General features: G+C 40.9%; 2 protein-coding genes across 2 annotated transcripts; one reads left to right on the top strand and one right to left on the bottom strand.

Moving 5' to 3' along the window:
- Window positions 1-40,322: 40,322 nt before the first annotated feature.
- LOC106910095 (PDZ domain-containing protein 2-like) lies at window positions 40,323-59,046 on the bottom strand. Its single transcript, XM_088009164.1, has 3 exons — window positions 58,694-59,046; window positions 45,796-46,250; window positions 40,323-40,788 (listed from the first exon to the last, which is right to left on the bottom strand). The coding sequence occupies exons 1-3, from the start codon at window positions 58,808-58,810 to the stop codon at window positions 40,329-40,331; spliced, it is 1,032 nt and encodes a 343-aa protein (XP_087865290.1). The 5' UTR covers window positions 58,811-59,046; the 3' UTR covers window positions 40,323-40,328.
- Window positions 43,365-44,478, top strand: LOC148157773 (uncharacterized). Its single transcript, XM_088008431.1, has one exon. It carries the CDS (start codon window positions 43,365-43,367, stop codon window positions 44,310-44,312), a length of 948 nt encoding a protein of 315 aa, XP_087864557.1. The 3' UTR covers window positions 44,313-44,478.
- Window positions 59,047-72,089: the final 13,043 nt, after the last annotated feature.

The raw sequence follows: 72,089 nt of genomic DNA, 5'->3' as shown, positions 1-72,089 counted from the left end.
ATCTTGTATTTTTAACTGTAACTTATTCTTTAGAAGTCTACATTCTAACTTCCTTCTCTCCTCAGAGTACTTAGGACATAACAACAACAAAACATGTTTTACTGTCTCTTCTTGAAAACAAAAATCACAATTACCTGATGGATGTTTCCCCATTTTAAATAGTGTACTGTTTAAACCTGTATGACCAAAACGTAACCTGGATATAATGTTTTCTTCTTTTCTACTTCTTCCTGTTCCCCTCATGACACTAACTTTCCTTTGAATACTATAAAGCCATCTACCCGTTCTTCTTCCCATTATTTCTGCCATCTTTCCTTAACCCAGAGGTTCCCAAACTGTGGTGCGCGCCCCTTAGGGGGGGCGCCGTGTCATTGCAGGGGGGAAGCCGTCTGGATGAAAAAAAAGAAAAAACATGAACACTGTATGCGCTGGGTTTTTACCTTAGAATGGCCAACTCTCTGTTATTCCTATGTCAATTTGATACAGTAGAGGCTTCCACACTTCCCATATTTGTGTCCTCTGTCACTTTTATCAGCAGTTAAAACTGTTTAATCCGTTGTTAACATGTTGTAACCTGTTTTTCCGAGCCGCCTTTAAACGCAACATGAGCGCTATGACGCTTGCGCTGGGTTTACACCTGTGAAGGAGACCTGCTGCTGCTGTGCAGAGCTAGTAGGTTTGTGTTAGAATCACGTAAGCAAACCAGCAAAATGCAAAGAACTTTTCAGTTTTTCCCTCCAAACTAACCGACTGAGTTGAGTAAAGCTGTTGGATGCAGGTAATGTTAGCTAAAAGATGACTAGTGTTGAGATGCTTTACCAAGGCTGAGAAAGAGTCACATGCTGTTAGACAAAGGGCCCATAGTAAAGAGTTACATTTTTGATTCTGTTAGACACCAAGGTCCGTTTCTCACGAGAAACAGAAACTTATCAGGCCACAGAGTCCATATAATCAGCTACCCTCCTCTTTCTCTTCAGACGCTGCACATACTTTTTTAGAAACTCTTCTCGGATGTAATGGTAAAGGGTCTCCTTTCAGCGCTGAAAGTTAATAAAATAAGTAAAGTCTGAATGCTGTTCTTGGCTGATTTTATGCTCCGTGTGTCAATACAAATTATGATTCTTCGATTGAGATTCTCATTCTCTACACTAGCTAATATCAATACAGAACCTTAAACATATCATTAATCATAATAGAGAAAAACAAAGGACTCACAATATTTCCCTGAGGCATTCCATTTTCAACAAAAAAAAATTCTGACAATTGTTGACCTATTCTTACTTGTATAGATCTATTATGTAAGAAATCTTTTATCCAATTAAACATTGAACCTCTAACCCCCATTTTCCTTAATTTAATTAAAAAACCTGCTTTCCGCATCATATCGTACACTGTAAAAAAAAAACGGCTTCATTTTACGGTAAAAAACTGGCAGCTGAGTTGCCAGAAGTTTACCGTCTTTATACGGTAAAATTCTGGCAACCAAAACTGCCAGTTTTTTACTGTATTTCTAAAATACGGTAAAATTCTGGCAACCAAAGCTGCCAGTTTTTTACCGTATTTTGTAAATGCAGGATTTTACCGTATTTTTAAAATACGGTAAAATCCTGGCAACCACAGCTGCCAGTTTTTTACCGTATTTGCTAAATGCAGGATTTTACCGTATTTTTAAAATACGGTAAAATCCTGGCAACCACAGCTGCCAGTTTTTTACCGTATTTGCTAAATGCAGGATTTTACCGTATTTTTAAAATACGGTAAAATCCTGGCAACCACAGCTGCCAGTTTTTTACCGTATTTGCTAAATGCAGGATTTTACCGTATTTTTAAAATACGGTAAAATCCTGGCAACCACAGCTGCCAGTTTTTTACCGTATTTGCTAAATGCAGGATTTTACCGTATTTTTAAAATACGGTAAAATCCTGGCAACCACAGCTGCCAGTTTTTTACCGTATTTGCTAAATGCAGGATTTTACCGTATTTTTAAAATACGGTAAAATTCTGGCAACCACAGCTGCCAGTTTTTTACCGTATTTTGTAAATGTAGGATTTTACCGTATTTTTAAAATACGGTAAAATTCTGGCAACCACAGCTGCCAGTTTTTTACCGTATTTTGTAAATGCAGGATTTTACCGTATTTTTAAAATACGGTAAAATTCTGGCAACCACAGCTGCCAGTTTTTTACCGTATTTGCTAAATGCAGGATTTTACCGTATTTTTAAAATACGGTAAAATTCTGGCAACCACAGCTGCCAGTTTTTTACCGTATTTTGTAAATGCAGGATTTTACCGTATTTTTAAAATACGGTAAAATACCGTACTTCCTAAAATATGTTAAAAAAAATAAAATGTGGTTTTGCCGTAGTAAATACGGTCATGCTGACTGAGGCATAATATCTACATGAGTGAAAAACACATCCAGACTGTATGATATATTGACATTTTATTGTAAACCCTCCCCCCCCCAAAAAAAACGTATGGTAAATTACTGGTCACTGTTCCTACCAGAATTTTACCATACAAATTATAGTATAACACACAAGGAAGTGTAACTTGTCAAGCATTTCTATACAGAAAGTTATAAAGAAAATAATTTCAAATTAAACAAAAATACAGATTACGAGTAATCCACTTAAAGAAACAATTTCTATTTAAAAAGTCAGTTAAAAAAAGAACTGATTCTATTTTCTGTCCAGTTTCCTCACGGTATTACTGAGATCTGGAAAACAAACAAAATAAACAGTATGTGTCCACATAAGAGATAACATATTGTAGAAGAAAAAATGGTGATAAAAGGATTCTTGTTCTGGGTTGAGAGTCACAAGTTGCTGAGATCAGACTTTGCTCAGGATGGTTGTAGTCTTCCCAGTCACAGGTTGAAATTGAGACTCGCATGTTGTCAATCGGGTGTTTCCTCTCTGCTGGAAAACAAACAAAGAAAAAGTTAGAAAGATGCACTACATGAACATCTTATTCGCTTAAATGTTTGTTTCACCTTTGTTGACTTGCATATGGACACAGGTACTTCAACCAGGTGGTGCGATCATTTCTGACTGAAAATTCAGTAGTTAAACCTTTGTTTGTTGTCAACAGGTGTGATCCTCTGGTCTGCAACCAGACAAAATACACAAACAAAAAACAAATAAAAACAAATATAACTGTTTTAGGCAATTTATGAAATAGATACTCACCATTTATCTGAGTCTCATGAAGGCCAATAGGTTGTCTTCAACCATTTATGTAAGTTACATTTCCTGCAAGCTAGCAGAAACAAAGCTGTAAATGTGAACACTTTTCATACAGGCAAACAAATTGATACAGCTGAGACAATTTATGCTACGTTAGTTTTTCTCAGTCACTTTTGGTGCATTTCTCAAGTCATTGTTGGCATTTACAAAACAGTAAGCACATTTCTCAAAACAATTTGTAGAAACAGGAAAAATAGCATTTGTTTGCTTTCAAAATCCTTAGTTCAGCTCTTAAAATTCTGTCTGTTAACATATCAGTGACTCAAAATAATAAGTTATAGTTTCTCTATGTACAGTTAAGACAGTCAAATTGATTAGTCATGGGAAAAGACTACAAAAGGATCATTTACACCAGTGTTTCTCAACCCTGGTCCTCAGCGCCCCCCTGCTCTGCATGTTTTAGATGTGCCTCTACTCCAGAACAGCTGATTCAAATGATTGGATGACAATCAAGTACTGCAGAAGCCTGTTAATCAGATACAATTCAGGTGTGTGGCAGAAGGGAAATACCTAAACCTGCAGGACAGGGTGACGCTGAAGACCAGGATTGAGAAACACTGATTTACGCTTTTGCCATAATTTATTCATGGACCATGCCTTGGTGATTCAGAAAGAAAAAGACAGAAATGCAGAGAACAAAAAAAGTAGAAAAGGAGCCACAGGACAATCTCCTCATGGAAAACTGTACAGTGCTGTAGAAATTACATTACATTTTAATTTCCATAGTCACTTTGTTCCTTAACTCCACTGAGGAATCTTTTTTCCTCAGTGGGGTTAAGGAATGAACAGTAGGGTGGGAGGACCTCCATCAGCGTCATGTTGTGGGTCTCAGCCATGTCCTGATGTTGGACTGATGGAAACTGGCAGATGTCCTCAGCCTCTTCTGACTCTTCTTCTGCTTTCCTCCCAACTATTTCCTCCTCAGCCTCACTCCTCTTCTTCTCTCTGGCTGTTCACTCTGTCCAGATACTTGTTCATCAGTTCTCAGACATGTAACATTGTGCTGTGTTCTGGCTATACAGAGCATATTGTTGCCAACTGATGGTTCACAAGATGCACCTCCAATCTGTTTCAGAAAACTGGTTGATCGTTGGTTGAGCTAATGGTTCATACACTGACCTGTTAGAGAAACTCAGGACTCACTTGGGAGCAATTTACCAATTCAGGACAGATTTAGAAAATAATAGAATATAAATTAATTAATATATGGTTCACATTATGACAACTTTAAGACTTATGCATGTTAAGACTTACACAATGAACTGATGCTATTTTGGAAGTTGAGAATTCAACACAGACACGTTGTTGTCCTGTTGTCCTCATTTTCTGTATACACCCTTTATCCTCCGGGTCAAAATGACCCGTCTTCACTAAACCCCCAATATAAGCAGCTTAATTGAATTTTAAACACCAAATTCTATCTTGTATATTGTCACTCACCACAAAATGTGTGAATACTTGACTTTTCCCTCTCCACTTGAATTTCTATAGCTTAAGAAAAAAAATGTGCAAAATGAGTTTCGAATGCATTTTTATTCATCAAAGTGACTAATTTTCTTTTACTTTTCTCCAGTGAACAAGAGGATGTACAATACAAAAATATGAAAAATAACATAACCCATTCAACTAATTGGCACATGTAGGGCAGTATGCAAGTGCACAGCCTTTGCAGATATATTTCTTACACCTGCAGCACACAGTATGTGTTTTACAGTCTGAGGGCAGAACTGACATCTCTTCCTCTTACTTGGCTTAGCTGGGGAAGTGGCTGTGGTAGATGGATCCTCAGGTTGATCAGGAGCTGCTGCACTCTGAATAGCTTTCACAACTGCTGCTGAGGCTTCTGTGCGGGGGACATGCTTCCTTCTTTCAATGAGTGGAGTTACAAGTGCCTTTCCTAGCTGCTCCAGGAACACCCTCCTCTTGTTGTGCTTATGAGACATCCAGGTTGGGTTGATCTCTATCCAAATCACAAAGGCATTGTAGGAGGACACATCAATGATGTTGTGGAAGATGACCAGGGGCCAGCGGGCAGTCATTCTTCTGCAGCTATATGCTCCAATCACCTTATCTAGGTTGTCCACACCTCCTTTGTTTTGGTTGAATTCCAGGATGATGATTGGCTTCCTGTCCTCACAGTCACTATTGGCTTCCTGTCCTCACGGTCACTAGTGTCGCCGTCTTTGTGCAGTGTGCTCAGAAGAACTACATTCTTGTTTTTCTTTGGGAGGTAGGAAACTAGAGTGGTGGTGGGTGTGAAGGCAAACTTTGAGGAGAAGACCTCTCTCTCCTTTGACCCAAGCAGTGCAGGTGGGAGCTCAGACTTGTTCTTTCGAACTGTACCAACCATGGTGATCTTCCTCTTCAGGAGCTGCTGTCCGAGTTCATAAGAGTTGAAGAAATTGTCACGTCACATTGTGACCCCTCAGTCCCTCTGTCACATCAAGCACAACTCGCAACCCCTGGTTCTTCTCTGGGCATCCACTGGTTGACTTCCCAGTATAGACTTGCATTTTCCAAGCATAGCTTGATTCGGAAGCCACCCATGACTTGATCCCATATTTTGCTGGCTTGCTGGGCATATACTGCCGGAAAGGACAACAACCTTTGGACAAAAGACATTAGCATCAGTGATTAGTATCAGTGTCACAGAAAACAGTCAAAGAAATCAATAGTGAAAATCACTTTTATTACAAATATGAAAATAGATTACCTCTAAATGGAACCAGTTGCTCATCCACTGTTACATCAGGCTCTGGATTGTAGAGGTAGGGCAACCGCTCCACCCACTTGTCCCATACCTCTCTTATGGCTGCAAGTTTGTCTGTCATACATCTTGCTGGTCTTGATTCACGGTCATCAAATCGCATCAGTCTTGAGTAGGTGTGAAAGAGTTTGAGTGGCATTGTGGCTCGGAAAATTGGCCTTCCACTCTGCTTACTTCTGCTACTGATTGATCTGAGACACAACTAAAACTTTGTAACATTTTATGGTTTGTAAATAACTCTGTGACCTTGATTTCAACTCCATTTGCCTCACGGGTCATTTTGACCTGAAGACCATCTTTGTACCTTTTTTTGTACAGCTTACATGGAAATGAGAATAAAAGCAACACTGAACTTTTTCTATTGTCTGGGCCAATCTAGGAAAAGTCTTAAAATCTCAAGTTAAAAAAATTACATTTAGGGGATTTTGGGGGGGGGTTAACACAGTGGCGGGTCATTTTGACCCGAGGACAACAGACAGGACAAGTCAGAGATTTAACTTGCATGCATGAACATTTCACACTCAAAGTAATTCAAATTAATTATTGAACCAAACTTGGAAAAAGTTGCTTCTGCCATTAACAATAACTTTAAGCACATGTAGTCTAAAGTAGACCAGAAATATAATCTATGCAGCCGTTCCTACAGAAACATTAATGGAAGTGTTGCATCTGTGAAGATTAAATGTTCCGTATAGTAAAAATATATAGCTGCAGTGCATATACATAAACAGCATGGCTCAGAAACTACACATTTCTTTGTCAGTTGGTTAAAGTTAGCTAACTTCAGTTAAAACCGTGAAAGGGACTCACCTGTGATGTGTTGCCCTTCTCCTCCTGAACGTGCAAAAATAGCAGAAATTTGATTTCAAAGACAGTAGCAGCATCTTGACAAGGACCAGGCCTACTGGGCTCTCAGCACCCTAGTTAGCAACCTTAGTTAGCACAGTGACTTTACTGTGTTGAGTCCAGGACACCACTACAGGAACAGAGTTAAAAGAATCTTGCTGCTGATGCTGAAGGATCAAGCAGCAATGCAAACTAGATAATTATTTGTTTACATGACAACAGTCTCCATTTACTGTAAACCCTGCTATTTATCACAATAACAAAATGAAAAACTCTCTAGACCAGGGGTCCCCAAACTACGGCCTGCGTCATTTGGTCTGGCAATGCCGGATCTGGCCTGCCTCCTCATACCAGAGAGCATTCAGTGTATTTTTTTCATATATTGTATTTTCCGGTTTGTGGATTTTTCTTCAACCACCAGGGGGCTCTTGAGCAGATGTTAAACTAACTTTCCCTCAAATATATACTAGTCAGTCCCAGTCACCGTTTCACTCACGGTTTTTTCCATTTCCATTCTGGGTAAAAATCTATCTAAAAGCGACCGCGAATGTGTCATAGTCAGCAATCCCCCCCCCGTCGACAGTTTCAAAGACAGAACAGCACCCCCCCCCGCCGACAATAATTTCTCCAAAAACTAAGACCGGCCCCCGAGCAGAGAAAGGAACAGCTATGTGGCCCTCGCAGGAAAAAGTTTGGGGACCCCTGCTCTAGACTATTCTCTACTAATAGCACAATATTTAAAACCAAGTGTGGGATTTGTGAAACTTCAATGATGGGTGACTTTACAACTTGTATGATTTTGGATAACACTAGAATTGTTCTTTATTGAAGTTTCACAAATCAGATAAAGGTTTTACAAATCCCACACTTGGTTTTAAATATTCTGATATGAGCTGAGAATAATCTAGTCCAGATTTGAAGACTCTAGGTGTTGTAGCTTTTTAGCTAGAGTAAATTAAAGATGCTGATTGTAGTGAAAAATTAGGTGGAATTGCCCTTTAGCCATTTCCCAAATTGGAAGCAGCAATTGGAAACCAACTTCAGCTTCAATCAAGCAAGAGGGGCTAACATACAGTTCTCTTAATGTTAATGATCAAATGCTCTCATAAATGATAGTGGCATTGGCTGTAGGAGTTTGCTTTGCAATTGGTGGGTCGCCAGATCGATGCCTGGTCTACTGTTGAGATTTCATTTTGGTGTATTAAAGCCGTGGAAATTATTCAATTTCACCTACGGTACCGTATTTTCCGGTCTATACGACGCTACTTTTTTCCTAAGCTTTGAACTATGCGGATTGTAGCCCGGTGAGGCTTTTGTGTATTTTTCTTCAACCACCAGGGGGCTCTCTAGCAGGAAGTGAATCATTAGAAGTCAAAATTGTAAATCAAAGAAGAACTCGTTGATTTTCATTTAGAACAACCACATGCTAGCAGCAGGCACGACGGAGAAATGTTTTCAAACTCATATGATGCAGCTTTTAAGTTGAGGACTGTCGATCTGGCACTACAGAGGGAAATAAAGCCGCTGCACTTAAGCTTTGTGTGAACGAAACCATGGTTCGACTTTGGAGACGTAGTGCTGCGTCCTTAATATATCCAGCAGATTTCATAGGACGCAGTTCTCTGCTGGGTCCTTACGGAAAACTGAGAGCAGCTTACAGTTTTGTTTTGTTTTGTTTTGTTTTTTTCAAAAAAAAAATTGAAGGTGTTAGTATGGTGAGCTCTATAGTCTGCAAAATACGGTAATTGGTTTAAAAAGATTTTTTGAAAAAGAATTAATTATCTGCAAATAATGCCATCTTCGAGTGTCTGCTGTAGTAGTGACTAGCGGCGTAATGATGTAATTTTCTTACCACTAGATGGCAGTAGGTACAAAGCATTTTACATTAAAACAAGAGAATTAGTGATGCATGAATGTTACAGGTAGCGGTGAGAGCATCGTATTTAGCTGTGACGACAGTGACGAAAAGACGGTGAAGCTCAGCAGTAGTTGGAAAGAACATGGGTCCATTTCCCACAACATGTCTGTGTGAAGTGAGCTTCTCAAGCCTGGATACTATAAAAACTGAAACCAGAGAGAGACTGAGAGCTGTTGAGGAAGAGCTTTGTCTTTCTTCAATTTCTGCCAGGAAATCAGCTGTTTTCATCCAAACTGTGCTGTTAGAGTGGTGTTAATGTTGTTGTAAGTGTAGTTTTAGCACCCCCAACAGGAGATTTTGTAAATAGCAAGTGACGTCACAGGAAGTAAAAATCGGTGGATGTTTACATGGTGCTTGATGTCTGATCATTATCCACGTCCATCTGCCTCCATCCTTCGTCTTTCGTGTTATCGTCTGTATGTATACTGTTTGTTATCTACTTATGTTTAGTTTTTTCACTATATTTTACTGTAACAAAATGGTGCATGTTGTAATCATATTTTTGTTGTATTTTATTTCAGTTTCACACTTTCTGCATTAGTAAACCTGTGGACAAAGAGAACTGTCTTCAGTGTGTTAATGGAAGAAAGGTGTTGAACCTTGCTGCCGGTCCTCTACTTCGTGGTGAAGTGGGAAAGACAGTACAGTGAAAAGACGGCACGTTATACACGAGGTAATGCAGTGAGTGTCACTACAGCAACTGTCATCGCACAATACAGCTTCTACCGACCTGCAATATGGAGACAAAGTCGGCGTCATTAAAGACAAGGTCTTATGCATCAATGTCATCCACTCGTTCCAGTGGAACAGCAACTAGCGCTGCAGCTGCAAAAGCCAGGGCTAACGCTGAAGCGGCAAAGGCACGTTTAGTATTTGCAGAAAAAGAAATGAAGTTAAAAATGGAAAAGGCTCGTCTAGAAGCTTCAATGGAAATGTTGACTATAGAAAAGGAGACTGCTGCAGCCATAGCAAAGGCAGAAGCTTTAGAAGCAGTGGTGGGAACAAGTGAAGGAAAACACAGCTGTAGGCTTCCTTTCATCTCATCAGTAGTTGACTCTTCCGAGCGCACAAAAGAGTATGTGGAGAACCAGGCTAAACTTTCAGCAGACATACATGTGGAATCACACGATGCGCCGTGTTTACAGTCACAACGGCTACCTCTAGAACAACCTTCACACAATACGTTGTACATGCCACATCTCACTCCACCAAGAGATGATTGCACTGCTGTTGCTAATGCTAATGTTTTTAAAACACAGCAAAAAAGCCTTAACCCATTTATCACAATGGATGTCAACGCCGCCTCATCGCAACAGATGGAGTACCAGTACAGAACAATAAAAGAAAATGATCAAGACTCTGTAATGCCTGCACACAGTCCCACTGCAAATCAGCAACCATGTGACACGAACAATGCAATGGAAGCTCGTCCCACATCCCAACGTGGCAACTTCCAGCAGCCTGCTCACTCAACTGGTTCCCAGATGACAGACTTCGTCAGATTTCTAGCACGACGAGAACTTGTTACAACAGGTCTTTTACAGTTTAACGACAGACCAGAGAACTACAGGGCCTGGCGACGTTCATTCCAGAATGCCATAAGAGACTTAAACCTAACATGTGATGAAGAAATGGACCTGCTTGTCAAATGGCTGGGAAGTGAGTCAACTGAGCATGCAAAACGCATAAGATCTATCCATATAAACCAGCCAGCTAAAGGGTTGAACATGATCTGGAACAGATTAGATGCTTCTTATGGTGCATCTGAAGCTATTGAGAAAGCATTGTTTGAGAGACTTGATCGTTTTCCAAAAATTGGAAACAAGGATCACACCAAACTTCAGGACCTCAGTGATTTACTGATGGAATTAGATGCAGCTAAGGTTGAGGGAGATCTGCCTGGTCTTTCTTATCTTGATACTCCCAGAGGTGTACATGCAGTAGCACAAAAATTACCTTATAGTATACAAGAAAAATGGCTCTCTCATGGATCTTCTTATAAACAATTACATTGTGTACCGTTCCCCCCATTCTCAGTCTTTGTCTCATTCATCTACAATCAAGCGCAAATAAGGAATGATCCTAGCTTCAACTTTGTTTGTCAAGATGAAGTTAAAGTTAACATACAAAGACCTCCATGGAAAAACAGAACAAGGGAAATCTCAGTTCACAAAACAGAAGTATCAGCTGCTGCGTGCTCAGACAACAGATACAAAAAGAACATGGAGGATCCAGATAAGAGATGTCCAATACATAACAAGCCCCACACATTACAGAAGTGTCGTGCATTTCGGGAAAAACCTTTAGAAGAAAGGAAAACCTTTCTCAAAGAAAATGGCATCTGTTTTAAGTGTTGCAACTCCTCAGCACACACTGCCAGAGACTGCCAAACTATTGTTAAGTGCACTGAATGCAGCAGTGACAGACACTCTTCAGCACTACACCCGGGTCAGGCACCATGGGTTAAAGATACCAAACCCCCAATAAAGCACGGCGGGGAGCCAGAACCCATTCAAACTTCAGAAGTTACTAGCCAGTGCACTTCGGTCTGTGGAGGAGACCGTGCAGTCAAGAACTGCTCCAAGATATGCCTGGCCAGAGTCTATCCTAAAGGAGAAAGTGACAAAGCCATAAAGGCTTATGTTATCATAGATGAGCAGAGTAACAGATCTCTGGCACACTCGAGTTTCTTCGACACGTTTGGTGTTCAAGGCCCGGCTGCTTCGTACTCACTAAAGACTTGCTCTGGAATGTCTGAAAATATGGGAAGAGTAGCTTCAGACTTCTGTATAGAGTCAATGGATGGTAAAACAGTACAGCTACTACCAAGTCTGCTGGAGTGTAACGAGATACCAGACAACAGAGCAGAAATTCCAACACCGAGTGCTGCTCTTTATCATGAACATCTCAAACCAATCGCTCACCTCATCCCAGAACTCGAACCAGATGTCCCCATTATGCTCCTACTTGGACATGACATCATCAGGCTTCATAAGGTTCACAAATGCATTAATGGCCCACCAGAAGCTCCCTATGCTCAGAAACTTGCTTTAGGATGGGTGATTGTGGGCAAAGTCTGCCTTGGGCGTGTTCATAAGCCACTCAGCGTGAACACATATTTCACCAACATTCTCGAACAGGCTCGTACAACCATTTTTGAGCCCTGTCCAAGTGTTCTACATGTTAAAGAGAGATACAGTCCCAAAAGATCAAAAGATGTCAATGAGATAGAAGATTTTGAGCTAGGTCGCACAGTGTTCCAACTTACCAGTGAAGATAATAAACAAGCTTCATCCTTTGAAGATCTTGCCTTCATGGCAATAATGAAACAAGGAGTAAAAAAGGATGCTAGTAATAGCTGGGTAGCTCCTCTACCATTCAGACAGCCAAGACAGCACCTTCCTGATAATAGACAGCAGGCTATTAGGCGATTTCACTCTCTCAAACACAACCTAGAGAGGAAACCAGAGATGAGCCAACACTTCTTCTCCTTTATGGAAAAAATATTTGAAAATGGACATGCTGAAGTTGCTCCACTTCTCAAACCAAACCAGGAACGGTGGTACCTTCCTATTTTTGGGGTGTATCACCCAAAGAAGCCTGGCAACATTCGTGTTGTGTTTGATTCAAGTGCACAGCATCAGGGGGTGTCTTTAAATGATGTTCTCTTGAAGGGACCAGACCTCAACAATCTACTCCTTGGTGTTCTGATGAGATTTCGCAAAGAAGCCATTGCCATAACTGCAGACATCAAACAAATGTTTCATTCCTTCCTTGTGAGGGAAGAGGATCGTAACTTCTTACGGTTCTTTTGGTTCAGGGACAACGACCCTACACAGGAAGTCATCGAGTACCGCATGACAGTACATGTGTTTGGAAACAGCCCCAGTCCAGCAGTCGCTATTTACTGCCTTAGGCAAGCTGCGATGCAAGGGGAACCACATCATGACCCTGGAGTGAAAGACTTTGTCAACCGTGACTTCTATGTGGACGATGCACTTAAGTCCTTTTCTACTGTAAAAGGTGCAGTCAGTTTGCTGAAGAACACACAGGATGTTCTAGCAAACTCTAACTTGAGGCTCCACAAAATTGCTTCTAACAACAAAGAAGTTATGGAAGCTTTTCCTGCTGAAGACCGTGCAAACGACTTGAAGGATTTGGACCTAAGCTCAGACATTCTTCCTGAACAACGGAGCTTGGGACTGAACTGGAACTTGGAGTCTGACGCATTTGTATTCAAAATCGATCAAGAAGAGAAACCCTTTACACGTCGAGGCGTCTTGTCTGTGGTAAACAGTGTGTACGACCCTTTAGGATTCGTGGCTCCTGTGACCATCCAAGGGAAGTACATTCTGAGAGAGCTGACACAGCAAAGAGTAGACTGGGATTCTCGCCTTCCTGACATTCACTGAAAGATCTAAGTAGCTTGAAGATTCCAAGACCCTATACCGAAGTTTCTCTTTCAACAGCAAAGACAAGAGAACTGTGTGTTTTTTCGGACGCATCAACCAAGGCTATTGCAGCAGTTGCCTATCTCAAGGTGGTGAATGAAGCAGGAAATATACAAACTGGCTTTGTCATGGGGAAGGCAAAACTGACACCCAGACCTGAACACACAGTTCCCAGACTGGAGCTTTGTGCAGCTGTACTGGCTGTAGAGCTGGCAGACTTCATATCATCTGAACTTGACATGCACGTGGATGCAACAACCTTCTACACTGATAGTAAGGTAGTGCTCGGATACATAAATAACGAAACAAGGCGTTTTTATGTATATGTTAGCAACCGTGTTGTGCGCATAAGAAGATCCTCCCATCCCAAGCAGTGGAAGTATGTGTCTACAGAAGAAAATCCGGCAGACTGTGCAACAAGATCTGTACCAGCTGCCTTTCTCTCAAATACCTCTTGGCATAGAGGGCCTAGTTTTCTTACTGAGTCTAGACAAGAATCTTTAGAACAAGATTCCTTTGAGCTTGTGGAGCCAAACATGGATGTTGAAGTCCGTCCCCAAATCTCCACTCTGAAAACACAGGCTTCTCTTACATTGCTTGGTTCCCATCGCTTTTCTAAGTTCTCTACCTGGCAAGCTTTGAGACGTGCCATTGCTACTCTTCTTCATGTTGCAAGCAGCTTTCATACGGTCACAGAAAACAGACAGTGTAAAAGGTGGCACTTATGTCAGAAAGCAGGCACACCCGACCAGCTCAATCTATCAGAGGATGTCATTATTCGGACTGTCCAGGAAGAGGCATATGCCGAAGAATTGGCCTGTCTCAAAAAAGGTCAAGTGATCTCACGAGGAAGTCCTCTTAAGGCCCTGGATCCCTTTATTGATGAACACAACATCCTAAGAGTAGGTGGTCGGATGAGACATGGAGAAATTTCTCTGGAAGAAAAGCACCCTAAGATCATTCCTGGTAAGACCCATATTGCCACACTGTTGGTCCGATATTACCATGAACAAACCCTGCACCAAGGCCGTCACTTCACCGAAGGTGCAATTCGTGCAGCAGGTATCTGGATTATCGGTTTGAAGAGACTGGTTGGCAATGTCATTTATCATTGTGTCACATGTCGAAAGCTCCGTGGTGTCCCTCAACAACAAAAGATGGCCGACCTGCCAGCAGATCGTCTCTCCATGGACCCTCCATTTACTTACATTGGATTGGATGTGTTTGGCCCATGGAATGTTGTTGCAAGGCGTACAAGGGGTGGTCTCGCCCATAGTAAAAGATGGGCTGTGATATTCACTTGCATGGCTGTTAGAGCAGTTCACATTGAGGTCATCGAGTCTTTATACACCTCCTGTTTTATCAATGCCCTCAGGAGATTTTTGGCCATTCGAGGTCCTGTGAAACAGATCCGATCGGACAGAGGCACAAATTTTGTGAGTGCATCAGCAGACCTAAAGATCCCATCTAATATTGACTCCAAATCTGTTGAGAAGTATTTGGCAGACAGAGGCTGCTCATGGGTCTTTAACCCCCCACATGCATCTCATATGGGTGGCTCGTGGGAAAGGTTAATTGGCATAGCCAGAAGAATCCTGGATTCAATGTTTCTGCAAGTTGGGACATCAAGTTTGACACATGAGGTGCTTACTACACTGATGGCAGAAGTGGTAGCAATTATAAATTCAAGGCCTCTCCTACCAGTGTCTACTGATCCAAGTGACCCAGTAATACTCACCCCAGCTACCCTCCTAACTCAAAAGATGGGTGTTCCATCAGTTCCACCTGAAGACCCTAATGTTAAGGACCTCTGTAAGCAGCAATGGCGCCAAGTCCAGCATCTGGCCCAAACTTTCTGGAGCAAATGGAGAAGACAGTATCTGTCAACATTGCAGCCAAGAAGGAAGTGGCACGACAATCAGACGAATCTGGAGACTGGGAGCATTGTGCTTCTACGGGACCAGCAACTCAAGAGGAATGAATGGCCCCTGGGAATAATTACTCAAGTTCTCCCCAGTCAAGACAACAAGGTCCGCAAAGCAGAGGTCAAGGTGTCAAGGCAGGATGGAACTAAAGTATTTCTGAGGCCAGTGACGGAACTCATTCTTCTGTTACCGCCAACGTAGGACTAAACTGTTTTAGAAGTGTTTCTTATTCAATGTTGATAGTGGCATTTATCTATGCCAGGCGGGGAGTGTGCTGTTAGAGTGGTGTTAATGTTGTTGTAAGTGTAGTTTTAGCACCCCCAACAGGAGATTTTGTAAATACCAAGTGACGTCACAGGAAGTAAAAATCGGTGGATGTTTACATGGTGCTTGATGTCTGATCATTATCCACGTCCATCTGCCTCCATCCTTCGTCTTTCGTGTTATCGTCTGTATGTATACTGTTTGTTATCTACTTATGTTTAGTTTTTTCACTATATTTTACTGTAACAAAATGGTGCATGTTGTAATCATATTTTTGTTGTATTTTATTTCAGTTTCACACTTTCTGCATTAGTAAACCTGTGGACAAAGAGAACTGTCTTCAGTGTGTTAATGGAAGAAAGGTGTTGAACCTTGCTGCCGGTCCTCTACTTCGTGGTGAAGTGGGAAAGACAGTACACAAACATTCACAGGTTTCACACTAGATGGGTAAAATATACAGATATTAACATTTTGTACATGCAAATCTTCATATTGTAACAGTGAAATCTTTCCCAAATATTATTGCTTCTTTCAGAATAAGAATTATTTTCTGTATTCTGGCTAAAATAATGCTTGTGGGTTAGTTTGTAAAACACTGAAGTTTTCTACAACTTCTTTAAATTTAACACCACAGTGTTGTGGCTGTTCAGGTGTATTTTTGAAGTGGACATGTTACGTGCAATTTGAAATAAGAAATGTAAAATGTAAGAAAAATACATTTTTGTGTTTATTTGATTCCTATTCAAGACACTTTGATAAGAATGACTATATATGTAATATAGGCGACTACAGAGTATCTTTGTTTACAATTTTGGTTGGTGGTGTGCCTCGAGATTTTTTCAATTAAAAAAGTGTACCTTGGCTCAAAAGAGGTTGAAAAACACTGTATTAAAGGCATTATTAAAAAAGAAACCAAAATATCACACCAGCATTCTGTTCTTTGTAAAAAATTCTTTTGCAGTCTTGTTTACGCTTTTACATTGTAGATCTAAATATCAGCTAAATTTGTAATTTTGGCTGATTACTACTGTTAAGTTTAGGGTAATTAACTGCTGGCAATATTACAATTTTTTTTATGAACTTTACAATTACTTATATTTTTACACTATATTTCTGTATTTTCTACATTCGTGACTGTCAAAATTACTTAGGATATATATTTATTCAGTTATGATAATGCCATGTATTTTCTACGGCAGTATAATGCTGTGAATATTACGGTCAGTAACTGCTGGTATTTTACTACTTTTTACCGTAAATTTACTGACTTTCTTTGCAGTTTCGACTTACGGTAGTTCCATGTAATTTCTACGGTAATGCAATGTTTTTGGATACGACAGTCAAAGACTGTTGGTCTTTTACCATTTCTTACCATAAATTTACTGACTTTCTTTGCAGTTTCGACTTACGGTAGTTCCATGTAATTTCTACGGTAATGCAATGTTTTTGGATACGACGGTCAAAAACTGTTGGTCTTTTACCATTTCTTACCGTAAATTTACTGACTTTCTTTGCAGTTTCGACTTACGGTGGTTCTATGTAGCTTCTACAGTAATGAAATGTTTTTGGATACGACAGTCAAAAACTGTTGGTCTTTTACCATTTTTTACCGTAAATTTACTGACTTTCTTTGCAGTTTCGACTTACGGTGGTTCCATGTAGCTTCTACAGTAATGAAATGTTTTTGGATATGACGGTCAAAAACTGTTGGTCTTTTACCATTTCTTACCGTAAATTTACTGACTTTCTTTGCAGTTTCGACTTACGGTAGTTCCATGTAATTTCTACGGTAATGCAATGTTTTTGGATAAGACGGTCAAAAACTGTTGGTTTTTTACCTTTTTTTACCGTAAATTTACTGACTTTTTTTACAGTGCTATGTCAAAGAAAACAGCCACCGTACTCTCCTTATTAACTTGCCCTTTTCTGATTTCATGTTCTAAACACAAAACAGGATCCATAGTACTTCTACCTTTCCTAAATCCACTTTGAAATTTTGACAAATACCCCTTCTTTTCCACAAAATAACTCAATCTTTCATTTATCATTCTTTCCATCATTTTGCATATATGTGAAGTTAATGCAATACCTCCTGTTATGTTGCGGGTCAATTTGACCCGTTTCAAAGTTTAAAAATATAAAAAAAATAGTTAGAAGTATTTTTTCTGCATGAAACTTTTTCTATTTGTCTTAATAGGTGCACTCTGTGTATAAAATGAAAATGGTTCATTTTACACACTTGCAGCCCCCCCTAGGTCCATTTGTTACAGACGTACTGTTATGGGTCAATTTGACCCGCCATACAAGTTGAAGGGTAAAAAGGTTAAAACAATGTCCAATTCTGTTTGTTTCCTTGCACCCATGAGACATATTTCACCACACACACAAACACCACACCACACATGCATGAACACACACACACACCACACACACACACCACACACACACCACACACACACCTAAACACGCACACAAACCCACTCTTTCACTATTCTCTTTACTTCACTAGGAAGCTGCCAGAAAGCAGGTGTTCATGCAACTTTTGACAGGAACCTTTTCTGTTCCTGTGGGCAAACTCCACCCACACTGAGTGGACCCTCAGCAGAAGTGGGGGGGGGACATAAATACTCTCTGCAAGGAAGTCCTAAACGCATTACACACTGAAGGTACATGTAATATTGTCACTGTTGGAGATCAGGAAATGAGCAGCAGGGAAATAAAAAGATGACAACCATGGAAGCTCTGGAACTTCTTGTTGATCATGCCAGGATGGCAGTAACTCACATCACAGACATCAAGTCAGTCTGAGCTACTCGTGTCTAGTGCAATACAGAAAATCATTGTTGAAATGACAAGTCTAAAAGGAAGGCGAGTTTTTGGAGAGAACTGGAAGGAGCTGGACCAGATGCATTTACATGCATATTTGGAGGTCCTCATTCTGACCAGAGTTTTCAAGTCAAAGAATGAATCAACAGCCAGTCTAAGGGATGCAGAGACAGGCAGGGTAATATTATGGGCCATAATGTTTCTGGAGACTTTTCTCCAGAGTAATCTGATTTGACAATCGATGGACAAGACAAACTAGCAGCTAATAGATCAGTGTGGAACATGTGGGTTGTAACTTCTCCTGTCCTATAAAACAGGCCCCAATGTCACAGTAGATGGAAGATTTGTGGCATTCATAAAGATCACCGCTGGCATTCAGAGGTCGCTGCTCATTTACGCTATATATGCCTTCCACACCAGCTAAATATGACATAAAAATCTGGGCAGCATGTGATGAAAAACCCAGTTATGTTTTGGACATGCAGGTTTAAACTGGAAATCCACCTGGAGGATCATCTTCAGGACTCATTTGTCTTGATTTTAGTCAGCAGGTCAATTTGACCCAGGGCAGAATAGTGTCTCAAGTTCAATTATAAAGATGACCCCTTCAAAAAAAAATCTAAATGTAATATAAAAAAATTTACAAAAAGTCACTTTCAAAGATACTTAGTGTTATTTTGTGTTTAGGTTTTTCAGTGGCCATAAAAAATATGTAAATCACATTTTTTTATGTCCGAATGAGTAAATTGTTGTCATTGATCCTTTATTTGTGAGGAATAAAAAACATAATTGCACAAATATTGATTGAAATGGTTAGTATAGGAGTTAATAATCAGACACAAAAAAGATTTGGAGAATTTCTTTTTTTTCTGACACGATAGGTGTTCCCGGGTCAAATTGACCCGGGAACATTATTGCTGTACCTCAAAAGCGAACATAACACGAGGGTTAATGCAATAGGCCTATAACTTGTAGGATTTGACTATAATTGCTTCCTTCCATGCCACAGGTAAATAACCCCCTTCCCATATCTTATTAAAGAAATCTAATAATATATTTTTAGATGAAATACTAAGTTTTCTAATCATAATATAATAAATATTGTCTTTTCCTGGAGAATAATTTTTTGATTTCCTTAAAGCGTTGTTTAATTCAAATAATGAAAAAGAATTATTCAATAAATCATTATATTCTGCATCTACTTCTAATAGATTAATATTTTCCTTAATTATATAAGCTCTTTTCCTTATTTCTTCTATATTTAAATTATTACATCTATGAATTTCAACAAATTTCTTACCCAGCATATTTGCCTTCTCCTCCTCATTTAGAGCAATTACATCTCCATCCTTAAGAACTGGATACCCATATTTACTTCTAATTCCATTCATTTGTTTAATCATTCACCAAATTTTTGAAATTTTTGTTTCCCTTCCTACTGAATTACAAAAATGTCCCCAATAAACCTTCTTAGCACTTTTTACTGTTCTTTTAACCAGGGCTTGACACTTTTTATATTCCAGAAAATTCTCGAAATTCTGATTTATCTTTAATAATCTAAAGGCTTTATTTCTAGATTTAATTACAACATCACATTCCTTTGTCCACCATGGTACTATTTTCTTCTTATACTTTCCTTTTTTCCTTTGAATTGTTCCACTGGCCGCTCCTAAAATAGCTTCATAAATAGAAGAGTATATACTATCAATATCCAAATCTAAAATAACCTTTAGCATTTCTTCATCACTTATTATTTTATATTTTTCCCAATCAACACGTCAAAATATCCATCTTTCTATATTTCTATTATCAACTTTCCCTATTTCTAAACCGATTTCAATAACAATAGGATAATGATCACTTCCTAATTTTGATTCTTTTAAAACTTTCCAATTACTAATCTCGGCAAAATTCACTAATACTAGAGTTAGATCTAACGCTGATTCATTTCCATTTATAATATCAATTCTCATCCCTTCTCAATTATTAATAGAAACTAATTGTTTCTTATCCATTATTTGTTCTACCACTTCTCCATTTGCATCATTTTTATGACCCCACATTAAAAAGGCATTAAAATCTCCACAACAAATTAGGTTTCTTCCTAGATTTTTCAACATTTCCTCCATTTGATCTAAATTCAGTTTTTTACAGGGATTATAAAAAATTAGTATCTTAATATTTTCTTTATTAACCCAGATTTCCACAGATTCTAAAGATGATCCTTTATCTAAAAACCTATACTGAATTCCTTGTTTAACAAATATTACACAACCTCCTCCACTTTCTTGTTCCCTATCTCTTCTAATACTATCATACCCTGTTATCACAAAATCTAGCTCTGGTTTAAGCCATGTTTTCTGAATACAAATAATATCTGGTTTAATTTCCAAACAGTTTAAATATCCTTTAAATTCTTGACCATTTGCTAATAGACTTCTTGCATTCCATTGTAAGATAATCATTACAGTCTTCCTCCACCTTGTTGTTTTCCATCCATTTCAAGCCTTTTATTTATTAGTTCCCAAGATAAATCCTTCACAGCTAAAAAAGTTTCTGCACCGTTCACTATAATTTGTTTTTTTCTGTTTTCTGTTTTACTTGATCAGTGCAGTTCATAACACATGCCATGAATAATATCGCAGGTATATTGCATATGATAACCTCAACAACACTTTTGGCTTCCTGAACAATTTTTCTGGTGTTACTGTTCCAGAGCTAAGAAACAAAGCATCTCATCTCCAAAGTAAATATTCAGCTGACTTGGAGATGGACTTTGTGGAGGAAATTGTCCAGTTTAAAGATTTTATTCGTGATAAAGGCATCACATCTGCTCCATTGCTTTTACAATTCATTAGGGAAAAGAAACTGCAGGACATCTTCCCAAATGTGGATATTGCTTTCAGGCTTTACCTGACATTTCCTGTCACAAATGCAAGTGGTGAGCGATCATTCTCCAAGCTTAAAATAGTTAAAAACAGACTCAGATCCACAATGGGACAAGAAAGACTGAACCATTTGACTCTCATGTCCATTGAGAGTGATCTAGTGAGAAAGCTGGACTTCAGTGATCTTGTCAAGAAATTTGCAGCAAAAAAATCCAGTTTGAGTTTTGATATATTCCACTTGTACTTATATGGACTTGTAAATGCTGGGGATATTTGTATAAATATTATTTTACTCGCTTTGCTTTGTAAAAGTATATTTGAGCATTGCACTTTCTTGCACTCAATCTGTTTTATAGTTTGTGTTGAAGTCCAGGTAACAATAACTATTCAGTGATTTTATTTTGTGATGCAAGCATCATATTCTAGTTTCAACCCCAACATGTGGTTTAGTCTTTCTAGAAAAGAGTTCAGAGTTGTTTGTAGTTTGTGACAACAGGGAAATTGAGCTATGCAGTGTGGGTCCTTAGGCAAGACCCTTGGAGCTATATAGCCTACCTCATACCATGAGGTAGGCTATATAGCTCATTGATAAGCACGACATGCCGGCTCAGACGTCGCCCGGCCAAACAAGGTCTGCGTCAGGTGCTGGGGAACCAGGAAAAATGGGCTACTGGAACAAGACGGAAATGGGTGAGAGATGAAAACATGGATCTGTTGGAATGCTACTACTCAAGTAACCCTAGCCAGAGGGGCTACATGCAAAATACCAGGGCCTCAGAGAGGAACTGGAAAAGACCTGGAAGGTGAAGACCACAGTGGTGCCAGTGGTCATCGGGGCCCTCGGGGCAGTCACCCCCAAACTGGAGCAGTGGCTCAAACAGATCCCAGGAACAACATCAGACATCTCAGTCCAGAAATGTGCAGTACTAGGCACAGCCAAGATACTGCGCAGAACCCTCAAGCTCCCAGGCCTCTGGTAGAGGACAGGATGAAAGAGGCCCCGATGCCAGTGGTCATCGGGGCCCTCGGGGCAGTCACCCCCAAACTGGAGCAGTGGCTCAAACAGATCCCAGGAACAACATCAGACATCTCAGTCCAGAAATGTGCAGTACTAGGCACAGCCAAGATACTGCGCAGAACCCTCAAGCTCCCAGGCCTCTGGTAGAGGACAGGATGAAAGAGACCACCCGCGGAGGGTGAGAAGGGAATTTTATATATATATATATATATATATATATATATATATATATATATATATATATATATATATATATATATATTATTATTATTTTTTTTTTTTTGACTCTAGCCCAGGGGCCCCTATCCTGACTCCAGCCCAGGGGCCCCCATCCTCCTAAATCCAGCCCTGAGTTTGACACATTTTTCTGAATGTGCATACGCACTTTTTAGCTTTAGTTGTCGTAGATTTTCTGACTCGCCCCATCTCGTATCTGTTCACTTTTCTCAGACTCCGGTTAGCTGAAATGGCGCTATCTATAACCTCAGTAGAGAGAGGCAGGCCAAGGAGGACTGAGAAATTTCACTGGATAAGCCCAATGTTCTTCAAAAAACATCGACCTGGGCTGTCCTGGTCGATAAAAATTATATTTGATATATTTTTGTTTGTTAAATTGTGACAGCCTAAGTCCATCCCATATACAGTATGTGCATCAGTCTGTACTCCACACAGTCAGTCCTCCCCTGGACAGAAGTTCAAACTGAATGCAGCTTGTTTTTACTGTTCAAATTGTCAACTCGCTACAGTGGCGGGTCCGATGCTCCAATTTACACGCCACTTCATACTTTTACCCGCATTTAGCCAGTGCTAATTTCCACCACTGGTTTGTTTTACTGTATGTACATCAACATAGTTCTACTACTTTGACTTTCAGACAGCACAAACCATCATAGCATCTAAGACGTTCTTTTCAAGGTTCCCCACTTCGTATTATGACCTCAACAAATGTCTAATCTCCAAAGAAAATTCTATTTTCCTGTCTGTATCAAGAATGCTGCTTCTCGGGAGGTGCTTTTTTACACTGAAATCAGCACTTTATTGCGTAGGCCTGGAAAATAAAACATCTTTTACCAATTTCCACTATCTAAAAGTGCTTTAAAATGACAAAAAAAAAAAAAAAATTTCCCATTCATATTGGAGTTAGAGACAGGGGTGAAAGTAAGGGGGTACGGAGGGGTACTGCGTACCCCCAAAAGAATCAGCGGGTGCATGCAGCCATGAGTGCGTCCGCTGATTAGACATGACTGACTGGTTATTCTAACAATGACCAGTCTAAAACAGTGGTTTTTAACCTTTTTTGAGGTACCAAACCCACCAGTTTCATATGCGCATTCACTGAACCCTTCTAATAAGTAAAATATCGCCTGCGCTGCTGGAAACTGTTGAGGGGAGGGGGGGTACGTGCTCCTCCGCAGCACTGATTGGCTAAGCAATGTAACGTGATCCTTTGCAGCAAGTGATGGCAAAACGGGGCGTCATCACAACTTTACACAACTGTCTTTACCTCCGCGGCAGAGGCTCCGCCGAACCCCTGAGACCGACTCACCGAACTCCTGGGGTTCGATCGAAGCCAGGTTAAGAACCACTGATCTAAAACATGACTTAAGTTAATAAATAGCTTTTTTCTCACTTCATATTGTTTCTGAACTGTTCGTTATACACTAGACCCTCAATTCTCCACCTTTTGCCCCCCTCGGAGTTCGAAGCTTTCGTCAACTGCCAGCCTTTAAAGGGACTCCGCTACAACATTGTTTGTTACAAAATATCCAAAGTAAAAGCAAAGAGAGATGAACTAATTGTATTTCATGTAATTAGGTTCAATTTCAACAACACATCGCAGCTTGAGAACACCGCTATGACCAGAGATTTAATTTAATTTAACATGAGAGTGCTTGCGCGTTTATCTCCAAAACACAATGGTTGCCAAGGGGATTGGTGCGTTCGATTAAATAGATTGGGTCATTTTGCAAAGGTGGTGCACTAATACTAAAAACCTCCGCTTGCTTTGGGACAGGAGGAACAATAAATCATTTACCATCTACAAACCTTTACATAAAAACCGCGAGAACAACTAAATTGTTAAAAAATGTCAAATGAAATCGAAACTTGGCCAGCATGCAGAGAAAAATAACATCCTTATTCAAAAGAAAAGACAGGGAGACCGGAGCTGAGAAGATACCCGACAAAATTAAAAAACAGCTGATGAAGATTTTCAGCAATCTGAGAGTCAGGGTGAGGAGACGCCACGTCGCGAAGATGAAGTGGAAGCCGCTTCAGAACAAACAGGTCATGATGCTAGGCCTACTCATTATCCTTCTGCCTGGACACAGGAACAAAATAACCAGTTTAAAATCAGAAATGAATGGTTATATGCTAGAAATGGAAAACTGGGATGCAGTCCATGCCATGACGTTCAAAATTTACATTTATATATATATATATATATATATATATATATATATATATATATATATATATATATATATAGAGAGAGAGAGAGAGAGAGAGAGATTTTTTTGTCTCTCCTCTCTCTCTCTCTCTCTCTCTCTCTCTCTCTCTCTCTCTCTATATATATATATATATATATATATATATATATATATATATATATATATATACCCCAAATCCAGCACCCTGAGACTGTACACAAGCTGTAAGGAAGGAGGCAGAGGACTAGTGAGTGTGAGAGCCACTGTCCAGGATGAAACATCCAAGATCCATAAATACATCAAGGACAAAGCCTCAACGGACGATGTGCTCAGCGAATGTCTCAGGCAATGGGGAACAGAGGACGAGGTGCTAGCGGTACCATCATGGGAGGACAAGCCCCTACATGGGATGTACCACCGACAAATAACTGAAGTGGCTGATATCAGGAAATCCTACCAATGGCTGGAGAAAGCTGGACTCAAGGACAGCACAGAGGCCCTCATCCTGGCTGCCCAGGAACAGGCCCTAAACACCAGAGCAATAGAGGCTCAGATCTACCACACCAGACAAGACCCAAAGTGTAGGTTGTGCAAGGAGGCCTCTGAGACAGTCCAGCACATAACAGCAGGATGCAAGATGCTGGCAGGGAAAGCATACATGGAACGACATAACCAAGTGGCGGGCATAGTGTACAGGAACATCTGTGCAGAATATGGACTGGAAGCCCTGAGATCAAAGTGGGGAACACCCCCAAAGGTGGTGGAGAATGACCGAGCTAAGATCCTGTGGGACTTCCAGATCCAGACAGACAAGATGGTAATATCGAACCAACCGGACATTGTAGTGGTGGATAAAGAACAGAGGAAAGCCGTTGTGGTGGATGTAGCAATACCAAGTGACTACAACATCAGGAAAAAGGAGCACGAGAAACTGGAGAAATACCAGGGCCTCAGAGAGGAACTGGAAAAGACCTGGAAGGTGAAGACCACAGTGGTGCCTGTGGTCATCGGGGCCCTCGGGGCAGTCACCCCCAAACTGGAGCAGTGGCTCAAACAGACCCCAGGAACAACATCAGACATCTCAGTCCAGAAATGTGCAGTTCTAGGCACAGCCAAGATACTGCGCAGAACCCTCAAGCTCCCAGGCCTCTGGTAGAGGACCCGAGCTCAGAGGATGAAAGAGAGGGTGAGAAGGGAATTTTTTATTTTATATATATATATATATATATATATATATATATATATATATATATATATATATATATATATAGAGAGAGAGAGAGAGAGAGAGAGAGAGAGAGAGATTTTTTTTTGTCATAGTACCACCAAGAATTTAAAACTATTTTCACCCCTGGTTAGAGACATTAAGTTGTATTGTTGAAATTCACATAGAAAGCAAATGACTCGATGTGTAATGAGTGTGTCATCCCCAAGCAGTCACCTAAGCAAAGTGTGTGTGTGTGTGTGTGTGTGTGCGTGTGTGTGTGTGTGTGTTAATTTATGTTTGTGAGTGCATGCATTTACCTGACTTGATACCACCAATTGGACAAGACCAGTAGTGGAGCGAAGAAAGGAAACAGCCTCTTGGTGTGTGAGACCCACTAGAGACTGACCATTAACCATCAGCAATTCATCACCAACATGAAGACGTCCATCCCTGAAACTCATACAAACATGCATTTTACTTGAATGAAAATAGTGAGGATTCACTTTTGCTATTTAATAGCAACAATTTGATCTTTAAATCTCCAATGATGAATCCCACCAGGAATAAAATGCAGTGGCACAATTTCTTCAATAAAAATTAGGCTAAAACAAAGAGTTTCACACAATTTGATACTTAAAACTATGCTAAATAAATATTTGTATGTGATAACTAAACCCATATGAAAATTACAAACATTACACACATTTTTCAATGGCTTATGTTTATTTAAAAATTTTACAATTGTACAATAGTGAAGTGATATTAACTGAATTAATTTAAAAGTGTAAATAGTGTAAATAAGTAAAATATTTACTGAAAAAGGTTGTATATTGATTATTTTTTACTTGAAGATATAAATATCTGAAAATGACATTGGCACAATTATAGGTAGTGTAAACCAGACAATTATGGCATGGATGATAAATTATAAATTTGATATTTAACATTTGGGGTTGCACAGTGGCGCAGAAGGTAACACTGTGCAACTTCCTGGGTTCAAAGAAGGTCCTGGGTTCGATTCCCGGCCCAGGGTCTTTCTGCACCGAGTTTGCATGTTCTCCCTGTGTATGCATGGGTTCTCCCTGGGTACTCCGGCTTCCTCCCACAGTCCAAAAACATGACTGTCGGGTAAATTGGTCTCTCTAAATTCTCCCTAGTTGCAAATGTGTGTGTGCATGGTTGTTTGTCCTGTCTGTTTCTGTGTTGCCCTGCGACAGACTGGTGACCTGTCCAGGGTGAACCCCACCTCTCGCCTGAAATGTTCGCTGGATATAGGCACCAGCACCCCACCTAACCCCACTAGGGACAAGGGGAGTTGCACAGTGGCGCAGTAGTAGTAGTACAACTTAATGTCCCTAACTCCAATATAAATGGGACATTTTTTTTCAGTTTAAAGCACTTTTAGATTTTAGATTTTACATTAATCAGCAAGAATTTGTCATGAAAACTCACATTACATGTGTATGGAACAATTTACAAATTATTTGGAAATATGTTACCTGTGAATAGCACTCCCTTTCTCTATATGAGTGATAATAATTCCATGAGAAGAGCGCTTGGAGCCACGTCCCCCTGTTATTTGTATTCCAAGACCCTCATGACCTTTCACCATATGCATCTTCCAGATGTGACTGCCCTCTCTCAGCTAGGGGAAACAGAAAGACAAGGAGAAGTCTATCACACAAGAGTGAGACAACTATTGATATGAATAAAACATAATTCAAAATGAACAGTTTAATTGTATTCTTCAGAATTTTAATCACAGTAATGAGCTTAAAAGATGAGCAGACATGTCTCCAAAACCTTTTTGCTTATCATTTTATTTTTAAGGAATAAAATATCAAATTTAGTCCTGTTTCCTCTTAGGGCATTGACAAGCAGATCCATAAATACTTTGTAGAATTCCGAAGCCATCGGGGCCCATTGCTTTCTCTCCGTGGAGGGATCTGATGGCTCTTTCCACCTCTCTCTCTCCGATATTTCTGCACTTAGATCTTTCTTGGTGGACACCTTCGGTGAGGGATGCTGTCAGGCTGAAGAAGGAGTCCTATTGGGCCTTTTTGGCCTGTGGGACTCCAGAAGCAGCTGATGGGTACCGGCAGGCGAAGCGGCATGCGGCTCAGGTGGTTGCTGAGGCAAAAAGGAGTTTGGAGAGGCCATGGAGAAAGATTTCCGCATGGCTTTGAGGCAATTCTGGTCCATCTTCTGGCGTCTCAGGAGGGGGAAGCAGTACAGCACCAAAACTGTTTATAGTGGAGTTGGTGTGCTGCTGACCTCAACTCGAGACGTTGTGGGCCAGTGGGCAGAATACTTAGAAGACCTCCTCAATCCCACCAACATGCCTTCCATTGAAGAAGTTGAGCCTGGGGACTCTGGGTCAGGCTCTCCAATCTCTGGGGACGAGGTCGCCAAGGTAGTCAAAAAGCTCCTCGGTGGCAGGGCCCGGCCGTGGAACACTGGACCTGCTCTACACCCTTGACAGGGCCCTGGAGGGTGCGTGGGAGTTCGCCCAACTGGTCTACATGTGTTTTGTGGACTTGGAGAAGGCGCTAGACTGCGTCCCTCGGGGTGCCCTGTGGAGGGTCCTCTGGGAGTATGGGGTACTGGCAGGCACGTGCAGGGGCGGGGGGGCTTGAGCACCTGCCCCTTTTCCTCCTTGCCCTCAAGTGCCCTTTTGGTCAAATTTTTATTTTGTATTTATGTATTTATTTTTTTGTATTATTATTTCCGAAGCCCTCTTCTGACAAAAAAAAAAACAAATAAGCCCTCTTATTTGGTAATAAGCCCTCCGGTCACCTTGTTACCTTTGACCTTTTTCCTGTGACACATGACGGACATATGTCTTCTAATTTCCTTTGCTGCATAATGTACATTGTATTTATTCTAGTGTTAGGTAAATGTATCTTGAAGGAGAACAGCACTTAAATAAAAGTCCAACAAGGATATTCATTAAGAATTAAAAATAACTCACCCTGATCTACCATTATAGATATAATGTATGTGATAATCAATCAAGCTGCTCCTGTCCAATAAAAGCGTGTCATTAATGAAGGGGAAAAAACTCAATCCAGACTTTAAGTTTAGGGTCTGGTTTGCAGAGTATGAAGTTAAATTTGTTTCACAATTATTCAAGCAAGAAGGTTCTGGGTTTGATTCCAGGCCCGGGGTCTTTCTGCATGGAGTTTGCATGTTCTCCTTGTGCATGCGTGGGTTCTCTCCGGGTACTCCGGCTTCCTCCCACAGTCCAAAAACATGATTGTCAGGTTAATTGGCCTCTCTAATTTCTTCCTAGGTGTGAGTGTGTGTGTGCATGGTTGTGTCCTGTCTGTCTCTGTGTTACCCTGCGACAGACTTGCAACCTTCCAGGGTGTACCCCGCCTCTCACCTGGAACGCTAGCAACCCTCCCGACCCCACTAAAGGACAAGGGTGTTAGAAAATGGATAGAAGGAATTATTCAATGAAAAAAATAAATAGGAAAATAAAATTGTAATCAAAACTTTTGGAATTGTAATGATTTCTTTTTTTAAAACAAAAGGTTTTGTTTAAAAAACTTTTTCTTAAATTAAATAACTCATTTTTGTCTCATGAACTTAAAAAGTTATTTGCCAAACATGAACTGATGTATTTGCATACATCAGAAATCTTTTTTTGCGATTTTAAACCCTGCCCCGACATAATGTGAGAATCACAAGCAAAACTTTGTCACAAACAAAAACTTGGAATAGCAAGAAAAGATTTGACATGCGCCAATAAGTTTGTTTTGCAAATAATTTTTTCACTTCATGAGACAAAAATGTGTGATTTTAATTTTTAAAAAAGTTTTTTTTAAGCAAAACTCAATGTTTTTCTCATGGTAACATGCATTAACAATTAAATTTTTGCTTTTGTTTTTTTGTTTTTTTTCTGCAGTTCCACATTAAAGTTTGATGCAGCTCTGCTTTCCTGTATGGACCATTTTCATCTCCACTGCAAGTGTAGCAAACAGGCAGCTCTTTTTTATATAGACAAAATGTGTCTTTACAGACATATTTTGTCTTTCAAGCTAGCTCTGATTTACATATCTTGCTAAATTGCGGGTTTGAATATTGCAATACTTTCCTATAACAAAATAGACCTGCAGAAAGAAATTTATAATAATATATCTTACATATGCATTGTTGTATGCTCTATAGAGAGATTTTCCTTAGCTTTGATTGTATATTTCACAAATTTGTAATTTATCATTGTTTATTAAACTCTGAAAGATGTGTGACTTTGTTAATATTCTATCCTAGAATACGGTTAGATGTGCCCTTTTTTTGAGCACCTGCCCCTTTAGTGGTCCCTGTATGACAGGTGTCAGAGTCTGGTCCGCATTGCCGGCACTAAGTCGGGCTTGTTTCCAGTGAGAGTTGGACTCCGCCAGGGCTGAGTCACCGATTCTGTTCATTACTTTTATGGACAGAATTTATAGGTGCAGCCAAGGTGTTGCGGGATCCGTTTTGGTGGCCTTTGGATCGCATTTCTGCTTTTTGCGGATTATGTGGTCCTATTGGCTTCATTAGGTTATAATCTGCAGCTCTCACTGGAGCGGTTCACAGCCGAGTGTGAAGTGGCTGGGATGAGGATCAGTGCCTCCAAATCCGAGGCCATGGTCTTGAGCCGGAAAAGGGTAAAGTGCCTTCTTTGGGTTGGGGGGGTGTGTCCTGCCCCAAGTGGAGGAGTTTGAGTATCTCGGGATCTTGTCCAAGAATGATGGAAGAAGGGAGCGGGAGATTGACAGGCGGATTGGTGCAGCGTCTGCAGTGAAGCGGGCTCTGTACTGGTCCGTCTTGGTGAAAAGAGAGCCGAGTCAAAAAACCGAAGCTCTCGATTTACCAGTCGATCTACGTTCCTACTCTCATCTATGGTCATGAGCTTTGGGTCATAACCGAAAGAATGAGGTGCCGGATACAAGTGGCTGAAATGGGTTTTCTCTGTAGGGTGGCTGGGCTCTCCCTTAGAGTTAGGGTGAGAAGCTTGGTCATCCGGGAGGGACTCAGAGTAGAGCCGCTGCTCCTTCACGTCAAGAGGAGCCAGTTGAGGTGGTTCGGCCATCTGGTCAGTATACCTCCTGGACGCCACCCTGGTGAGGCGTTCCGGGCACGTCCCACCGGGAGGAGGCCCCGGGGAAGACCCAGGACACGCTGGAGGGACTATGTTTCTTGGTTGGCTCCTCTGGGATCCCCCCGGAGGAGCTGGAACAAGTGGCCGGGGAGAGGGAAGTCTGGGCCTCCCTTCTGAAGCTGCTACCCCCTCAACCCGACCCCGGATAAGCGGAAGAAAATGGATGGATGGATGGATGGATGGATGTCTTTCTTTTTTTCATCTGGTAAATTGGGCAGCTTGATTTGTGAGAAAAATGTTTCCATTAAAGATTGAGAGTTGTCACATTGCTCAGATTGGTACATAGTTTTGTAGAATAAAAAAAAAGCTGCATTTACTTATTTTCTCTGGGTCTATAGAACAGGAACCCAGAAATGTAAACAATTGTTTGGGTGGACTTCCGTGTTTTGTATGATAGGAATCTACCTGGTTTATTTAGCGAATTTGACTTTGTCTGCGTCAGTAGTAGTGTTGTAGTACTCAAGACCGGTCTTGGTCTCGAAACCACTTTTTGATGGTCTCAGACTCGACTGCATTTGGTCTCGGTTTTGTCTCAGGCCTCGGGATTTTATTTCAAGACCGGTCAAGACCACAACTGTGGACATGTCACTAAACAGCCAGCGTATTGTCCAATTTATATCTTAAAATCTTTGTTTTCAGTGGATTCTAAACATACCAATTAAAATCAAAGCAATAACGTGACTTACTATGTGATTTTATTACCACTGTTACGCGTCGCCTCCCCCTTTCACTCACACGCGGTACTCCAAGATGCGCAGTGGTTTTCTCTATAAAAAACTACTGCACATGTGGTGCAGTGGTTTGCACATGTGCAAATAATAATCATTTGCACACGTGTAAATTTGCGTTTCTAGAACGGGTTTTTTTGTAGTAGTAGTTTTGCAGTAGTTCAACAGCTTACCAACTGTATTATCAAAGAGGAGTTATAAGTGTGATGTTTGCTGATCATTTAGTTTCGTTTGTATCAAGAATTGTAAGTTGAGCGATAATAAAAGCACACCACATCTTTGAACGAATGCCTGGAGTTTTTTCTGATACAAATCACCACGCCCTTTCGCTCAATTTGGTCCTTCAAGGTTAAGGAAATACTGGAGGACATGGCGACAAGTACTCCGGTTGGAGAGGAAGAACCCAAGATGCAGCCTATGGTAAGACCCAGACAAATTACACGTCCATGAAATTACATAGCAGATTATATGCTGGATTTTAGTCAGCCTGTGCATCAGCCTGCTTCTAGGGCACAGATACTCCTATCTGATATCAGCGATTCAGATGCCAAAGATCATTACAGTGCACCCATAAGCCAGCAACCTAGTAATAACCACTGGAAAATGTTGGATCAGTGGGAAGATGCTGATGAAGCTAGGAGAGAAAAAGGAGTGTTTATGGAAAGAAAATCAGTCCCAACGTGAAGCTATTTTGGAGCTCACAAGAGATAGAGATGATCTATATCACAGTAACAATGAGATGAGGAGGGAATTGCAGGAGCTGCAACAAACAGCAGCACAGTGTAGTGGAATATAATTATATTAATAGTTAAAAGTCATGTTGTTGGTTGATTCACATTAAGATATGTTTTGACTGAAAAGAAATGTACTGTCAATCTGACCTAGAAGTCAGAAAGGAATTCAGATTGGAGAGATGTGGAATAAGCAATCATCAAAGAGGGAAAGGTTAAGTTCTTGTGCAAGAAACTTCTGGCAAACGTCTTTTCCTGCTTGCGTGCAAAAAAGTCGGCCAGGACTGGGAAATAATCTTTGTTTGGACAGAAAAAGAACTAACAATTTGACTAATAGTTCTTCTGATGGAGCAGATATAACTTCCACGAGGTCAACCCCTAATTCTTGGAACTTCCAACACACATCCAGTGTAAGACGGAGCCAGAATTGCTACGTAAGCAAGGTTCGGTAACGCCATTGGTCAAAGCTTTCTAATACACAACAGTAGGGCTGGAATGGTGTAAAACCCTGATGTCAGAAGTAAGAGACAAGACATTTTGGATTCTGAGACGATGAAAATGAGACAATGAAAATGTGATGTGTGAATCCGCAGATGTGCATTAAATGTCTTCCTGTTTGTCTATGAGCCGGAGAGAATGGAGTTTGTGTATCGTTTCTTTATGTATTTCATGAGTTTAGCACCTTTAAATTCCTCAATAACAGCTGTCCACGGTCCTGGAGACGTTGAAGGTGATGGAACACAAAATGGAGAAACTCACAGCGAGCGAGGCTGAAGATAACTTTTTTGCTTCACCAACACATAATGTACACTCAGCAGCATTTCCTGTCCCAAAGCCAAGGATTCGCACACTACATAAAGCGAGGAGGGAAGAAATAGAGCAACATTCACTTTCCGCAAGCATAAGAGACGAGTCTACTGTCCCTCACGAAGATCAGCATGTGCATCATTCAGACCAAGGCTACAGGTATGGGAATAGAATATGTCAAGAGAGTGTGTCAGAAAGCCTATCAGCAGCTCCAGTTCCTGCGCCACGAAGTTCAGCGAAAGTAAGGACCTCTACACCTCCAGTGCCAGCTCCAAGAAGGTCAGTCCCATCTAGAATCTCCAGGTTAGAGCACACATATTTTCTGCTTTGTTTGAAAGAGAAGATCCTTATGACTCTAGAATGGTCCAAAGCTCACATTCTACACCTAAACATGGAAGTACATATAATGCTCCAACTATACCCTATTTTGTGCATCCAGACCCACATGAGTTCTCCAGGCTTAGGATTGCTCTTGATAACATTCTGCCAGCTGGTGCTTCCGAATATTTTAAATATCAGGTTCTAACAGATCATCTCAAGCTAGAAGAAGCTCTCCTTATAGCAGATTCTTTTTGCAACTCTCCACATCCTTTCACCGACACAATGGATGGCCTGTTCATGCAGTTTGCCCAGCCACATCAGCTTGCCTTAGCAAGAATAGCAGAACTGATGGATGGCCCAGACATATGCCATGGAGAAGGGGAAGCATTTCGCATGTTTGCCCTATGACAGTGCTTCTCAATTCCGGTCCTCAGGCCCCTCTGCCCTGCATGTTTTAGGTATTTCCCTGCTGCCCCACACCTGGATTGAATCTGTGGGTGATTAACAGGCTTCTGCACTACTTGATGCTTGCAGAAGAGGTAATGCAATCATTTGGATCAGCTGTTCTGAATTAGAGGCACATCTAAAACATGCAGAGCAGGGGGGCCTGAGGACCGGAATTGAGAAGCACTGCCCTACGAATACGTTCTCTGTTGGGCATGTTAAAGCAACTAGGAAGAGAAGGCAGTATTGAACTCCAGTGTGGATCTCACGTTTCCAGATTGCTAAGCAAGTTTCCACACGAGCTTAGAAGCTGTTTCAGAAGAAGAATTTATCCAAGTAAGGTTCCAATCCCAACTCTGTATGATCTTGGAGAATGGCTGGATTTTGAAATGCAGGTTTATGAAGATGACACCAGATTTTTTATTCCTGCCGAGGCAGCCAAAAGAAAAGAGGCACAGAAAGGGACAAAAAGGTGGCTTCAGGAACTACAGCATTACTGCTCAGTGCTGGGAAATCAAGAGAGACCAAAGTTTCTGAGCTGACACAAAATGCCATTACTCCTGAGAAAGTCAAGAATAAACCCTACTGTCCCTACTGTGACCATCCCAGTCATTTCCTGTACGGTTGTCATAACTTTCAGCAGCTTACAAAGGAACAGAAAGTGCTGTGGATCAAAACAAATAACCGCTGTTGGCGTTGTGGAAGAGGACATCAATCTGCCAAATGTACTCTCAAGGCAACCTGTAAAACCTGTGGACGTAGGCACCTGCTGATATTACATAATGTAAATAAAAAGTGGCAGAAAAAATAGGAGACCACAGAGAAGGGGAAACCCCCAGACCAGGGAACCACTGTGGGTGCATGTCTAACAAGCAGTGTGGATTTTATGTTGGACATTCCCCAACCAAGCATAAAGTGCTTTTCAAAATAGCCAAGGTCTGATTGGGTAATGGGAACAAAAGTATGGAAGCCTTTGCTCTTCTGGATGATGGTTCAGAGCGATCCACAGTGCTCCACAGTGCAGCACATGAGCTTGGTTTGGAAGGGGAGTCTGAAGCTCTTGTACTCCACACAGTGAAAAAAGACTCAAGGGTCATCCATTGTCATGCAGTTTCGTTCTCTGTCTCCCCTGTAACTCAACCAGCAAATACATTTTGGATCAACCGGGCTTTCACAGCTAAATCTCTAAACCTTGCAGAACACAGTCAACCCACTGCTTCTCTTCAGAGAAAATACAAACATCTGCAAGATTTGCCACTTCAAACAATAAACAGAGTTCAGCCACTTCTCCTGATTGGGTCTGACTTCCCACATTTCCCACATTTAATCACTCCCACTGAACCGGTCCCCTTGGGGAGTAAAGGTGGCCCAGCAGCAGTCAGAACTCGCTTAGGTTGGACACTACAGGGCCCTGCGGAAGGAGTGAACCCAGGATCAGACACACAACAATGTCATTTCATCTCATGAAATGAGATGAAACTCAGTCTCCCACCATTGAGTTGCATCAACAAGTTGAGAAGCTCTGGCAACTTGATGTTCTTCCATATTGGAGCAACAAAGATAGTGATAAGGTCCCAACAAGATAGTGAGGCTTTTGTGCACCCTTGAAGAAAAGACCGTCAGAGCTCAAGTTAGCGGAGTACTTAGATATGCTACCCCAACGTTCCACATTAAAGGCACACAACCCTGCATGCTACTCCTCAACCACTCCTCAGAAACATAGAAAGGAGACTTGCTAAAAATCCTGACCAAGCAGACATAAGGCTGAAATGAAGAAATTGGAGGACGCTGGATACATACTGAAGTTACAGCCTGAGGTAGTGGAGAAATCCGATGAAGCCTGGTACATCCCGCAACACATAATGCAGCACAATAATAAAAACAGAGTGGTTTTTAACTGTTCATTCTAACATCAAGGCAGGAACTTGAACAAACTACTCATACTACTTTAGGCCCATCCTTGCTGGCAGTACTTCTGCGCTTTCACGAACATACAGTGGCCATTTCCAGTGATATTAAAGCAATGTTTCACCAGGTGAGACTTCTCCCTGAGGACAAACCACTGTTGCGGTTCCTTTGGAAGGACTTGAAAAGGGAGGAACCTCCAAGTGTTTATGAGTGGCAGGTGCTCCCCTTTGGGACCACCTGCAGTCCATGCTGTGCCACTTATGCACTGCAAAAGTATGTTCGAGATCACAGCCAGCCTGGAGAGGACATCCGAGAGGCAGTTGAAAGAAGTTTCTATGTGGACAATTGCCTCCTTAGTTTCAGTACAGAAATGGAGGCAAAGATGTTAGTTGATAAACTCCGAGATGTCCTGGCTGAGGAAGGATTTGATCTAAGACAATGGGCCAGCAACGTGCCATCAGTAATCAGTCATCTCCCAGAAGACAGATCAACTAGCAGCAATTTGTGGATAAATCAGAATCAGCTTGACACATTTGAATCCACACTCGGATTTCACTGGCACTATCCTACAGATCTGCTGCACTACAAACATCTTCCTACTGGTGACCTCTCAGTGATGATGCAAAGCACAGAACTCTGGCTAGCCTGTATGACCCCCTTGGTTATAGTATCCACCAGAGCTAAGGTTGTCATTCAACGTCTTTGGGATAAGAAAAGAAAAGACTTCCTGAGGACCTGCTGCAGACATGGAAAACCTGGCAAGCAGAGCTGCCTGACTTGGAGAGGATCTCTTTACCTCGATGTTACACCATGGAAAAGTTAGATCTGCCGGACAGCAATAGAGACATCCATGTCTTCTGTGATGCATCTGAGCAGGCCTACGGCTCAGTTGCCTATCTGGTCACATAATATCCAGATGGAATCACGGAAATCGTCTTTCTAGCAGCAAGGTCTCGAGTAGCCCCACAAAAGCAGCTGTCCATTCCAAGATTAGAATTGTGTGCAGCTCTCACAAGTGCACAGTTAGCCCATGTGCTAAAGACTGAACTCAACATACCTATACAGAAGGTTTTTCTGTGGTCAGACTCCACCACTGTTTTAACTTGGTTAAAGTCTGAGTCATGCCACTTTAAAGTGTTTGTTGGAACCCGCATGGCAGAAATTCAGGAGCTGATATCAGCCCAGGATTGGCACTTTGTGCCATCAAAAGAGAATCCTACTGACGACATAACCAGGGGAAAAACTCTGACAGAACTAGCTGTCATCTCCAGGTGGTCGCATGGACCCCTCTTTCTTCAAGATCTTATTGACCAATGGCCGCTCATGCCCTCAATTTTCACCATAGATGGCAAAGACGAGCTTAAACATTCTAACAGTCCAAGCTCCACCATCCCTGAGGTGATACAGTACCAAACCTTCAGGGATCCTGTAGAAGTGCCAGTGAGACGTGCTCATGGAGTGGCTCGCATCTCTGGCAGTTCCACAGCAGATGATTATCAGAAAGCTGAAATTGAAATATTGCGTCAAACCCAAAAGGAAAGCTTTCCTACTTTGGACTGAACTTACATAGTGCTTTTACAATCATTTTTTACCACTCAAAGCTCTTTACACTAGAGTCACATTCACCCATTCGCACTCACAAATGCTCACACATTTATGCACCAATACACATATTGGTAGGCAATTTGGGGTTAAGTGCCTTGCCCAAGGGCACATCGACATGTGGCAGGAGGAAGCTGGAATCAAACCTACAACCATCTGATTGCAAGACGACTACTCTACCCATACAGTCACAGTCACCCCAGTTTCCTAAGCTCAAATCAGGCCAAATAGTTGGACCTAGTAGTCGTTTGTACCATTTGGATCCACAGTTTGACCAGTCCATTGAACTCATCCGTGTGGGAGGCTGCCTGAGAAGTGCCTCTGAACTTGAAGAGGATTCTATCCACCCCTTTGTTCTTGATTCCCGTCATCCTGTGACAGAATCAATCATTAAGGATATTGATGAACAGCTTCACCACCCAGGACCAGAGAGGGTATTTGCTGAAATAAGCAGAAGATTCTGGATTCTCTGGGGCAGGGAGGCTGTTCGGCATTATCAGCGATATTGTGTTGGCTGCAAACGATGGATGGGAAAACCTGTCGCTCCCCAAATGGCTGATTTGCCACCATCCAGACTCAGACTATTCAAACTACCTTTCTACTCTACTGGGGTAGACTGCTTTGGACCTTACATTATCAAGGTTGGCAGAAGACATGAAAAGCGGTGGGGCATCATATTCAAATGTATGACCACAAGGGCTATACATGTAGATCTGCTGTCACACATTTATGCACCAATACACATATTGATGCCGACTTGCTCTTGTTGGCACTGAAATGTCTGAAAGCACGCTGAGGAAAGCCCTATGAAGTACTTTGTGATCAAGGGACAAATTTTAAAGCTGGAGAATGTGAACTGAAAAATGCATTCAGGAGCCTTCAGCCACAAATCCAGGAACAGCTGGCTGGTCAACAAATAGACTTCAGATTCAACCCTCCAGGAGCACTGCACTTCGGTGGGTGTTGGGAAAGGGAAATTAAATCCCTGAAATCAGCCCTCACTACAATTTTGGGTGCCCAAATCGTGACAGAAGAGGTCTTGCGCACACATTTGGTGGAAGTTGAAGGAATACTTAACATAACCACTCAGTTATGTTTCAACAGATGTAGCTGACCCAGATCCTATCACTCCTAACATCTTATTGATGGGGCGGCTAGATCCATCTCTTCTTCAAGTTAAATACCCAGAAGAAGAGATTACTGGTCAGAGGAGATGGAGATTTAGTCAAGTGTTAGCTGATTACTTCTGGAAACATTTCCTCATGTTTTACCTGCCAGGGCTCCAGGTTCATAATAAGTGGGAAGAGCACACTGAAGACCTGCAAATTGGAACCATTATGATGATAGCAGACCCATAGTTACCATGAGCTCTTTGGCCCACTGGATTGATAAAAACGGTTTTCCCTGGAGCAGACGGAAGAATCTGCACAGCTGAAGTGCAGGTCTAAGAGCACAACTATATTCGCCCAAGTAGTACGTCTAGTGACACTGCCAGAAGTTCCAGATTAAAGGGCTGATCTTCAGTAAATATTTTCCAAGCTGCAAATTATCATAGATAATTTGGGTGTGGCTGTGGAAAACGCCATAAGTTCGCCTTGTAGGCTTGTCTGAACTGTGACTGGCTGAACAGCGTGTCAATCATGGTTGACAACAACGTATCAGAGCCTTAAGCCATTTTCGCACTGCAAGGAACGGAACGGAACGACACGCTTCGGTCCGGTTCCACCCGTATGCAGCCCTGTTGTGTTTGCATATAACTGAGGACGGCATCAAAACTGTACCTGACGTCATTATTTTTGAAACTAAACAATGGTTTCGATGTAGCCGGCCAAAGTCTTTTCCTCAAAGATGCGGCGGAAAACTTTCTCTTTCCTCATTGACAGATCTAGCTCATTCTGTACTCGTTCATCAGGGAGTAAGCGGAGGAAAAAAATTACCCATCATGGACCAGGTAACAGCAGAATATTGAGAGGAATTCATCGCAAATTAAAAAATAATGAATAAAAATGTTAAAAAGAGCACTCTTTACAAAATACAGTAAGAACAGTTTAGTGAGAGCCAGCTAGACCCGATCGATGGCTGACTGCAAAACAACCAACGGCTGACTTTAAACCAATCATCTGCTGAATTCTAAGCAGCACCATTTGGCCAGCCCAATTGGAGCCACAGCTCTTGTGGAGCCGGGTGCTGTCAGGCGTTTTTTATGCATTTCCTGTTCATGCCTCAAGTTTTCACTGATCTCATAAAATGCTGTAATATGAAACTGTTTTTAAAAGTAATTCTTTAACTTTTAAGTCGGAAGTTCTAATGCAAACACGGTTGACCCTACTTTGAACCTGTGACGTGCCGTGCCGTGCCGTTCCTTGCAGTGCAAAAACGGCTTTAATGTGCTGGAACTTTCTAGAATGGGTTTTTTTGTAGTAGTAGTTTTGCAGTAGTTCAACAGCTTACCAACTGTATTATTAAAGAGGAGTTATAAATGTGATGTTTGCTGATGGTTTAGTTTCGTTTGCATCAAGAATTGTAAGTTGAGCGATAATAAAAGGATGCCACATCTTTGAACGGATTGCCTGCATTTTTTTCTGATACAAATCACTACGCCCTTTAGTTCACCACACATAAAAACTCCACTCCCAAACATCGCAGGTGAGGATCATGGTGGACACTTGGTGGAAAGTAATTTTACGACACAGAATGTTCTATCTAAATGACACAGAGATCCCTTGGTCTCCTTCTCTGTATAATCGGGATGCTGTTAAACCTGTGGAAATATTTTTATTTTGTCTCTTTTCATCTGTATGAGGGAGTCATTAGTATCATCCCTTGTGTGGTTAAACTTAAGTGCAGTGTATCAGGAAAGTCTCACCTGGGTAGTAGCTTCACTAGTGAAGGATTGCATTTTGCATTCCAACACCTGACTGTGACTTCTCCCCGGCAGAGTTCCAGCAGATCCATTGTATGAATGAATAGTTCTTGTCTGAGGAGACAAGTCTGGGCAGCAGTCTTCTAGTGATGAACTGACTTCTTCATCAGTATTAAAAAGGGAGTACTGATTCCTGGTTTTGATCTGTGATGCAGTACTTTCCCTGTAGCCTTGGTTAGATGATTGTGATATCACTCCAAGTTTGCGTGTACGTTTGCAGTTCACCATTTCAAAATCAGTTATGTCCTGCTGGGTTTGACAGTGATCCATCTTGTTAGGAATAGTGAAACTTCCCTTGACACAAGGAGGGAGAGGGGCCTTTCGTTTGATGCGACGCAAAAGGATCAAATAAATACAACCGCCATTCCAGCACTGATCAACCAGGTAGCTGTAAAACAAAAAAAAGAAACAGACTTAGTATCTACAAAACTATTCTGTTTTCGTCAAACACATTACATATTAACAAAACCATTCATTTTCAAGTAAAGTTTTATTGTCCATTCAAGAAAAAATTGACAAACTGCTGCAAAGTTCCCTGTAAACAACTAACTAAAGTGAGCATGCAGCACCACCAGCAGCTAGCAAAATATTCAATCTAAACTCACTTGGTAGATATAATGGACAAAAGTGCTCAGGATACAGAAACATCAGTGAAGTCTATGCCAAATACCCTTCTGTTAATAATCACTATATCCCCCCTCCCCAACTGCAATTAACTCTTGCTGTGCTGCCTCTGTGCCTAACTCTCTCAGACAGGCACCCTTCACACTGGATTGTGACCACTTCACAATCTGCATAAGCACACAAACTGGGAAGCATTGCAAAAAAATTTGAACAGCTTCATTTCAGTGTTAAAGTGTTGTTAGACTCTTTGTAGTAATAGATTTTCCAATGTGTTATTTGCTATTGTTCAACTATAATGTACGGTGGCCCTGAGGTGCAAAACACTACAACATCAAAGAAACACAATTACAAATGACAAAATCACTACAACATTAACGAACACACGACATTAACAAAAACAGAACAACATTAACGAAAACGCAACAACATTAACGAAAACACAACAACATTAAGAAAAACACGACGACATTAACCAAAACACGACATTAACAAAAACGCAACGACATTAACCAAAACACAATGACATTAAGAAAACAGAAAAGGTAGGTCCCAGTGGAGACCTAAGAAATCGCTGATTGGACTACAGCTCGTTTTACTTCTGAACCGGAAGTTTTTCTGGAGACCCTTTTCACAGTGATGTCAGACAATGGGCACCGTAACTCGAAGAGGTGTATCTTTTGCCTTGGGAAACCTGACTGAAAAATTCACGGATACTCATTATCTTAAGGATATACTAAAAGGTAAGGTTAATTACAACAGCATTTAAGTGTTAGCCATTATTACTCATTGTCAATCCACCATTCTCTAAATGTGTATATAATAAATAGCCTCCGATCGGAGAGTAAACCAGCTCTAGCAGCAGCTTCAGCCACAGTTGAGAACATATATACACCGCTGTCTGTCAGTGCTGTAACGTTTAGAAGTTCACTTTCTGTATTAACTTTAATAAAACAGTATTTAAGTGTTAGCCGTTATCAGTCATTGTCAATTTACCATTCTCCAACTGTATTTAAAGAAACCAGCCTCCGATTGGAGAGTAAACCAGCTAGCAGCAGCTTTAGCCACAGTTAGGAAACATATACACCGCTGCCTGTCAGTGCTGTATTAAGTTTCACTAAAATCAGTGACATCTTCCAACAGTTGTTTAGAAAAGGATTTTAAATATTGACTTACTAGGAATTACTTAGCAATAGTAATTTGTTAGCTGCTAACATTACGTAGCCTTTCTGTTTTGGAAATAGAACGTATTTAGGCTCTAATCTTAATCAGATTTTTATAGTATAGACTGGGGTTGCCACCTGTCACATAAAATGCATCATCGTCACCCCCCTCACCCCTCATACACTAGTTTCACCACCCTCTCAGTAGCGATATTACCTGTAGTCTCAAGTCCAAAACCTGACAGTTATGTCAAACACCCGCTACTCCACCACGTCCTGAGAAGTCAAACTCTTGCTAAGATAGACACGAGTAGGAAGACGCTGTCATAGATAGATAGATAGATAGATAGATAGATAGATAGATAGATACTAAAGTTTCTTTGGAGAAATGTGATGAGCTCTATATACATATATGTTGGAGCCTATTAAGCATTAGATTAATTTATTTTTTACTAAATTACTTTTCGCAGATCTAGATTTTGTGAATGATAGATCTATTGTATATTTATGTATTTATTTGTTTTGCTTAGACCCTCCTCCTTGTCAGTCAGCCTCCTGCAGTGATTAACAGGCAGAAGCAGCTGCTGGGGTTGATCTGATTGTTTGGTGAAGGAGTGAGGAGTGAAAAGCTTTTTGTACCACAAATTAAAATTTATATTCCCTGCTAGTCTCTGTCTCTGCATCTTCTCCGTTGATTGTTCCCAGGTGTGTCTCGTTCCCTTGATTACCCCTGTGTGTATTTAGTCCCACCTGTTGTCTATGTTCTTCGTTGGGTCAAGCATATGCTGTCTGCGTTTGTCTGTCCGTCGTCCCAGTAGTACTGGTTAAGTCCTGTGTCGGCGTCATCTCCAGTTTTTCAGTCTTTGTTTTCAGTGCTACCGGCGATTAGCTGTGTGCTTGTCTGTCTGCTGTGCCGCCTGTTTCCTCCACTGTTACTGAGCAATATTATCATTAAATTCATTTTATTTCTCATCTTACCTGGGTCTCAGCGTTCTCTCCTCACCACTACCACCACCAATCCTGACAGTAGGACCCGACCAGAGACAAAGGTGATGAACGCTAATACCATCATGGACCCAGAAACCACCCCCACAACTCCACCGTTGTGGGGGTGGAGTTCCTCAAATCTCTGGACATTTACAACATTGAGTACGAGGAAGATTTTCATTATCTATTCAACATGTTTCATGCTGACCCGTTCATGCTGGAATTGGTTCAAGAGCTACACGAAGAATTAATCATCAAGAGAGGATTCATCTCACCAGTTCCCGTTCCGGCTCTCCGCTCCGTCACTCCGTTGTCTCCAGCAACCACAGTCTGCCCGTCACCTCCGCCAGTTCCAGCATACACTCCAGCCTTCACTCCCAGACCGTCTCCAGCCGCCACAGTCTGTCCATTCCCTGCCATATCTGCCTGCCCGACTCCTGTCGCCACAGTTCCCTTGGTGATGGGATTCCAGGTGGCCGGACTAGCCCCTAGTCGTCAGGCGGCACGGCTAGTGGCATGGCCCGCCCCGGTGGTTCAGCTTCCAGAGTTTCCCGCTGCTGCTGACGAGCAGCCGCCTCCAGAGCTTCCCGAGCCCGCTGCTGACGAGCAGCCCATTCCAGAGCTTCCCGAGCCCGCTGCAGATAAGCAGCCCGTTCCAGAGCTTCCCGAGCCTGCTGCTGATAAGCAGCCCATTCCAGAGCTTCCCGAGCCCGCTGCTGATAAGCAGCCCGTTCCAGAGCTTCTCGAGCCCGCTGCTGACGAGCAGCCGTCCCCAAAGCCTTCCGAGCCCGCTGCTAGTGAGCAGCCCCCCGAGTTTCCTGCGTCCACTGCATGTGAGCAGCCCCCCGAGGTTCCTGCGTCCGCTGCTGTTGTGCAATCCCCAGAGCCTGCTCCATCTGAGCCATCTCCGTCCGAGCCTGCTCCGTCCGAGCCTGCTCCTTCCGAGCCTCCAGCCAGCCTTCCTGCCGGCCCTCCAGAGCCTCAGGAGCCTCCTGCGCCGGCGGAGACCGCCGGATCCGCCTCCTCGTCGGTGTTTCCGGCTCCTGCGTCGCCGCCCACCGTGGCTCAAGCTCCGGCTCCCACAGGAGCTCCGCCTCCTGTGCCGTGGGCGGCCCCCGGACTGTTTTTTCTGTTCCTGTGAGGATTTAGTTTTGTTTCTGGACTCTGGCCCTCCTGCCGTCGCCCCTCCGACCACCCTGTTGGTTAGTTTTTTGTTGTTTTGGACTGTTTTTTCTATGGACTCTTGCCCTCCTTCCGTCGCCCCTCCGCCCACCCTGTTGGGTTGTTTTGTGTTTATTGGGACTGTTTTCTTTTGGGGCGTCTGGTAGCCGCCCTTGAGGAGGGGGTACCGTCATGATCCGTGTTTCTGTGTGTTTATTTTTTTAGTTATTTCTGTGTTTATTTGTAATCCTGTTCCCTGTGAGTCTCTGACTTTTTCAGTCAGGTTTCCCAAGGCAAAATCACACCAGAAGTAAAGATACACCTCTTCGAGTTACGGTGCCCATTGTCTGACATCACTGTGAAAAGGGTCTCCAGAAAATCTTCCGGTTCAGAAGTAAAACGAGCTGTAGTCCAATCAGCGATTTCTTAGGTCTCCACTGGGACCTACCTTTTCCGTTTTCTTAATGTCGTGTTTTGGTTAATGTCGTTGCGTTTTTGTTAATGTCGTTGTGTTTTCGTTAATGTCGTTGTGTTTTCGTTAATGTTGTGTTTTCGTTAATGTTGTAGTGATTTTGTAATTTGTAATTGTGCTTCGTTAATGTGGTGTTTTGCACCTCAGGGCCACCGGAATAATGTGATTTAAATGTCAAGGACACAGCCTACCAGGATGTGTCATGAGCTTTGACAATTGGGATATGGACCTCTATATATGGCTGGTTAAATGCACCAGTTTCAGTTTTGCTTTTAGTGTTAATGACTATGACAGCTGCAAGAAAGGATGCAATTAAATGGGTTTTATATACAGAGAACTAAACACCAATGGGAAAATAATCTTGCACAATAATTTAAAAATAATCCTGAGAGGGTTCTGAGAGGAAATCCAAAATCTGTGTATTCTTCTCAAATCTTTTAGTCAGACACACCAAGGTTCTCTAATGTGATTGTATTTTTTTTTCTTATAAATTTAAATTTAAATGCTGTGTTCAGTTTGTCTTAGAAGCAGATCTCTGAAGTTATAACCAAACTGAATTTTTTTCTAGTTGCTAGTTTGAAAACAGATACATTTGCAATTTGCTTGGCGACCTCTCCAGGGTGACCCTGCCTCTCGCCCGGAACGTTAGCTGGAGATGAGCACCAGTAACCCTCCTGACCCGACTAGGGTGCATAAAATGGATGGATGGATGGGTTAACAATAGAAGCAGATGACACATTAATTTACTCTGCATATGTGTCTTGTCATCATGTTGTGTTGTATGTTTATTGTGGACTACAATGCAGAATGTAAGAAGGAGGTTGTAAATGAAGGACGTTTAATAAAAATGAACAAAAAACTTAAAAAATCACAAGGAGCTAGAGCAGAACAAAAAAACCATAAGCCCAATGAGGGAAAAATACATGAAGAGACATGAAGAGAATGCAGAGTCAAATAGGGAAGTAACAGGGTATTACTAATGTCATCTTACCTGGCTCCGCTGACATTAACTCCCACCATCAGTTGTCCATTTACTGACAGCAATTCATCTCTGAGTTTGATACACCTACAACAGGCTGCTGGGCTTTTCCTTTTCACCTCTGTCACCCAGATGCAGCCCACGTTAATGATGGGGCCCTCCTCTCTCTTTTTCCTTGAAGAGCCTTTTTTTCTGATATCAGGATCCCCAAAAATAGGGATATTCCCAAAGCTCAGGCCAAATTCAACAGCATCGTCCTCACTTTTTCTGAAGGAAACAGCATGAACTTCGACATCAAGTCCCTTTCTACAATAGGAGCTTGTAGCTGAGAGAGCTGTGTCACTCTCCATGAAATTGAACTTAATATACTCCACCAATTTCTGAGCGGCAGCCAGACACAAGGGCAGATCATCCAACTGAATACTGCCACAAAAACTGTCTTCTTCTCCATTGTGGTACTCTTCATCCTGGAAGAGGTAGAAGAACCAACAAATCTGTATACTCAGTCAATTTTAGACAGACAGACAGTATCAGTCCCAACAGAAGTTTACATATACTCGTATAATGATTATGGACCTCTTAGAATTAATAGAATAACATAATTCTAAAACAAAAACTTTTAATTAATTATAGCCAACACACTGGATGAACAATTCAATAAATAATTGATTTTTCTCTGGTCTAACAATGCTGAAGATGATAAATAAATGTTCAAATAGAAGCCTTCTATTGTCTTCTATTGAGTTGCTCATCTTCCACAAGCCTTTTAACAAGCAAGCTTCTGGTATACTTCTAGCTTGATATTTGACCACTTGCTTTGGTTGAATCAGTAAGATTCCTTTAATCTGATGGACTTCCTCTTACAGAATTGCCTTCTAGATATTGCAAATTTCAAACAGAGAACAGGGCTTTAGGAAGGCCATTACGCAAACTAAATAACAGTCTTAAGAATATGTCCATTCTTCAGTTGATGCAAAGTTGAATTTCAATGGATTCCTCCATCTTCATTATTCTATTCATCTTTTTTAACACTGGTTCACTGATTGTGAACCAACCTCATTGTGAAAATCCACCTCCTGCCTCTGATTGGTTGTTTGTAGATAGTGGGAGAAAGCAGATGAAAATTTTTTTTCACAGATTATCTCTATACCATACTGTCGCAACATAATGACAGTTTTAACAAATATGTAAAAAGAATTTTTTATAAAGTTATATACTGCAGCTTTAATTTCACTAGGAGAGGACTGGTAAGGAGCGAAATGGGTTAGAGCTGCTGCTGACAGTCTTATCTGTTGTGTGTGGTAAAAGGTACAAGTACCGGTTAAATATATGAATATGTTGGTAATTTTTTTCCTTTGTTCATTAAATGCTACTGAAATGGCTAACTTAGCTAACTATGCTAAATGGTTGATAATCTCACAGTCTACCCACCTCTCTTGGAGAAAAACTGGGTTATAAATTGACACTTGTCTTTTTACCTCTCTTATTTCTCTATTTTTTTTTTAAATCTGTCTTTATATTTTTTCTTAGAAGCATAGTAACTGCCATAGTCATTCTTGTCTTCTACAGATTCCTGCAGAACACTGTCACCATCAAGCGCTCCAAGCAGTAACGAACCATGTCATGCAGATCCAGGGGGTGTGCAGTGCAAATATGAATGTGTGCTTTTTGGTCTGGGAGTGGCACAATTTGATTTTTACTGCTAAAAGCAATTTTAGAAAACAAAATATGATTAATTTTGTAATTGATAGGGCCACATTTTACTTTTAAATTTCTATACAAGAAAAATAAAATGTGGAGGGTCCCGTCGGTCAGGGGTCCTTGGAATTGTCCTAACTCTTCCCCCCCTTATTCGTGGGAGGCTTACTGGGAAAACGATTATGGGTCTTACTTCTGGCGCCCACCGGAAGTGGCAGTATTTCACTGTAATGTGTAGGGTCTTTTGCTAATTTATATCCATGATAGAAGTTACATCTCTCTTTTCAGTTATAATACAATATTTAGTTAAATTTGTTCACCGTCTGCTATCCGAGAGATGCTAAGTACAGAGGATCGTAATTGTGAGTTTAATCACGAGGAGTGACAGGAACATGATCATTACGTTTTGTAATGGGATAACTGTAAGTTAGCAGCGCTGCTAGCAGCTCGCTTCTCTGAAGAACTGACAGTAATAAAGAACAGAAAAGCAGAGAAGCTGGTCAGAGTTCTGATCCGCAGTTTGGCGCCGACAGTATAAAACTACATAATATTAGTTAGGTGTGACGTGAATTTTATTTTTTGTTTGTATTTAAAAAATAATAAAATTCATGATCTGATCATTATGTTTGGGGCAGGAGCATTTTTTATAAGACAAAATAAAATATCTGGGTTCATTTAGTCCATTACAACCAGAATCTCGAGGTTCTCGGTTGATGAGTGTCACTGCAAATCAGCGGAGAAATGACCGCAGCTGCTGTGCTACAGACCGCAATACGGAGAATCTCCCCACTGGACTAGAACCGAACCGAATCACACATTAACCTGTTATAGAGAGCAACTTTCCACTGGAAAGTGTCTGCCCTTACGGAGCTCGGGTAACTGTGCTGTTTGTGGCTGTACTTTAATAATCAAACCAAGTTTAATTTGTGGCAGCACCAGGTGTGTCTTGAACATGCTCCCCAGGGGCACCGTATAGGGAGGAAAAGTTATGACAATTCTAAGGGCCCCTGACTGACAGGGGGCCCTCCACAATTTTTTTTTTCATAGAAATTAAAAGAAATTGGGGCCCTGTCAATTACAAAATTAATCATGTTGTGTTTTCGAAGATTGTTTTTAATCAGTAAAAATGAAATGTTACCCCTCCCAGACCAAAAAACACACATCCATATTTGCCTTGACCCCCCTCCCCCCGCCGATCTGCATGAAATGGTTCCTTCCTGCTTAACAGTGACGTGTTCAGCAGCAGTCAGTGACAGACAAGAACAACCATGGCAGTATGCTGCTAAGAAAAATTATAAAATCAGATTTAAAAAAATAAATAAATAAAAAATAAAGATAGGGAGAGAGAGAAGAAAATAAGAGTAACCCAGTTTTTCTCCGAGAGTTGGGTAGACTGTGTGAGATTATCAACCATTTAGCATAGTTAGCTTAGCTACAGACTACTGTTTGTCTCCTTTTCACTAAAATTTAATGAATTAAGGAAAAAAATTACCAAGATATTCTGACAAGGAGAGGAGTTGGAGCGAAATTGCTACCGCAGTTGATATGCCCGGTAACTTTTCAGCTGTTCATCATTAATGTGACATAAATAGGTTATAATGATAAGGTTATTCATTCAGCCGCGTTCGTTTACGTTAAATTCACGTCTGATATAGTGGATTTTTGGCAACTGTGGCTCTGTGGGAAGAGTAGTCCTTGTGATCAGAAGGTTGTAAGTTCGATTTCAGCTTCCTCCTGCCACATGTTGATGTGCCCTTGGGCAAGGCACTTAACCCCAAATCGCCTACCAATCTGCGTATCGGTGTATAAATGTGTGAGCGTTTGTGAGTGCGAATAGGTGAATGTGACTCTAGTGTAAAACGCTTTGAGTGGTCAAAATGATTTTAAAAGCGCTATGTAAGTTCAGTCCATTTTACCATTTATGGGATTTTCTTTCTGAAATCTGAATGTCGGTGAGAGAAATCGGTTCATGGTATGTTGCTCTTGTCCAGGGCCGGCCCAAGCCTCCATGGGGCCCTAAGTAAAATTTGGTTTTGGGGCCTTCTAGTTCTGCTAACAATATGGACTGGCTGCAATCAGCAGTCCGATTATTAGATCATTCACACACCTGCTATAAACTTATTGCATCTCTGGCAGTGCTGTTTACATTATATACATGTATAATAGTGTGGCCTTAGGTACAGCTTTTACCAAGAGTAGAGAACCTTAGATCCTCTTTTTGCCAGATCATACAGGTAAGTTTGTTTGTAAAAAGATTAACAGAGGCACTGCTGCAAATTACATGCAGTTTATTGAGTTCAAATGTAGTCACAATTTATTTTATTGTACAGAAATGACCATACCAAAGTGGGAGTTTTTAAATAGTTAAAAACCCAATTAAATAAAATTAGACTGTTGAGGGAGGAATAATAATAAGGAAACACAAATATAAATAAATACACCTAAATGTTCCCTAACAAAAACACACTCACATACAAATCCCTGGTGAATACAACAAAGAAAAGAAAAAAACTCCCCTTCCACTAGTCTCAATCTAAATGAAACAGCTTGGGAACCAGGGACAGCATAGGTCCCTGTTTAAAACAAGCCAGAGGGTTAGACAATAGAAACTCCCCTTCCCTAAACAAAACCAAAAAAAGAAAAGACTTTTGATCAACAATAACTATCCAAAAAGAACTAAACTAAAACAAAACTGAAATTGAAACAAATCAAAAATTGAAACAAAAACTAAGATTGAAACAGTAGCAGGCCAGCCTTCTCTAAAGTGAAACCAGTAAACGGCTCTCTTGACATCTCTCTCGCTAAAGCATGTTCCCTCTGCACGAGCCATCAGCCTGGGATCTGATCTCCTCAGCAATCTATCTGCTTTTAAATGTAAATGCTGTTTACCAGTCTCCCTAACAAACTAGCTGCGCTCTGTCACAGCGTCTTCCATATATGGGCAAGAGGAAGAGTGCACAGCAGCCTACTTTCAGGACAAGATGCCCCGGCTACAATAGGATACATTTATTGGCCAACTGATTTATTGACCAGTTGATTTCTGGGTGCCGATTTCCTTAATTTTGGGGGATCGTGATTGGCCGATATTTACAAGTGAAACCCATCTTATCCCCTAATCTTATTTTCATCAGCAAAGGTTTAAAAATCAGTCTCTGTCCTCTTCTGCTCTACAGTGAGAGGTTTGACTGACAGACCGACCCACCAGGTCAGGTCTGCATGTTAACAGTTAACAATATTCACACCACTGTTGCCAACTCAGTGACTTTCTTGCTATATTTAGCAATATTTCAGACAAAAACAAATTCATATCAGCCAAAATCAAAATCGGCTGGTCAGGCTGTTTAAAGATCGGTAACCAGGGATCGGCCAGAAAACTGCAAGGTGAGTCTTTTTCCCCTGAGAATGTGGATTGGTACTGGACTAATTCTGTGCCTTCAAATGATTTTAACAGAAGTTTCACAATTAGAAGTTATGTAAAAAATAATGTTTGTTTTAGCCACAAATGATTATGCTCAGCAGCAAAGAACATATCCCCAACTACAGCATAGAGCAGTTCATTGATATAGCAGCTACTTAGCCTGACTTAAAAACATTTTGCTACACAATGTCAAACATTGAGAAGTTTTAATTATTATCAAATGTTATCAAACATGGCATTTTGAAGCCAAAAATACATCAGAAATATGCAGAACCAAGCAGGAGAATAAACTCATTTAAAGTTTAAACTCACTTACACACAAACACAAAGACCCTAGCATAAATGTTTGGCTGTTGAACTGGACCGTTCCAGGTCGCTATCGAACTAAGTTTCTGTTAGCAGCTTTACAAATCTTTTACATTACATTACATTACCGAGGCACATTAAAACAAACCTTTATCTTAGATTTTTTCTATTCTTCCTCTTTCTTTTCTCTGTCCTGAAAAAAAAACTTAAGGATAACCCTAAGGATAAGTCCTTTTTTGAGACATTGTTATCTACCGGATCTTTGGACGTTTGGATCCTCTGCATATTGCATGACAACTCATATTACCAGCGAAGCATGCGGTACCCCACCAGGGGGCCCCGGAGAGCAATTAATTTTTTCTTTTTATCCATAAAATAATGATTTCTACATACATTGTCAAATATATATTATTGTAAAAACAAATCACTTCATAGTGAAACTGTGTGTCTTTGATATTATAATGACATAGAAATTATTACTAAATTTTTTTTTTTTAAATCAGCTCTTGTCATATGGCTGGACACACAGCAGCATGATTAAACCCGATCAAATCCGTAATACTTACAATTTTTTTGTCAGCTAGTGTGTCTCTCAGGTTTTGAAAATGGGCATACAATCAGCTGACAATTCCAAAATCATGTAGTGTGAGCTGAGCATTACACTAAGGAAATTAGGAAGGGAGGGGTCTGTGGAGAGCACCAGAGTTGAGCCTTATTCATTCATCATCATCAATAGAAAGAGAAAAAGGCAGGAAGAAACGATAAAGCCGATAAATTAAAATGAGGTCGATAATTTTCATTTATTGTGCGATTAATTGATTTATTGTTTATCGCGACAGGCCTAGTTGTTTCTCCATCATTAGCACATTTAGCAGTGAGTGAATGAAGTTGACTGACAGCACTAAGACCGTTCTCCTGGTTCTGATTGGTTGTTTTCGTCGGAACGTTGGATTACTTTAGCTAGCAATAGCAATTCAGGGACGAGGTGGAGGAGATTGATTGTTTTCACAGATTATATGTCTCATAACAAACTGGCACAGCATGGTGACAACTTTATTAAAAAATGTTTTCTCCGTATTTGTTAAAGTTATACACTGAAGTTTGAATAAAATGCAACTACATAGTATTTTTTGAGAAGTCTGGGTTGCTTTATGTGAGTTTTGCACGTTGCTTTTGACTGTTGCTCGTGGGGAGAGTTATTTCAGTAATCTAAAACTAATAGAAAAAAATTTAAGCAACCTACCTGCATACTGTATGTGGACTGTTGGATGTAAAATTCATGAGCAGTAAATATTGTGCTAGTATCAGTATTGAACTAAACAAAACAAGTTGCAAGCCTTTAAAATTCAATATATTCTTGAATATTCCTTCACATACAAGGAAATATTATGTTTTGAAGGAATCTTAGAGAAAGTACAGACATTTTCAAATCCATTTATTTACGTTGTTTGTTGTGTTTTGATCAGGAAACCACACAGCCACCTAATTTTTTACTAACATCTGTGTTGAGGACCCTGTTTGACTGTCACTAGTTAAATCAGGTCTTAATGCGGCTAATTTTTTATTTTATTTTATTTTATTTTTTAGTTTATTTTCCTTCATCAACAGTCTGCAAACTGTTTCCCAGTAGAGAACACACAGAGAAATACTGTAGATATGGCTCATAAGCTGTGGGGGCTATCTGACAGTAATGTAGAAACGTTTACTATAATTTTGGCTTGTCCATTTGGATATCATCACCAACTACAACATTACCTGTTAACTTTATATCATTTAAATGAGAGTTTATTGCACTACAACAAATCGACATTATATTCCTCCCTTCTACACGTAAACACCATGAGCAACACCATCAGGTATGTGATTTAAATTAAATATGATGACACCAACCTCATTTTTAGTGACACTTCCTGTGGGTAGTGTCGCTAAAAAGTTCAGAAACAGTGCAGTTGCATTACAGGATCTGAGCCAAAAACACACACTAGGCTACAAGTGTTAAGCAACTCACACTACAGATACTTGGGAGCCAATTCCAATGTTTTTCTTATACAAAAAGCAGAAACTGTCCATTTAGGTTTACATTACAGTTATTCATTAGTTGAAATTTATTTATTCTGGTGAACCTTAATATGAACGGGATTGTGTTTCTCATTGATCTGTTTATGCTCAAATGCAGCATTTCCAAAGCTGCACTGTATACAAAATGCTGCTCTGTATACAGAGCAGCATTTTGTATACAGAGCAGCTGTATTCAGTGTCTTCTATAGACACTTGTTTTGAAACATATTTCACATGCAACATTAAACATTTATGTGTCAAATGGAATTTATAGTAAAGTTTTGTAAACGTTTTTTTCACATAGGTAGATTTTTCAACAGGCATTGCTGCAGCCACCAACAATTTAGAAACATCTGCGGTGCATAGGTTTCAACTTTGGGGTTCCATTTGTGTCAAAAAGAAGTAGAAGTCACAGGTGTAGATGTTGTTGGTCTATATCGTTGCTATGTAACTTTGATTGGCTTTGGTTGGCATTTATTAAAATTTGTTTGTCAGGAGTGCTTGATTCGGACATTTGTTGACGGTCCCTAAGTGAACCTCCAAGCGCTTGAGGAGGGAGCGTTAGATTAATGGCTGAAGAAAATACAAGGAAGAAGAAATCTCAGCATTTTGAAAACAATAGTATTGAAAGACCAACATTTTTGTAATATCTAATAAACACTGATCAGACATGACCTACTTCAACACTTATTAATGGTGAAGAGAACAGGCAACAGCAACACTGACCAATGACAAGGACCAACGACATGAACTAACAGCAGGGACCAACAACATTGACCAATCACAGAAGTTGCATAAAAAAAAACAACTGCCAAGGGTTCATTGCATGACTGCAGATGAATTGACAAGATGACAGTGAGTAATAATCATGACACAGCTAGAGACATAACATATGTAACATGTACATATGCAGCAAACACATATGCAACCTGTATATATGCAGCGAACGCATATGCAATATAGACATATGCAACATAGACATATGCAGCGAATACATATACAACATAGACATATGCAATATCTAACATATGCATCATGTACATATGAACATCTACATGCAACATCGACATATCCATAAAGCACTAAGACCATGGACATCAACCAAAGTCACATAGCAAAGACATAGACCAACAACATCTACACACATATGACTTCTACTTACTTTTTGACACAAATGGATCCCCATATTACTCCAGTTGAATTGACAAAATTACAGTGAGTAATAACCACGATGCAGCTAGAGACACAACATATGTAACATGTACATATGCAGCAAACACATATGCAACGAACGCATATGCAACGAACGCATATGCAACGTAGACATGCAACATCTATATATGCAGCGAATACATATGCAATGAACGCATATGCAACATAGGGTAACACTTTATTTGAAGGGGGTTGAATAAGACTGACATGACACTGTCATAAACACATGTCATGAACATGAATAAGCCTTCATGAATATTTATCACTCTTGTCATAAAGCGTCGGTAAATTATGACACTTTTAATACAAAGTTGACATTATTCAAAATGTCTTTGTTATGACAACTTGACATTAACCAAGAAATCATTACTGATATAAATTTGTTATAAAAGTATTACTGATTGCACTTTAAAAATTAGGTAACTTTATGCAATTAAAGGTAAAGTTTAAACAGTAATGATTTCCTGATTAATGTCAAGTTGTCATAACAAAGACATTTTGAATAATGTCAACTTTGTATTAAAAGTGTCATAATTTACCGAATGACGCTTTATGACAACAGTCATAAATATTCATGAAGACTTATTGATGTTCATGACAAGTGTTATGTCATGTTTATGACAGTGTCATGACAGTCTTATTCACCCCCTTCAAATAAAGTGTTACCCAACATAGACATATACAACATAGACATATGCAACATAGACATATGCAGCGAACACATATGCAACATAGACATGTGCAATACCTAACATATGCATCACCTACATATGCAACATCTACATGTAACATTGACATATCCATAAAGCACTAAGACCATAGACATCAAACAAAGTCACATAGCAACAACATGGACCAACTGTCATTATCGTGTTTCTGTGTATTTATTTTTAGAGTTTTTTGTGTTCAGTTTCCTTCCTGTGTCTGTCACTGTCTTCCCCGTTGATTGTTTCCCAGGTGTGTCTCGTTACCTTGATTATCCCTGTGTGTATTTAGTCCCACCTGTTGTCTGTGTTCCTCGTCAGGTCCTTGTCAAACATATGTCTTTTGCTGTCTAACGTTGTTGCAGGGTCTCCAGTGGAACTACCTAGTCCTGGTTTGTGTTTGCTCTCATTTCTTGTCCTGTAGTCAGTTGCTACCAGCATTTAGCTGTGTGCTTGTCTCCCTGCCGTGCTGCCTGCCTTGGACTGTTTGAGCGTTATCATTAAATTAATCATTTTCATCATATCCTGGGTCTACCTGCGTTCTCTCCTCACCACTACCACCACTACTTATGACACCAACATCTACACATGTGACGTCTACTTATTTTTGACACAAATGGAACCCCATATAACTGCAGTTGAACTGACAAGATGACAGTGAGTAATAACCACGACGCAGCTAGAGACACAACATATTCAACATGTACATATGCAGCAAACACATATATGCAACGACAGCGTTATGGACCGGATGCTTTGGAGCGTTAGGAAGCCCATTCAAAAACTTTGATAGAAACGGCGCATTTAATTTCAGTCTCCAATACATACAGAACAGAGAAAACTAAAGAGAATGCAATGTTGAATTCATTTATAGTCTAAACAGAGGAGCCGGCAGTTTATCTTGAGGAAATAAATAAAGGTGCAGAACTTAATTAGACGGTAACATGCGTAGTGCGCTGCGGCTGCACAACCAATGCTGACGCGGATCGGCCGCTGCACAGAATTAAACTTAACTCATCCTGCGGTTTTAACAAATGGAGCTGAAGACGTTACCGTCCTGCACCCAGAAGGAGAGTGACGCTCAGAAGCGCGGCAGAAGTAACATCTGTCCGTTTCGGGGAAGTGACACCACGCAAAAAAAAAAAAGAAAAAAGAAAAAAGAAAAAGAAAGAAACATCCTCGTAAAAGTACACCCCCAGACCGCGCAGGGTAAAAAAAAAAAAAAAAAATGGATCGGTTTGCTTTAGGTATATCCAACTGCCCGATGAACTAATACAGATTTATCTGCAGATGCGAACCAGGAGGAATTTGTGAAGCTGTGAGTTCAGACCCCAGCAAGTGAAGTGCTGGTAATTTAAGTGGAGTCATTTAATTTAATTTATTATAAGTTATCGGGGCCGTAGTCATTAGTTTTTGTCACTATGGAGAAAAAGTTAGATGCATTTATCTGCATTATGTATAATGGGATCTGGTTTCATGGTTCAACTGGATGAATATTAACTGAACTGCATAAAAATGCGGCTAAATAGCTGATGTTAATGTGATTATGATTTAAAAATAGTACATGACCAATTCTTTTAATCCTGTCAGTCAAAATGATGGAGAACAAAAAAGTTTAGCGCGACCTCTGATCTACACATATGACTTCTACTTATTTTTGACACAAATGGAACCCCATAATACAGTTGTGCTCCTGTGTGTGACGAACGAAGGTGTCAAATCCCATCGCTAACATGGACACAAGAGCTATGAATGGCTGGGAAAGGTGAAAGTTCATCTATTAAATTGACTGAAGATGAACACATAAACTAAAAGCTGGAACATAGACATTTTTATAATTGTATTTGTGAGCCTGCCTCTTTATTATTAAATTGAATATAATTTCAGATTCTTTCATAACTTTTCTTCAGGTTAACTTATAAAGTGAGCTATTATTGTTACAAGTTTATTTTCTAAACTACAGAAGGGATGTTAAGGATGCTCAAATATAAAAAATTGGACTGATGTTGATATCTGACAGTAACACTGCTCTTATGTTAGATTTACCAATATTTAATTTTAGTCATTTTTTTTTTACCTGATTACTCATTTAATTGTAAGAATAATCATTAAAATACTCGATTACTAAAATATTTGTTTACAACAGCCTTAGGAACGTTGAGTAATTTATTCATAACATGAATATGTGAAATTCTTTCAGTAAGGTGTTTGCATGTTCTCCCCATGCTTGTGCAAGTTTTTTCTTTGAACATTATTCTCACAGACCAAAGATATTCATGTTAGTGACTATCTTTGCTTCAACATAAATTGCAGTTTAAAGGAGTGCATACATGGTTGGTTGTGGCTTGTGTGTCTCAGAGTCGTCTTGTGATGGACTACTCTGCCTCCTGCCAGTGACTGCTAGCACCAACCACAAACATGAGGCCTGGCCAGGACAAGTGGGCACAGGTAGACACTTACACTAAGAGTTCTCCTGTCTATTACTGACCCCTAAACATTGGTTTTGTTTCAGTAAAATAAAGTTTAAATACATAATATTTTATTTAATCACATTTTTGCTATTAACTAGAACTAGTGCCTTCAAAAAATGTTTTGCCTTGATATGAAAATGGTAGAGGACTCATAGTATTGGTATCAGAATACAAATGTCTCTATCTTCACAACCTTTTTTCAGACTCAACATTGCTTTTCCTCCCATTTGATGACAGATCTCAGAAAGATTCTTCAATGTGGCTTCCCATTCTTTATTACACTCTAAATGATGTTTATTTAAAAATAACAGCTGGTAGTCAATTAAAGTTTTTTTGGTGAACTTGTATTTCAGGATTAGAAGTAAAACATGCAGGCAGATGAGTTTAGACAAGATTAAATGAAACAGATTATTCATTAAGTTGTCTGGTCTTAGTACATCTATTTATTCTTTGAGTTTAGAGTCTTATGAAGCTATAAATTTGGTCATGTATTTGGACTGAACATAAAAAATAAAATGAAAGATGAAAATAAAGAAAGACTTTTATGCCTTAAAGCCACTGCTTACATAATACTACTCCTTGCTTTACAAATGAAACATTTTTTAGTATCCCAATAAAACTGATTGGATACTGGTAGAAAAAATTTGAACACCATGAAATAAAGAATATTTAAATATTTTTTATATTTACTCTCAACTCCTAAAGGGTTTATTATTAGAATATGGTTTTATCCAGGTTATAACCAGAAACTTAAGTGTTACAATTCCTGAATATTGTGAATATCAGTATGGACAGATGAAGATTTACAAACAAATCTGATAGAAAATCCTATTAAGAAAATACAAAAGCATTCAAAGTTTTTCACATGATTGTTGCCACAATGTGAAATCTGCAGTTCTGAAATGTAAAGAATCAGGTGAAATTAGTGTAATGCTTAAATTTTAAAGCAAAGGTGAGTATTTAAAATGTTCATTAGTTGAAAGCAAAGATGAGTGGAGATTTGCAGAAAAAAGTGAAAATAGTGGGTGAGAGTAGTGAAGTACCTTATATTCCAAACTGTCTTCTTTTATGTTAGTGTTGTTAGATCTCACCATCTGAGCCCTGTGCCAGTCCTCCAGCAGCAGGAGAATGCTGAGGGCGTTGTCCTGAGTAATAGGCATACTGACATTTTGAGCCTGCTGCAGACCCCTCACTGACAGTAACAATGATGCTTGCTACCATCAGAAAAGTAGCAGTAACCAATGTTGGCTTAACTTCCCAAATTCAGTTCTGAGCAACAATTACTTAACAGAAGTTGAGTTAACTTAAAAAAAAATGCCAACATGATCCGGAGGAGAAGAAGTCGTATTGCTGTCCACAGTAGTTGAACAGTGGTTCTGCAGTATCAGTCTATCACCTGGAAAACACACATAAGTGTAGAAAACGTGTTACATTGTAGCAGAAGGCAAAAGATGGCATGCAAATAAACATTTAAAAATAATAATAAATTTGTTTAATGCTTCCCTCAATTTTGTACAACCTGCTGATTATGTCCATTGACGGCTTTGTTACGCAAATTCAAGTTTTTTGAAGTTTATATCATGTTATGTTATTTACTCATCAACCACATATCTGGAGTGTTGCTTTGATTCTTTCATGCATGTTTGAGAAATCCTTGATTCTCCCATTGCCGATGTGCCTCCTTTTTACTCAAAGCTCCACCTTGGAGCTTCAGTCTCCATTTAAGCCTTCCTTCCACAGGTTACCCTTGTCCTGTGCTAACTCCACACAGCTCCTCTAACTAGCAGCAGAAACAACCAAACATCTGGTGGAAGTTGAGTTAATCATACACACTGCAACACTCCTCAGAACTGTTGTAAACGGCATCAATGGAAGGCATGAAGAAGCATTGTTATGATACATGCAGAAGGGAGAATGTTGGAAAGGGTAGGTTGGTTGTTAAAAAGACATAAGTCAATTTCAAGGCGTCAAATACAGCTGTGATACAAACTCAAATTTCTTGTAAATTGTTTTCGATATATACTGTATTTTTTATAACAATTGAAGGTAACATAGTTACTTGATTGTGCTATGAAATGGCTCTATGTACCTGGAAATGCATCATACATATGTGGATAAGACACAGGCAGAGGAGGAAAAGAAATTACCTTCTCTGTTGGTGTGAACATCTTTGAAATACCAGAAGACAAAAATATCAGGCCTGGTGGCAGCTTGTCAAGGTCAATGTTTCAATTCTGAGTTTAATAGTACACACAAGCAGCCAACACATAGGGCCTTTAAGGATTCCAAGTAAGAAGAGCTAAATGCAAGAGCAATAAATAAAAACAAACAGCAAGTATTGGAGAGCAGAGTGGTCATAAAAGAAAATTAAGTTGAAAGACATGGTGCTGGAGGAATTGTTAGGTTCTGGGTTTTTCTCCATTAGATGGAGTCCTGGAGGCGGCTGCGCAGGGGGGCGGACCTTTGACGTCATCCACACACCGGTCAGCAATTACATCCTTACCTGCGGCTTAAGAGAAGCGGTTTACCAACTCTTTGACGGCAGATTGTTGACTAGTGATGGTACTCTCTTGGCCCCGTGCTCTCGTTGATTGCTGTGTCATCCTTGCTTTGATCCCCGAGTAATCAGACTCTCTGATCACTGTTCTTTAGGACTTACCCGAGCATCCGGATCTGGACCTCCGCTCCCAGTTCCCCCCTCGTGACACTGGTGGAGGCTACCCGCCAGATGGCCGAGTCTCCACTGCAACTTTACAGTTCTATCCTTCTCTAAACCTCACTCAAATTGGCAAACCATCCGCACAGTTGCTCTCCAAGCCCTGGGCAACCTGTCCGTTCCCCAACGCCGCCACACCAGCTCAGATCAAGCCGCTGCTCCTAGCTTCCGTCAAAGACTCGACGTTTCCTGGCATACTCCTCCGTAACCAAAGAAACGGAAACCCAAAACCTCTGACTTCCTCCAAAGGTTTCACACTCCTGTAAGTTCCTCCTTCCTCTCTGATCACAACGCTAATTTCCTACAACCTCAAACTCATCATCTCCCCTGTGTTTTTTTCTTAGTGTACTGTCGGTGCTGCTGCCCCCCGCTCCAACCAGTTTCCCTCCTGCTCATAATAAACCTGTTAAACTTTATTTGTTCTCCTGTCTGTGTTCTTGCATGTGGGTTAATCGAATTACACCCGACAAGACAGAACAATCTGGCCAACCAATTAGCCACGCAGACACTATCAGGAGAACCCTGTCCGAACAACAAGCAATGTTACAAACCCATGAATCTGTTTTACGCAAACTCCATGCTACTCACGAGGAAACCAACCAGAAGTTAGGAAAAACTGCTAACTTTTTACAAACTTCTATCCAACAGCCTTCCGAGTCTGCACCAGCTCCAGCTCCTGAACCATCTAGCCGGTCCATGTTTTCCGAGTTTCGCCCTCCGCCGCTTGAAAGGTTTGATGCAGAGGCTTTCTGATGCAGTGTTCTCTAGCCTTTAATCATTCACCTTCGAGTTTTTCCCACGACGGTGCCAAAATAGCTTTTGTACTAACCCATCTGTCTGGGAAAGCATTGGATTGGGCTGAGGCAAAGTTCCCTAATCTGGCTAATTTTGGATGTACATGTGATGAGTTTCTGAAGGAGTTTAAGCAGATATTTTTGTTATGATCCTGACAAGACGGCAAACTCACGTGACTTGTGGAACCTTAAACAAGGAAATAAGTCTGTGGCTGAGTTCGCTATTGATTTTCGTATAAAGGCAGCAGCATCTAGCTGGAATCAAACTGCTTTAAGGAGTGCGTTTTTTTCATGCCTTAAAGACGAACTCGCAGTGTTGGATGATCCAGAGACCCTTGAAGATCTGATTAAATTAACGATCCACCTTGACAACCGAATTCGTTCCTGCACCAAGGAGAGAAGTCATAAACCTTTTAGTTCTGCTTCATTGGCTTCCGCCTTACCCATCCCAGTTTCGCCGCTGCCCTCCGAGACGGAACCTATGCAGGTTGGACATACTCGCCTCACCCCCGAGGAACGCAACAGGCGTATGTCCGCGTGGCTTTGTCTGTATTGTGGAACCCCTAGGCATTTCATTGCCAATTGTCCTAAGAAATTAAACTACCATGCCCATCAGTAATGGTGAGGAACCTGGTGGGCCAGAACACTGAAAATAACATTTCTCACCTGACACTTCCGGCAGAATTATGTATGGAAAACAATCAAATCCCTCTGTCTGTTATGATAGACTCTGGTTGTGAATGTTCTCTGATTGATTCTGAACTGGTTCATCAGTTAGCCAGAAACCATCCCGTTATCCACACCTCTTTGTGTATCTGCTTTAAATGGAAAAGACTTGCCACCCATAACCCATATGACTAAACCATTACTCCTTGTAATTTCAGGTAATCACAGAGAACACTTTTATTTTTTTGTTTTCCCTTCTACCAACTCACCTGTTGTTTTGGGTTTTGATTGGTTGACTTTACATAATCCTCATATCTGCTGGTCTGGGAAGAGGATAGAATCATGGTCAAACCACTGTCACTCCACCTGCCTCTGTTCTGCTGTTCCCCAGTTTCCGGCATCCGGTCATGAAGTCGACCCACCGGATCTGTCAGCCGTACCTTCCGAGTATCATGACCTTGCACAAGTATTTAGTAAAACCAAAGCATGTTCTCTTCCCCCTCACCGCCCATATGATCGCTGTATTGATTTGTTACCAGGAGCTCCATTACCTTCAAGCAGATTATACAACATCTCACGTCCGGAACATGAAACCATGGAGAAGTACATCAAAGAGTCACTTGCTGCAGGAATCATCCGCCATTCATCTTTGCCTTTAGGAGCGAGATTTTTCTTTGTTGGTAAGAAAGATGGCACACTCAGACCCTGCATCGATTACCGAGGCTTGAACCAGATCACTGTCAAGAATCCATTACCACTTCTGTCATCAGCTTTTGAGCCGGTTCATGGAGCTACAGTATTCACTAAACTAGATTTACGCAATGCTTATCATTTACTCTGTATTAGAGAGGGTGATGAGTGGAAGACTGCGTTTAAGACTCCTATGGGCCATTATGAATATTTGGTTATGCCCTTTGGCCTGTCGAATGCTCCAGCATTTTTTCAAGCTTTGGTCAATAATGTGCTGAGAGATTTTTTGAACATCTTCGTGTTTGTCTATCTCGACGATATCCTTATTTACTCCAAAACCCTGGCTGAACACAAACAACATGTCCACTCAGGATTGCAACGTCTTCTAGACAATAAGCTGTATGTTAAGGCCGAGAAATGTGAATTTCACAAGCCTTCAGTCTCATTTCTGGGTTTTATCTTAGAGGGCGGACAGGTCAGGCCAACTGAGGAAAAGATCACGGCGGTTTTGAATTGGCCCACTCCAGAAACTCGTAAACAGCTCCAAAGGTTCTTGGGTTTTGCTAACTTTTACCGTCGATTCATCCGGAACTATAGTCAGACAGCTCAGCCTCTCACAGCTCTCACCTCCACTAAGGTCCAGTTTCAGTGGTCCCCTGTTGCTGACACTGCTTTTAGAAAGCTAAAGTCTTTGTTTTCCAAGGCCCCAGTCCTGATTCAGCCTGATCCTTCCAAACTATTCATTGTTGAGGTGGATGCATCCAACACTGGGGTGGGAGCAGTCCTGTCCCAAGTCTCTGAGGTAGACAACAAGACTCATCCCTGTGCCTTCTTTGCACGCAGGTTGTCACCTTCTGAGTGCAATTCTGATGTGGGGGATTGAAAGTTGTTGGCCATTAAACTGGAGGAGTGGAGGCATTGGTTGGAGGGGGCAGATCATCCGGTGCTGATCACAAGAACCTTTCTTACCTCCGCTCAGCCAGGAGACTTAATCCTTGCCAGTCCCATTGATCTATTTTTTTCTTCAGATTCAATCTTTCCATTTCTTTCCGTCCAGGTTCTCGTAATGTCAAACCAGATGCCCTGCCCTGGTTACATTCTCCCGATGACTCCGAGAAGACCCCAGCCCAAATTCTTCCACCCAGCTGTACGGTGGCCGCCGTAACCTGGGAGACTGAAGACATCATTAAACAGGCCCAACTGTCTGAACCACCTCCCGAGAACTGCCCTCTGAACAAGATTTACGTTCCATCGTCTGTCCGAGCCCGCTTCATTTAGTGGATCCATTCTGCCAAGTTCTCTGGACACCCAGGTACAAGCCGCACTATTGCCTTAATTAATCGTAGGTTTTGGTGGCCTTCAGTGCATAAGGATGTCAAGGAGTTCGTTCAAGCATGCGTCGTCTGTTCCCGTAACAAATCATCCCATCAACCACCATCTGAGCTACCACAGCCTCTACCCATTCCTAAACGCCCGTGGTCGCACATATCCATAGATTTCATGACCGGATTCCCACCATTTAAAGGTATAACCACCATTCTCACTATCATAGACCGTTTCTCCAAGTCCTGTCATTTAGTTGCCCTCAAGAAACTCCCCACAGCTCAACGGCTCAACCAAGAACTCAAATCTACTTTACGTTGTTACACCTCCACCAACCCGACTGATTGGAGTCAGTTTCTGCCTTGGGTGGAGTACGCCCATAACTGTCATGTTTCTACTGCTACCGGTTTGTCTCTGTTTGAAATTTCCATTGGGTACCAACCTCCTCTTGTCTCCTCTGACGAGTCTCTTATTTCAGTCACATCAGTCCAGCACCACATTCGCCGCTGTAAAAACATCTGGAGGATCGCTAACGACGCCCTCAATAGCACTTCCTTCTGCAATAAACAGTTTGCTGACCGGAAGAGGACTCAAGCACCCATCTACAGCCCGGGACAAGAGGTCTGGTTATCTACACATAACATTCCACTCAAATCCATATCCAAAAAACTGTCTCCCAGGTTCATCGGTCCATTTAAGATTGATAATGGATATCAGTCCGTCTGCTGTCCATCTGCTGTCCGTCTTCATCTCCCAGCTACTCTCCGGATCCATCCCACATTCCATGTTTCCCAGTTAAAACCTGTTCGACTTCCGGTTTTGGGACCAATGGAGTAGGACATGTTGGAGGGAGCTCCCGCAAATTATTTTTTTTTTATAAGGTGCATTTGGGCATTTTTGTTTGCTTTACCTGTCCTCTAAATAATAACAGCTACTACAGCACAAGATGCCTCCAAAGCCCAAAAATATGAATAATTCGACGACTATGGTGGTGAGGTCTGGTCCACCGCCTGCTCAGAGAAGTTCCGGACATACGGTTTGGGCTTCTGCATCCAGCTCATCTCCGCATCACCAGAAGAGATGTCACAAGAGAGTTTACTTCACTTGTGGAAGCGACTGCCTTCCTGAAAACACTCCAGACAAAATAAAACTGTCTCCATCACCTTAAAGCTAAATTCTGGTTGGGTGTAAGTATAGCTGCAGCCAGGTTTTTCTTTACTCCGGTGATCCCTAAGTGACTTTTGGCAGTGACGGCTGTAATGCACATTTCAATTATTTCGGATTTGCATAGTTTAATTTGATGTGAGTGGAACCGCTCATATTGTTCGGTCCGGGCCTGCCCAAGGCATAGGACGGTTGGACGAGGTTATGATGTAATGTACCTGCTCTGTTCTTTGTTACACTTCTGTTTTCACATGTTTGCGGGAGCTCCAACTGAGTTGGGGTGAAATGAGGAAGACTGTTTGGTCCAAAACCCTAAGTTTAATCTTTCATGACTCCATTTGGAGTTTGCACTGGTGTCCCGTCGTTTGGGGATGGGATAGTGGTAGGTGCTATTTGGGGGAGGGTAGTAGGACGCGGGTTGTATCTGTTCAGAATTTATTTTATTTATTTATTTATTTTATTTTATTATTATTTTATTTTTATTTATTTATTTATTTTTTCCCTTGTACCTGGTGCATGGGGGCGGAACCGGGTTGCCTTATCAGCGTTAACTCAAATCTCACTTGGCTAATATGAACAACTCAGGTGTAAGATTTCTCACCTGGAATATTCGAGGTTTGGGAGGTGCTGTCAAGCGGTGTAGGGTGTTTTCTCACTTAAAGCGTTTGAAACCTGACATTATTTTTTTTACAAGAGACCCACATGAGAAATAAAGACCAGTTCAGACTTAAATGTCCTTGGGTGGCGGAGGTACTCCATTCTAGTTTTAATTCAAAGGCTAGAGGGGTTGCCATCTTAATAGGTAAATCGGTACCATTCACATTGACCAAAACCATCTCAGACAGAGATGGCAGATTTCTGATAGTGTTAGGTACTTTATTCCATGTCCCCACCCTATTAGTTAATGTATATGCTCCTAATTTCGACAATGCAGGTTTCATGAACAAGTTGTTTGAAACTCCTCCTTCTCTGAATAATTGTGTTTTGATTTTTGGAGGGGACATGAACTGTACTATTGATCCTCAGTTAGATCGTTCTAAGCCTGTCTTAACCCAATCATCAATGGCTAAAACCCTACATAGTTTCATGCTAAATAACGGTTGTGTTGACCCCTGGAGATCTCGTAATCCAAACAGTAGGCAGTATTCTTTTTATTCACATGTTCATCAGACTTTTTCATGTATAGACTACTTTTTTATAGACGCTAAACTTATGCCTAAAGTATCAAATGTTACATATCACTCAATCATTATTTCGGATCACGCTGTCTCTTTTGACCTTCAGATTTCACCTGGGCCTCGCTATCCCTCTCAATGGCGTTTTAACACTTCACTATTATCCGATAGTAAATTTTACAAATTTATTACAGATGCAATAGAGGATTTTATTGCCATTAATGACTCTGATTCTGAACCAATCTCTAGAGCGCTCCTGTGGGAATCTTTGAAGGCATATTTACGTGGTCAGACAATTTCATATTCTGCACATGTGAGAAAATTAAGGAGGTCAAACATTCAGAAGCTCACTTCCGAGTTGGAATTGGTTGACCAACGGCTTGCAACCATCCCATACGATAGTCTTTCAAAGCGTCGCTTGGTCTTGCAAACTGAGTTGGACCTCATCACAACTAATGAGGCGAAACGCCTGTTGCTTCATTCCCATGCTAGGTACTACGAGTATAGTGACAAGCCCAGCAGATTGCTAGCTCACCTATTGTGCCGTCAAGCAGCTTCACGTTTAATACCTCGCATTAAAGATAGATTGGGGGCCCTGCAGGAGGACAGCCAAGTTATTAATTTGGTTTTTTCATCTTTCTGAGTCCCTATATAAAAGTGAACTCCCACCAGATTTGACTGATATGCATACGTTTCTGGACGAGCTTCAGTTTCCCCCTTTAAACTCAGAACTGATTGATCACCTAGAGTCTGATCTGACTGTTCAGGAGTTAAATGCTGCCTTACAAAATATGCAAAATAACAAGGCTCCAGGACCTGACGGGTTCCCAGTTGAATTTTTTAAAGCATTCCAAGCCAAACTTATCCCTTTGTTTCATTCTGTCTATGTTGAGTCACTATCACTCGGTTCACTTCCCCCCTCACTAAGACAGGCTTCTATCAGTGTTCTCTTAAAGAAGGACAAGGATCCCGACCTCTGTACCTCCTATAGGCCAATATCTTTAATGAACGTGGACATAAAAATTCTTGCAAAGGCCCTGGCCCAGAGACTTGATCAAGTTCTCCCAAAAATTGTCTCCAAGGAGCAGACTGGTTTCATTAGGGGGCGTCAACTTTACTACAATGTTCGCACCTTGTTAAATGTTGTTTATTCGAGGGAGTCTACAGTTGCACCCGAGGTTGTTATATCAATCGATGCTGAAAAGGCGTTTGATCGGGTTGAATGGAGTTACCTGTTCGCTGTTTTAACTAAATTCGGAATTGGGAAGAATTTTATAACATGGATACACCTTCTCTATACACTGCCCTGTGCCAGTATTACTACCAATAACATTCAATCCGAGTATTTCTTTTTAAACAAAGGTTGCAGACAGGGCTGCCCCATGTCGCCCCTCTTGTTTGCACTTGCTATAGAACCTTTGAGTATTTTTCTGAGAACATTTCCTAACTCCACTTCTAAAAAACCCAGTGTTTACACCTGCTATTACTGACCCCACCTTCTGGCAGAATAAGGGACCAAAATGTTTCAAGGATTTTTATAGGGAAGGGTCTTTTTGTTCTTTCATTGATTTGGCTTCTGAATTTGATCTTCCACCCTCCCATGTGTTTAGATACTTCCAGATAAGGGCATGTGCAAAATCCTTATTTCCCAACTTCTCTCACTTGCCACCTGAGCAGTCGTGGGGTGAACTTATACAACTTAACCCCTTGCAAAGGTCTTTGAATTCAAAGATATATAACTCGATTCAGTCATATGATGTCTTTCTAACTACGAACACCAAGGGAGCCTAGGAGTGTGAACTGGGGCTGGTTTTTGATGAGTATTGGTGGGAAGCAGCCCTGACAGCCATTCACAAAACTTCTATATGTGCCCGCCTGAGTTTGATACAGTTCAAAGTGGTATTCAGATGCCACTATTCAAAAACCAGGCTGGCAAAGGTCTCCCGAAATATGGAGGATGTTTGCGATTGATGTGGAAGTTCACCCTGCAATCTTGCACATATGTTTTTACCTGCTCAGCTCTTACAAATTTCTGGCAAGTTTACTTTCACACCATGTCTGTTGTACTTTCAAGAACTATTGATGCTTCAGCTCATACTGGTATCTTTGGTCTCCCGGAGCATTAAAGTCAATACTCCGTAAGAGAGTTGGAAGTGATAGCTTTTACCTCTGTGATCGCGAGGCGTCACCTTCTTCTTAACTGGAAATCAACTATAGCCCCCCCAGCACAATGTGGATAAATGAGGTCATGTCCTTTTTGAAGGTGGAGAAAATTAGATATTCAAAAACTGGAAACTTGAACAAATTCTACTTTAAATGGCAACCATTTATTGAGTTTGTTGCTTCAATGTAGAAATGTAAACCCCCTGCGCATCAATCCCCCCCTTTTTATTTATGTATTTACTTATTTTATTTATTTATTAATTTTTTCTAATTTAATTAATTAATTTAATTTTTTTTTCTTTTCCCAGTTTTTCTTTTTCCTCTGGAGGCGTATATGTGTGTGTACGTGTATGTATGCATGTATACATGTGTATGTGTTTTTTTTTTGACTACTAATTCTCTTTCACTATGTTTGGAGGTGTTTGGAGGTGTTCTTTATGTGTTCTTTGTTCCAGAAAACATGTATCGCCTAGGAACTGCAGGTGAAAAATTGGCATTCTTATTTACAGGAGTGCTACTGTATGTTTTGTTCCTGTAATAAATAAAAACCTGTTCAGACCAGCACCTTGTGCCCTCCGTCCGAGCCCCCTCCTCCCGCCCGTGAAATTGATGGCCATCCGGCCTACATTATGCGCCGTATTGTTGACTCCCGTAGATGTGGACGAGGGTGGCAATTCCAGGTAGATTGGAAGTTTACAGTCTGGAGGACTGCATGTGGGTGCCCGGTTCCTTTATCTTAGACCCCAGTTTCATCTCCGAGTACCATGCCTCCCTTCCATCCTGTTCGTCTCGGTCGTCAGGTGGCGACCGTTGAGGGGGGGAGGGGTACTGTTAGATTCTGGGTGGAGGTTGGGGTTGGTTTTTCTCCACTAGATGGAGTCCTGGAGGCGGCTGCATGGGGGACGGACCTTTGACATCATCCACACACCGATCAGCAATTACGTCCTTACCTGCGGCTTAAGAGAAGCGGTTTACCAACTCTTCGACGCCAGATTGTTGACTAGTGATGGTACTCTCTTGGCCCCGTGCTCTCGTTGATTGCTATGTCATCCTTGCTTTGATCCCCAAGTAATCAGACTCTCTGATCTCTGTTCTTTAGGACTTACCCGAGCATCCGGATCTGGACCTCCGCTCCCAGTTTCCCCGTCGTGACACTGGCGGAGGTTACCCGCCAGATGCCTGAGTCTCCACTGCAACTTTACAGTTCAATCCTTCTCCAACCTCACTCAAATTGACAACTGTCCGCTTAGTTGCTCTCCAAGCCCTGGCCGACCTGTCCGTTCCCCAACGCAGCCACACCAGCTCAGATCAAGCCGCTGCCCCTCGCTTCCGTCAAGGACTCGACGTTTCCTGGCATACGCCTCCGTAACCAAAGAAACGGAAACCCAGAACCTCTGACTTCCTCCAAAGGTTTCACACATACTTCTACGGCCGTAAGTTCCTCCTTCCTCTCTGATCACAACACTAATTTCCTACAACCTCAAACTCATCATCTCGCCTGTGTTTTTCTCTTAGTGTACTGTGGGTGCTGCTGCCCGCCGCTTGAACCAGTTTCCCTCCTGCTCATAATAAACCTGTATAAATAATAAAGAAATTCATGTGTGCGGTTTCAGTATTATTTTCTTAAATATCTTCCACAACATAAGATTCTTGAAGGTTTCAATAGTTTCATAAGTTCATATCTGCTGATTCGGTTCTGTATCAATGAATATTTATTTCTCCTTTTTCTTTGTTTTCCTTCAGCTCGGTTAATCCTACTCATAATAAACACATTACACGTTTCTATCGGTGAAGAAAATAATTGACTTTTACATTCTTGCACAACTTTGCAGCCTGCCGTATGGTATCAAAAATTAAAAATAGTTTTAAATCACTGATATAAGGATGAAAAATATCTTATATAAGGATGTTGTGATGTTCCTGCTCCTTGTGTCCAAATATATTTCCTAAAGGGTAATAAATTGGAGCAGATGACCGGTTCCTTCCTGGGGATCATATGGACCCATCAGTTTTACAGGTCTCATTCTGACCTGATAACTAGTCAGAGTCTTCTACCAGTAAATACAACTATCATTTTTGTATTTTTATTTCTAAATCCTCGTTTAACCCTATTCCTTGTCTTCTTACTGTCTCACTCCAGTAGCAGAAACACTGACATTTAAAAAACAACTATCCCTGAATTGCATTATTACCAAACTTCTATAACCGCTGGATCGAATAATTATGAAATTGTACGTATTTATTCATATTTTAAAGATATATACTTTTAGGACTGCCATCTAGTAAAAAGCTGTATGAGCTGGCTACCAGTGTCTAAAACTCAGTCACTGTGTCTTCTCATCTTCTGCAGTTTGACAAACAGTTTGCTTTCTGAAGCACCGCCTCACTGGGAGGGAATCGAAAGGCTAACATGCCAATCAGGTGCAAGTTGGGCGGTTTAAACCAGATGCTGCATTCAAAGCAAACAAAGCTTTCACAGAGTGGATTCAGTAGAATATCAGAGTACAGGAGATACAGGACAGAAGATTTGACTGAATCAAGACATTGTCCAGAAGTTCAGACTGGGAAGCTAACTGGCAAATTGCTAGCTAAGTATGTGGAGCAGGAATATAGGTTGTAGTTACTTAAATTTATGCAAACCGATTGCCTCAAAAGATTCAATTACTGCAACATGTAAAAAACAAGTGTAGTTACATTGTGCGATTTACATTGTTTTATTTTACAGTGAGAAATGCCGGAGTCTAGCTTTAGCAGACTCTTGGTGCCTGGTTATGTAGTGAGTATGTCATTTTAATTTATTAATTTTTTTAGGTAAAGTGTAGCAATAGCAAACTTAGTTAGTGTTATTATAAGTTGGGCTAGGTGTCAGAAGACGTAAGTCTCCGTGAGAGGGGCTACTTGAGAAAAAAAGCAAAGATTCACTGATTGAATTGTTGATCAATAGCCAGCATATATTTGAATTTCTGCAATAAACATTGAATGAAAAGAAAAAACTATATAAAACCTGAATGATCATTCAGTTTGATAAATATTTACACAGAGCATCATTCAATAAATCAATAGAAATCCAAATGCTCACATCAAAACATCAAATCTAAATAAATAATACAAATTGTACTAGATATTTTAATACAGACTTATGGTTCACAGTTATCATTTCTAAGTTTTAGTGATGGAACCTTCAACAACTACAGGTGTACTATATTTTGTTAGTGAACACACTTAAGCGTGTAAGATATTGGATGGAGGGAAAGAATCATTAGGGCCAAGAAAAACATACAGTGTATAAGTCAGAGACAAAAGCTGTAGATAAAATTATCTTAAGGTAACAAAACAATTTACCATGTTGGAGTAACTCTTGGAGGGTGGTTGTGAAGTGTAAAAACTTTCAACTTTGGGGAAAACTGAAAGATAAATGTGAGAAGCCTCACCTGGGCCTGTTTACTGCCTGTGACATATTCTTAAGAAATACAATTACACATGAGAAACATTTACTGAAATGTATCACACTAGCAAGTGTTAAGAGAAATGTATCTGTAAGAGTTTAAAATTTAAGTGACTGTTTTCGGAACGGATGAAGGAAATTACAAACTCACAGTAAGCACTGACTAGTCGTGCTACCATAAATATTGCAGTAAAACAGTTAACTGTTGTTTTCCTTCAGAGGTATCTACCCGCTCTTATGCAGGGACACACACACAACTGCTTTGGTGTGCAGGGCAGAGTTCAGCCCTGCTTCCCATGCTAT

This window comes from Poecilia mexicana, unplaced genomic scaffold (genome assembly GCF_051168715.1).
Source record: "Poecilia mexicana isolate PSO_F unplaced genomic scaffold, ASM5116871v1 scaffold_9, whole genome shotgun sequence".
Classification (NCBI taxonomy): Eukaryota; Metazoa; Chordata; class Actinopteri; order Cyprinodontiformes; family Poeciliidae; genus Poecilia; species Poecilia mexicana.
Note: the sequence above shows the minus strand (reverse complement) of the source record. Positions and strands in the feature narration are given on the sequence as shown.

Excerpts from the sequence above, each read along its gene's own strand:
- LOC106910095 (XM_088009164.1), bottom strand. The coding sequence starts at position 58,810 with ATGCCTATTACTCAGGACAACGCCCTCAGCATTCTCCTGCTGCTGGAG. Across the intron at positions 46,251-58,693 it reads AAGACAGTTTGGAATATAAG|GATGAAGAGTACCACAATGG; the intron begins GTACTTCACTAC and ends TACCTCTTCCAG. Across the intron at positions 40,789-45,795 it reads GTTAATGTCAGCGGAGCCAG|CTACCTGGTTGATCAGTGCT; the intron begins GTAAGATGACAT and ends TTTGTTTTACAG.
- LOC148157773 (XM_088008431.1), top strand. The coding sequence starts at position 43,365 with ATGTTTCATGCTGACCCGTTCATGCTGGAATTGGTTCAAGAGCTACAC.